Below are 72,089 nucleotides of genomic sequence, written 5' to 3'. Positions count from 1 at the left end.
TGATGTAGGTACAATAGCTATCAAGTGTGACAATACTAGTGCTATTTGTCTCACTAAAAATCCCATCCAACACTCTAGAACTAAGCACATTAAATTAGACATCATTTCATTAGAGATCATTTAGCTAAAGAAGATGTAGTTCTAGAATTTGTTGATACTTTGCACCAATTAGCGGATATTTTTACAAAACCTTTAGATAAAGAAAGATTTTGGACACTTAGGAGAGAATTAAGTTTATCTAACCTATCTTCACTTAGTGTTTATAATGATTTTAGCAATTTTCAATTAAAAATTGAAAAATGCTCATAAAAATAACACTTTTGACTGTATTCTTCGCTATTAGTTAGGCGGAGTTTATGATCTTTAGAGAAAATTAATAATATGTTCAAATAAAATTTAAGGATAGATTTGTTTGATTGAACATTATTAATTTTTGATATATGAGTTACCAATACCACTAGAGCCCATTAATTTAGCATTCTAAGTGTTTAAGTGATGATTTTTAACATTTTTGTGCACCAGGTATCGATACCTAATCTCTACTTTGCCCAAAATCAACGGTTTCCAGTCGGATTTCACTTATTTTCAGCTCCTAATCCTGTTAGCATCATCAAAATTGTGCAAAAATCATCACATTCCTCTCATTCTGAAAAATTTCAAGGTATTTTCCTAAAGCCACTAGTGTACTGATTTTTGAACTTAGGACTAGTTTTGATTAGTTCTAGGTTGAACTATATATCGAGCATTGATTATATAATGTTTCTAAACTAGATTATACAACCAATTTCATCAAAAACACAATATTTGATAAAAAAAATTAAAATTTCGAAATAAAAATATTTGTTTTGATTTTAAAATTGTTGTTGTTTTTATTTAATTATGTTGTTTTCATGAAAACTATACATATTATAACTTTTCAAACATTGTTTTTAAACATAGTTTTCAAATTTTCCCATTAAGATTTTTTTAGAGAACCTTGAAATATTGAGGACACATTTGAGTTTTGGGAATTGATTGTATTGCTTACATATGTTTTAAAATTACAGGTATCTATCCTATTCCTATTTCTTGAACCATGTCTCATAAATGCCCTAGGTTATCATCTAGTCGTTCGAACCGACCTCCAAGCCCATTTCCAAATCTACCTCCTATTCAATAAAATCTTAATCCCGATTATCCCGAAATGACTATTCAAAACTCCTACTTTAACGAACCTGGCTGTAGGGATAATCTTTACCATAGGTTTGTCTATCTCTTAAAGTCTTATAAAATTCAAGAAGAACGTATTCCTTATATTCGAGTTATGGTAGAGATGAACTTTAGATATCTTCCTACCATCCAAGCTTGGAATTTTGATAAACTTTTTCAAATCGAACCAATAGTTTATCAACAACTTGTTTGAATTTTCTATTCCAATGTCGTTTGTATCCAAAATCAAACTAGAACCAAAACAATAGGAATTCGACTCTATCTTCTAGGTCAATTCATTTATATTGACTCGGATTATATTGCTAACGCATTTGGTTTAGATAATATCAGTTTAGATAATGAAAAAGAAGTAGTAGGTACTCCTTACAAGGTCAAGTCGAGTGCGAGTGTGTTAGATCACCACGATTGTTTTCTCCATCTGATGAACTCTTGGTGGTTTAGACCATCCGGAGGCAAATACTCCACTTTTAGAGCTTTAGACCTTTGGTGGATACATTGTATCCAGAATAATAAGAAAATAAACCTACCACAAATTATCTTTTCCAAACTCGTTGAAACAATAAACCTTTTCCCTAATAAAAAGCTTTGTGAAACTCTAGTTTACGGTTGTCTTCTGAGTAACTTGTTTATCAAAGCCCAGCTATAATTCATTAATATTTGAAACAATAGATGCTAGTTAGTGCCAATTGTTACTCCCATTCAAGACGGTGACTTTCATTTCAAGAATTTGGCTTACTAGAACTATTATTTGGATAATGGAAAGTCATATTTAAAAGTGCATAGTGAAATGAGACAATTTAAAAATTAAAGAAAAATATGGTAAATACGAAAAATCTATATCAATTACTAGTTGGAGTTTATCCCACCATAAGTAGAAACAACACATGTGTAGGATAGCTCAGCATAAGTGTTTGACGATTTTGTTGTTTCGACATACGTATCCTAGTGTATGTAGTCCTAGCCACCTTAGTTTATGCATCCTCAAGAAGCCATATACTCTCTTATGTTTGAATCAAACCATATACTACTATTTGTTATTCTACGTTTACACTAGAGATGGGATATCAAATGCCCTCAATGAATGAAGAGGATGACTAGCACACAATCACAATGCAATTGTCGTCTGCCTCGACATTTTTATTCTATAACACCACGATACCGACAAGAATTATGGACAATTCATTTTAGAAAAATAAATATTAAATAAAATGTTTGTTATATTTACGTATTCTTCAAAATATGATGGTTTAATTTTGTTTAATTCCTCACACTCATTCAAAAAAAATGTGGAAATTAAATACACCCATTAAAAAAATAAATAGGAAAACATTCATTCAAATAAAACAAAAATACATATATTCCTTCATTCAAATACATATACATATATGATTACCGATGAGGCATATATCTTGGTAGATTTGGACACTTGTTTTAATACCGTTCACCCCTACATAATATGTATCTCTTCGGTTGACCTTTGTCTTCACTATGAATATCCATAGTGTTATTTATACGAGTGGACTCAGGTCAACCATTTGGACTTCTACAAAGCATTGGATTTGGCAGCAATTCTTTGTGAGCCTTCTTCAGCCAATATGATTCATTTGGGATTTGTACAAATGCATAGTCTGTAACACCTACAGTAAAATCCTGATTTTTTTTAAAAATTTCTATTAAAACGTGTAAAATCATAAAACAAAGTATAATTAAAATACAAGTTCAAAAAACCATTCATATACTAGAAACAAAATTAAAATCACACACCTTTAAAAATCAGATATAAATACATAATACCACCTATATGTCCCTTAAACACATGCACCGTACTCCGCAAGTAACGCCATCGGAACTCCAACACTGATGTCGATAGCTGAACTAGATCAATTTAAACTGAAATAGAGTAATAGAGTGAGCTTTGGGATGCTCAGTAATATAGAACACCAAGTGATCTTGAAGGACATGCAAATAATAAGCAAGCAAATTTTTTCCTTATTGATTTAGGCATCTACATATTTATGTGATGAGTTGAGGTCCCACTGATATTTTAGTTAGTAAAATACAGGAAACTTACAGTTTAGAGGAAACATTTAGAGGTCTAAGTTCAGGAGATCAAAATAGGGTGTTTAGTGTGTTCCCACAAAACCAGTGAAAAGGTACATATCTTTTTAAAATAATAACAATTTAAAACATATTTTAAAACCATAGTAAAACCCTCCAACCGAATGCCAATATGTAGTTCCCTATAACTGCATCCATAAGGACTTACCTTAGGCCCATTGGGCATAGGTGCCAATATGAGGGAACACCTTGGGTCCATAAGGTCTTACCCTAGCCGAAGCGTCGGTGCCCACCTGAGGGGAGTGCCCTCAGGTCCATAAGGACTTACCTAAAGCACATAGTAGAAGTGCCACCGTAAGAGAGTTCCTTAGGGTCCACAACGTCTTACCACTAGGCCTATTAGGCCTAGGAGACCAACCAAGGTCACCTTAGATCCATAAGGAATTACCAGCTTGATCAGTCTGAACATATATAAGGAATTACCACTTTGACAGAGCTGAACCTGCCGTAAGGAATTACCAGTTTTATAGTCTGAACCTATATAAAGAATTACCAGTTTGATCGAGTTAAACCTGCTGAGACTTCATACTATATCTCAGAGTACCCTAATGAAAAACATTTTTCAAACAGTAATCAATAGTAGCAGGAAATCAGAGTTCAGACATATAAATTCAATAGAAACGGTATCTAGAGATCATGAATAAGACATGCAAACTTAAAACTTCAGTAACTCAGAAATATCTGTAAAACAATAAAACACATTCCAGGACAAATAAAATAATCATATAACACATAGGGAACAAACTAGAGGATCCAGTTATTTTTCAAATGTACTGGTATTTATCAAATAGGGAGCCATGAAACTTATGTAAACTGATTAAGTTCATAAATGAGATCCCTATAAAAGGGTTTGATAGCTGGCAGATTCATCATTTATTCGGACATGATTTTGCAATATCATAGTGTATTCAGATATTTTTCGGAGGCTCTAAGTAATTAGAAAGGTATTTGCAATCTTTTGCATCATAGTTACTTGTGATTTCAAATATGACAGTAGTGTTTCCATAATATTCAGGAAAACAAGGCAATTTGGACATTAGGTTCTTGAAGGATTCTAAGTAATTTAATCCAATAAGGGAAAAACGACGATTCATGGTATTTACAATTCGTGTCGATTTATCAGCTGGTTAAATCTATGCACTTCAAGGGTATTCACACTTTAATACTAACAACTCTCATTGACTTGATCATCTTCAAAATCATCGCTGAATGGATCTTAGAGAGACGAGCATGCATTCAGTCATTTTCTTCGATTCAAACGTATGAATCATTCTTGTTATTATTTATCAGGTGGTTTTGTCCAAAGATCACCAAATCTAAATCTTTTACCATCTTAAGGTTAACAATTAACTATCTAGGATTTTCTAAGCAAAACTAACATTTTCCATGTACATCAGCCGTTTCTTCATATCAATGTCTTTTCGGAATTATTTTCCATTTCCATGGACGATTCTTATCCTTTATAGAACATGAGGGTATTTTTATAATTTTACCCCATAAGGGTATTTTCGTAATTTTACATAATAAAAGTATTGTCATAATATATCATCCAAGTACCTTTGGTATTTAACCTTTAAGAAGATAAAATAGAATTTACAAATAATGAGGATGATTACTTGCCATTTAATCACATAACTTGTAAATTTAATTCTCATCGATATCATAATTTCTTATACTAGTCATCTGAGTCATATTCAGATATCAACTTTTTACCATATATGGATTGAGTTTAGAAATAAATTTTTCTATACAGATGAGTCCAAATATATCTATCCATGCATTTACCAATTCTAACATGTTCCATAAAGCATGCATAAAGTGGTAATGCATTACCAAGATTTTCTTACTCCACCGATCGAACATTTAAACTCTATTCGATCACTCTCATACTTGAATCCAACTTCTAATAATTTCTCGGATACATAGTAGACGAATTTACGTAAGAAACTGAGCTTAATCAAGAAATCAAACTGAATCCAAAGATAAAACACTGAAAATGGTTTACCGAGTGAGAATTTCGCAAAACGAAATTCAGATTCGGGCTCAGGATATCGAAAAACATAAAATATAATTTTTTAGAAAATTTGACATTTTGGGTCAAAGTCAACGGTCAGACTGATCAACAGTCAATGGGTCAAATCAAAGTTAACAGATCGGGTTGGGTTGACTCGGTACAGGTCAAAGTCAATGGGTTGGGTCAAGTACACCCGGTTTAGACCTAGTTGGCCTGTTCAAGCCGGTCCAGACCGCTGAACCGGTTCTCAAAGATTTCCAGGCGGGCATAAAAAGGCCACGCGCATATGGAGGCGCGTGGCAAAAGCGATGGGCTCATGGTGATCAGTCGATTACTTCTACAACTTCAATTAACTAATTGCAATCAATATTCAACCAAATATCAGCCTAAAATCCATCGAAAATAAAAGAGAAGGCCGAAACACTTGCCCACATCGGTGATCGATGGAACTGGCGACGTTAACATGACCCGCAGGTCGAGTTTTGAGCAGAACATGCCACAGAACATGTTGGTAACAATGGTGAGGCAAGATAGCCGCTAGATCGGCTAGAATCAACCAAAAATAGAGTAACAGGGTGGGATTTTGTGGATTTTTCATCGCACAAAAATTCATCAATTCAAGGTAATATGAGACATTTCACGGCACAACAATATTCAGGTTTTGCGTACTAGTCGACGATGAGTTGAATGGTGGCGTCGGCGGGTTGAACGGTGGTTGGACAACGGTGAATTTGGGGTGGAAAGAGGGAGAGGCGCGACTGGCTAGGGATATTGGCTTTAATTAGGGATTTTGCTTGATCGGGGAGGGGGTTTATTTTCATTAACCAAATAAAATGGCAAAATTCAGGGTTAAGTCCATGAACTTCCCACAAGTTCCAAAACCAAGCTATAACTTTTAAAAATTTACAATTTGGTTATCAATTTCTCCATTGTTACAACTTTAATTATATACTTAAAATTATTAAAATCTAGCCCTTAAATTGGGGGTGTGACATAGTTTTTGACATTTAACATTCTTTGTACGTGAAAGTACTCATCAAGATAAGTGTACGTGCTTATACCAGCATACATACATGTAACGACTGCATGGGCACAAGGATATCTCCAAGCTTGCAAGTGACCACAGTCACACAAACTGTGTCATAAATCAACTCGAAATGCTTAACCTTCTCCTCCATCATTGCAGCGTATGCATGACACAACAAAATTATGACCAATTCACATATTACAACAAAGTCCAATAGTCAATGGTCTTATTCGATGGATTTCGTAAACATGTATGAGAACAATTGTACATTGTGATGACCCAAGCATCGTGCCTTTCAATTTTTGATACTCTGATAATCCACTTGCATTTTGAGCCATATTTAATACATTTTACTTATATGGTTTTCTGGTTGGACTTTACAACGTGGTCATCAACATGGTCTTCGATGGAATACTCTTTAAACACCAACATTGCTTTATCTTTCCCTCTAAAATGTATCCTAAATAAAATTCACCTAATTTTTTGAGCGATTCAACCTTGTGATATGAAGTTAAATGTCACATGTTTATGAATTCAGGTACTCTAATCACGTCATAATTTATCTTTTACATATGAGGGGTACCTTGATACGGTGTCGACACTTCATTAACGGCCAAATCATGTGCACCACTAGTGCAAACATTGTCATTGTCAGTCGAAATGGGTTCCTTAGTTTCTTTATCTTCACTAGAATCATCATGTACTTATCCCCATCGATTTTCAACATCAACATTAACTGCCCATTCCGATTGATGTATGCTTCTCTATATACTCTACTATTACAGATGACCCACCGACTTGATTTCCACTTTCCAATATTGCCACAAAATTCTTTATCAACCTGTATGTCGGGTCCTCAAGCTCACTTTTGAAAGTCATTTAAGATAAATTTCGAGCTACATTTCTTGATGACCTAAGAACACTGGATATGTTACGTAGCTTAACAAATAACCTAATAACTGCAACATTTGTTGACTCATTTAATCCAATCATGGTTCCAATATCATCTTCTTATTTAACTGGTACTGCAATATATCTAATTGGATTGGGACATACCATAAACCAGTACTTCAAACCATCAACAAATCTTAATTTGTTCGTTCTATCCTCTACTCCAATTATGTAATTGTAAAGTCCATTTGGAACATCATATTTATAGGTCTTTTAAACTAAAAAATAACTCCAACCTCATTTTCCATAATATATCAATTATAATGAACAATCGAGAAAAATTTGTTACTCATTTTCTCTACAAATTAAAAAAAATAGTATTTAGGATAAAAAATACAGGTACATAAACAATTATACTATGATCATAAATTATTAAATGAAATTATATAATATATAATAATTTCAAATGAAAAATAAAAAAAAAATTAAACAAATAATTACACACTTGCTCAAATCAGAATAACAGAGAAAACACATCAATTAAGCAGACTGAGAAAACACACCAAATGAGCACTAAAATCTTTTACATTTCACCAATTGTTGCTCTCTTCCTAATGTTCATTCATGGTGTCATTCCTAGGTGCATATATAGCTAGAATTTGTTTTAACAACTTGTAGTGCTATGTTATGAATTATACAGGGCATGGTTCGATATAGTTGTACCTAATTAGTAGGCTACATGCATGGACAATGCATGAAAAGGTGCTACAATTTCCAAAAGTGAATTTGCAATGGTTTGGAAAGGCTACATAATATGGGTGTCGCACGAAAAGCCATGCACTACGGTGGTGTGTCTCGCATTCCATTCCATACGACTAGGGTGTGCCACATTCTAGTCCATGCAATTTAGGTGGCACTATAGTAAATGCATTATTCGATCAAATAATTTTGGTTCACCATTATTAGAGGTATTTTTTCCATACCATTATCGCAAAAAATTTGTCGTACTAATTCATTATGTCATATATGATTTGCATTTTTGTATTAGTACTCGTCACTCTTTTAACTGATTTTTGTGGATTAGACTTGATTTTTTATTTATTTCATACCTTATCTTATTTAATTTTAGAGTGGTATACTTAAAGGTACATAATTCATATATTTTTTAAAAAGTTTGGCTCAAATTTTAATTCTCTTTATTAAGACAATTTACAATGTCTTGGTACCAAAAGAGCGATGTGGGGGCATTCATCCTTCCCCACATGTAATATATTCTTGAACCCTTCCAAGTGAACCTTTGTTAAGACGTAGATTCATTAAGAGCTAAAATTTACGTATTAGACCTTACCTATTCTACAAAGGTTGGTGGAAACTCCAAAGAGGTAAATTTCACTTAAAGTCAAAAAATAATCCCAGGCCATCCGAAAAATCGTTGTGACATGTGTAACAAAAAAGAGATATTGGCACGTACTAATCAATATCCTCATAACACTCAAATAAAGACAAATAAGATGGAGTCAAGACTCACTCAGGTGGAAGAGAACATGCAAAAGTTGCAATGAGATTGGGAATCGACGACGGCTACTTAGTCTCTATCGCACAAAACCAATCTACTATGGTAGACCAGATAGTGGCAAAGCTGATTGGACTAAACTTTGCTAATATCTCGGAGGAAGAGGTTTCTGAAGGTGTGGTGGTGCAACCCACTCTAAAGTTGGAAATTGCACCTAGGAACTTACAAGGATATCAAGGGGAAACATCCAAAATTTGAAACATTATTACTACTATTATTGAGATAAATTAATAAAAGATTCCATTGTAAGAGGCATATTGAATCAATATTTCCAATCTTGTGGCTAATGGGGCATATTAGGATAATCTAGATCCCGATAAAGATTAAGGAAATCCAAATCAAGTATGAGAAGTCAAAAAGTCTACTAAAATGATGAACAACCAAATGGCATATTGTTATGAAATTTGTCCTTTATCATCTCAGCAACTTTAGACATTCAATAGAAGGTATTGCACTATTAAAGGAAAAAGTTGAAAGCCTTATCACAAATGGATTGTTACACGTTGAAGGGAAAATGTTATAACTCAACATCTATTAGGAGAAGAAAAAAGATTAGACTCTCGTTAACCAGTGCTTCAATCTTTCACCACATGTTAATCAGAACATGAAACTTTGAAATCAATTCTCATAGTATCATTACTTGAAATAATAACTTTTTGGCTAGGTAGAAGTTAAAATCTAAAGGTCCACAAGGAGATCATTTTCCTTTAGCATACAATGAGTTGTAGTCCAAGTTTTTTAAAGCTTAATTGATGTCATTTAACTTTTTAAATTGCTAGTTTCTTCCTATCCAAAGTGATACATACATTTATTGTGAGAACTCAAGCAATATTCTATCAAGGAGCATATTGGCTTAAACTATGGGTTTAAAACCTTCTAAAGCATGGAGTCATGAAGTGATAGTCTATCAAGATTAATTACATGGTCAAGGGCAATATAAATAAACCAAAGACGATTACCAAAGAGAAGCGAACTAAGTGAGGCATAATGAGGTGAACCGAGAATAAACAATCACATATTCGCCATAAGGCCTTGATTCATTTTGATCTTATATAAGTTTTTCTCTTCTTATTTTCTTAAACAATTTCAAATTGTTTGATGTTTATTTGAAGAAATGTCATACTTTTAGAATATGAGTAGAGAAACATTTTGAAGTTCAATGAATATCAAATACAATGAAATACATTCTTCTGAGAACTAAGGTTATAGCCTTTTAACATATGATGGGATCAACCCCCTTGAAAGATAAAGTCCCTTTACCCTTTACCCTTAATCAGAAAGTAAACTAAAAACATCACATGCTTCTTCCACAATGATAAAATTAAATGTAAGATGATCAAGTAAGTTAGGAAGAAGAAAATTTATGGAATCTTAATATATAACATTGCAACACCAATTAATTCACATTTCTATTGAGGATGTTCAACGACGATTTATATTTTTCGTATTTTGAATGATGAAGTATACAGATTGAACTTATGTTAGTTGGTTGGGAAATTGATCTATAAAGACGGAACTTCCTAATTTTTAGCATACACATAGATTATAACAAGTTCTTGATAAGCTTAATAAGAATTGGTGTTGAATACTCAGAAGGTTAATTATACTTCATGCAATTTAATATAACTTTAATGAGGGAACTCCATTGAAAGTATTGAGCTGATAATCTTCGGAGGTAAGTCTGAAGTAGCTAGGTAAGTCCGAGCTTTATGAAGTGAGTTTCATTCAAGTTATCAAGTCGTAGGCTTTCTAACACTTGAATCCTCTAAGTAGAGGTATTTTACTAAAGTAATGGGTCTAAGAGGTAATGTCGACTGCCATAACTTTATGAGTAGGAAAATATTCAAATTGTGACATAAAATGGTCACTCGACAATTATTGAGTTAAAGGCCTTGTAACGAGAAGTATCTTTCACAAAAATCAAAGCAAATGTGAAAAGATCAAAGCCAAGGAATTGTAATTTAAGAAATGCAGTACAACTTAAAGTTTGGTCCAATAATGAGTTTCAGTAAAAGATGAACTAAATAAGCAAAGCTTGTTGTAGTCAATTACACACAAGCACTTGAGAATTTTGTTTTTAGTACAATATTTATTGCACTAACTATGCTAAAGGAGTCTGTAAAACTTTAACAGATGAAAGATTTCTAAGAACTGAAATAGAAATGTTTTCTATAAAGCCTAGCAATTGGATGTACTAGTTGTATCATTTTGTCCACATTTGGTTCAAAGACTAGATCAAAATATATCAAAATAGATGGGCATCTTGAAATGTTTGAAAAAACCAAGAATTAATCTGGATGATTATGAAACTAAGGTAAAGAAAGCTCGAATCACGTTACTTGTAACATTAAAAAATCGGGTCTGTAGTTAGGGTCGATTTCTAGATTTCCAATGAAAATGAAGAAAATTTTCTAAAATTCATATTTTGGTTTTAAAAATATTTTGAAAAAGGTTTTAAGTGATTTTATATGATTAATTTTAATTATGGAAGTTTAATTAAACGATTTTGTAAATTTTAACAATGTTCAAAGTCTATGAAGCAATTTCCCCAAGGCTTATGTTTAGAGTTTTTCCTTCTAAATTAAAATGTTTTAATTTTTTTGTTTTTACCATTTTTCCATTTATATTTATTTTAATATAAGTTACATTTGCTTGTTTATATTCATGTGCTTTTATTTCCTTCTCATTTTACATTTTAGTAACTTCTCTTAACTTCCTCTATTTTATCTCATTTTCTCCCAAACAAGCTAACCAATTATGTATCCTTTTCTTTTTAATTTCTAAATTCACTCATCTCAATCTTGATCTTAATTCTAAAGCTTATGTTCTATTCCCTTCTTGTTTTTAAAGCTTGATCATAATGGAGTTTCATTGATGATCTCAACTTCAATCTATTATCCAGCAAGTTAAGGATCTTTTCTTTGGGTTTCTTTCAAGCTTCGAGGGAAAGTGACTAAGTGTTAATGGTTCTATTGAATTGTTGATTTAATTGAAAGGATCTTTAGGATTTCAATTGATTTTTGGAGCTAATTAATGTGTTGATATCTTGAATTGGTTTTGAGGTTTTATTAATGAAATTGAGTTGTTTTGGGAGTGATCATAATCATATTAAATCAGTTTTTCAATTGCAAATGATTTGGATATTGATTTCTATAAAACGTGGCAATTTTTGGTATTTTTTAGAATCAAGGCATTTAGGTTTGTAGTTCTTAATTTGTACTATTCTATTTGAGTTATATGTTGATTATAGTTGTTGTTTATCAACTTTTAGTATGGAGATTCGTGTGTTTCAGTTTGGAGCTTCCAAAGTGATGTTTCAATAAGGTTTTCGATGTTTTCGATGTTTGTACTCTATTTTAGAAACACAAGATTCTGCTTTGTTTTAGATCAGATTTTGATGTGTTAATTTGCTTTGCAAGGTTCCTATTGTGTTGTTAGTTGAGGAAACTTGGTGCTTTGAGTTTGATGAACACTGAGGTAGTGTTTGAAAGATTTTTTGGTTTTCGAATAGCAAGGTGAGTGACTCCTATTCTTATGTTGGAAATGAGAATGAGAATTATGAATATGATGTGTTGCAAATGATGCATATGATTTTTGAAACGGTTTGTGAAAATCTATATATATGCTGAATGTGAATTGGATGAGCTAAACTTTCTCATTGTCCAAATACGTGGGTTGATCATGATAACCATCCATAAGTGTGTTTCAAAATGTATTGAATCAATATGTGAAAACTATGCATCATTGACAATCAGTATTGTGAATTGGATTAATTGGATATTGTTTTAAATATGACCTTTGGATATGAAAGACATGCCTAGGAAAGAGTACTATATGTGTTTTGTATTAGTGTCTGATTCATGAGTATACGGGGTTCAAATGGTACGTTGAGCATTGCTCTGAGAATATACAAGGTAAGGTTGGGTATTGAGTTTGCTTCGAAATTCATGGTTTTGGATTTATATCAGTCTGTAAGCAAAATAGGTGTTGTATGGAGTCCGTTTATCCAATGGATGAGTTGTGTTTCGGACAAAAGTCATTGATCTTAAAAGGAAAAAAATGTGTGTGAATGTCTAATTTGCAAAGAAAATGTAATTGTGCATGTGTGCTTGTGATTGTGTTTTAACTATATGACCTTGATGTTTGGTTAATCTGGAAATCAAGTGATTTGGAAAACATTAGCTGATCATTCAAGCATGATATGTTGAATTATATGTGTAGAGTAAATAATAAGGTACGTACGAACATATAGGATTGATCTTTATCTTGGTTATGCGCATTGCTTTGAATGTTAGTTGTTCAATAGGCTTTATAAGTTCACACTCATTGTTAACATTATTCAAAGGATTAGAGTCGAGTTGGAAGCGAGTAGCTTGGCATCGGTGTGATCAAGGAAGGCTAAGGCTTAAAGCTATATGTATTATGTTTTTGAAAACTTTGTGTGGCAATTTGGGGACGTTTGGGACTTAGATCTATTATTCACTTTGTTGGACTTATATTACTGGATTTTGGCTTGTAATAAGTGGATTTATGTTTGGGATTTGATTTTGGTTTTATTTGTTGAATTTGGATTTATAAGCATGAGATTACTCAAATATTGTTTAAGTCCTTAAAGAAGTGTTTGGAGTGTTTAGTTAAGTGTAACTTGGTAAACTAAACGTGTTAGACTCTTAGGCTGTATGAAACGACCGTAAATGTCAAAAATTAGTAGGTGACTTGTGGCTTGAACCCCTATTCGTTAATACTTATGGTTTCTATCTCCTTATAGATAGTGGGTCTAAGACCTTTGTTACCATCCCTTAAATAAATTTGTAAGACTAGGTCTTTGCTCATTATAGCACTGGTTGTTCCTTGGTCTTTCTAAGATACTATCCTCATCAACCATCTTTGTTTCATCACCTATACCATAGCCATATTAACATACTTCCGCTACCAATCTCATAACATAAATAGCCCTCTATTTCACCTTTACATCAACTACCAAACCATCTATTTGAGCCATCCACTTATACAGGTTATTTTGCTTCTTTCCTATATCCACAATAATTTAAGGTAGGAGTACCTTACATCATAAGTTTTATATTTTTACGTTTAGGTCCCTAATCTTGTATGATTAATTGAGTGATTGTCTGATGTCCTGTTGGTATGAAATTTTGTTCGATGTTTCCTTATGATAATGTTTAACATGTGATAACCTTAATTGGGTGATTTAACTTGTTGATTTATTAAATAATTTAAAATGATCGAAATACCCCTAAACATTTAAAAATAATGTTTGCATGTTTAATTGAGATTCAATTACACGTTAGTTACAATTAACTTTTTGTTTGATGAATATTAAGAAATTTTAATTTTTTTACTTCCGTGATATGTGTGTAATGTGGATCCTGATCCGTTCAATACGATTGGAACCTAATGTACGCTCAGGTATTTGGCTTGGACTCCTGGACTGGGTATGAGGCGTTACATTTGTTGTTATCAGAGCTTGGTTATGCAAATGTTGTGTTGATTAATGATGTGCATGCTATTGTATGTCGGGATAGTAAACAAAAACCAAATTGCCACGTAGTTTTGAAATGTTTTTGTAGGTCTTACCTTAATCACTAGTGCACTTCTCACTCTTATTTTGGTTTGCATGTGTCTAGTTAGAGCGATGGCACCGCAACGTTGTGTTATGTTAGGAGCTCTGGGGTTGAGTTATCTTGCTACCATGGTAAATACAATTGGGGTTGTGAGTGGTGCTAATGAACCCCCTCTAATAGTTCTATAATTATATCCTCCTATGGATGTGTTGACTGAGGCACTTCTGGGAGTTTACGTCAGGCTATTCCGGTTGAAGTGCCTGCTTCTATGCAGTACTAGTTGCTAGAAGGTTATTGCTAGAGCGCCTGAGGGCTTTAAGAGCCATAGAATTTGTTGGTGTTCGTCATACCGAGTCGACAGTTGTAGAAGAGTGGTTAGGGAGTGTTATCCAAGTTTTAGATCACACGGGTTGTATCGACGCTGAGAGGATAGGTTTTGTTACGTCCTTACTTCAGGGTGACGCTCATTGTTGGTGAGTCACGACTCGGAAGAGTTCTATTGAGGATATACTGATGTGGTCGTACTTCTTGGAGGTGTTTAGGCGTAAGTTTCTAGGTATATATTATACAGACGCGATAAAAAAAAGTTTTTTTACCTGGTTGACGGACGTTTGTTAGCATCTGAGTACTAAGTTGAGTTTGTTCGTCTAAATAAGTACGCCCGAAAGATTATCCCAACTGATCTTGCACGGTGCAAGGGGTTTAAAGATGGTCTGAGGAAAGAGATTCATGCCTACTTGGTTACCGAGTCCTAAAAGGTGTTCGACGTTCTGGTAGATCAGACGAGGGATGTCAAGAGTACTTTGGGTGGACGAGTGAGGGAGTTCTCTAGAAAGTGGACTGATGACGCTAGTTTTCAGAGTCGTTCGGCTAGGAGGGAGAGAGGATCAAATCAGCATGATTCTCGTCAGCGTCAATCTGATAGAGTTATTGGATCGTTTGAAGGTTGGCAGTAGCTTTCACTCTGTTCTTTCTGTGGTAAGAGTAGTCCAATTGAGTGTTGGCGTACTACTGGATGATGTTTTCGTTGTGGCGAACAAAGGTCATCGGTTACAAGATTTTCCAAGGAGAGTTGAGCCTAGAAATGGTGCACCTGTTCCTGCCAGAGGAGGTAGTCGAGTTGGTATAAATTGTCTGATGGGTCAGGCTAGTGGTAAAGACCATGGTCGTGTGGAGATAGATGAGACTATTGGACCTACTATAGTATATGTGATTCGTGAGCCTCAGGATCATGTTCTGTCGGCCGTTATCACATGTACATTTCTGTTAGATTCTTTTTCTTTTGCTTGCCTTAATATATTCTGGTTCTATGCACTCTTATATCATTCGTAGTTTGGCTAGTCAGTTGAGTGTTCCTATTTTTGTTTAAAGTGTGGGTTTGGTGTAATTGGTGCTTTGGGTGAGAGAGCAGTTGTTGATCGTGTATACCGTAGGTGCTTTTGGTTGTTCAAGCTGAGGTTTTTCCTACAAATTTTATGTAGTTATTATTTCATGGTTTTGACGTCATTCTGGGTACGGATTGGTTACACGAGCATCGTGTGCACTTGGATTTTGAGTTGTCTCAGGCAATTCTGAAGATGACGGGAGATGTTGAGTTAATGGTTATAGGTGAGCGATCGGATTTTTTTCTAATATTGTGTCAGCTTTGGATGCAAGTAGGATGTTGGGTTGTGGTTGTGAGGTGAACTTGGCTTACGTACTTAATCCGGGTCGTTGGGAGTTACGTGTGTAGGATATTCGTGCAATTTAGGACTTTCCAGATATGTTTCCAGAAGGGCTTCTAAGTTTGTCACTGCATCATGAGGTTGAGTTTCTTATAGAGACTTATACCGACTCCACCCTTGTGTCCATTATGCCCTATCGCATCTAAGGAGTAAAAAGTGCAGTTGCAAGAGTTGTTGGATCAATGTTTCATCCGTCCAAGTGTTTCTCTGTGGGGTGCTCCAGTTTTGTTTGTAAAGAATAAGGACGATACAGTGGTAATGTGCATTGATTATCGTCAGTTGAACAAGTTGACTATCAAGAATTGATGGCTTGTTTGACAAATTTAGTAGAGCCAAAGTGTTTTTGAAGATCGACTTGCAATTTGGGTACTATCAGTTAAAGGTTAGTGAACCAGATATGATGAATGGTCATTATGCATTCTGAGTGATGCCATTTGGATTAGCTAATGCTTCAACTAATTTTCTGGATTTGATGAACTGTGTGTTTCACCGATATCTCGATAATTTTTGTGGTGGTGTTCATTGATGATATCTTGGTGTACTTAGCTTCTAGGAAGGATCATGATTCATATCTCGGGTTGTTTTGCAAGTTTTGAGGGAAAAGAAGTTGTATGCAAAGTTTTCTAAGTGCGAGTTTTAGTTAGGCGAAGTGGCGTTTCCTGGTCATGTTGTTTTCGCCAAGGGTATTCGGGTTGAACCGAGTAAGGTTAAAGCAACAGTTGAGTGGAAGCCGCCTAGGAGTGTTGTTGTGGTTCGTAGTTTCTTGGGTTAGCAATGTACTATAGACGGTTTGTTAAAGGTTTTTCGCGGGTAGTTGCTCTGTTAACTAAGTTCTTGCAAACGGATATTAAGTTTGAGTGGATGAGTGAAAGGCAAAATAGTTTTTTTTTGTTAAAGGCAGCTTTGATAGAGGCTCTGATTTTGTTTCAACAGGTGTCAAGAAGGGATTTCATGGTTTACAGTGATACGTTGATTGTGGGTATTGGGTGTGTGCTAATGCAAGACATAAAGGTAGTTGTTTATGCGTCAAGGTAATTGTTTATGCGTCAAGGCAGTTGAAGTAGCATAAGCGTAACTATTCTACGCACGATTTTAGGTTGTTCGCAGTAGTGTTTGCGTTGAATTTTTTGACACTACTTGTTTGGTGAGAAGTGTATTCTTTACAGTGATCAGAAGAGTCTCAAATACCTCCTCACTCAGATGGAGTTGAATTTTAAGGCTGAGGGGTTGGGTTGAGTTGTTGAGGGACTACAGCTGTGTGATTGAGTATCATTCGGGTAGGGTTAACGTTGTTATAGATGCCTTGAGTCGTAAGTCGATGGGTGAGTTACGTTCTTTATTTTTTTCATTTAAGTTTGGATGAGGATAGAGCATTAGTAGAGGAGTTTCAAGTTAAGTCTACGTGGTCCCAACATATTTTTGATTTGTAACCAAGAGACGAGAAGTTGGAAGAAACGTTTCAGCTAGTGCGAGATGGTGTCGGAGGTGACTTCTTATTGAACTATGACGGTGTTTTGTGCTTTCGAGGCATGTTGTGTGTGCCAAGGGATGATGGTATGAGGCATGAGATTCTCATAGAGACACATAGTGGACCGTTTACGATGCATCCATGTAGTACAAAGATGTTTTAGACTTGCGTGAGTTGCTTTGGTGGCCTGGGTTGAAGCGTTCTGTTGTTGAGTTTACTGGGCAATGTTTGGTTTGTCAGCATGTTAAAGCCGAGCTTCAGTGTCCTTCGGGTTTTTTGTAACAAATTAGTATTCTTGAGTGGAAGTGGTAAGGAATTACAATGGATTTTGTGATGGCTCTGCCGTTGACACCATCGAAGAGGGATTCAATTTAGGTGATAGTTGATCGGTTTACTAAGTGTGCGCATTTTTCTGCCGGTTCGTACTATATGTTAGTTATAGAGGCTAGCCGGGTCGTTCATAGCTGAGATAGTGCGGTTGCATGGAGTTCCTTTGTCGATCATTTCGGGTTGTGATCCACGGTTTAAGTCGAGGTATTGGTGAAGTTTTCATAAGGCTTTGGGTTCGAATCTTAGTTGAGCACGACTTATCATCCGCAAACAGTTGCATAGTATGAGCTTGTGATACAGGTTTTGGAGGATATGCTTCGGGCGTGCGTGACTGATTTTTTTGGTTTTTTGGAGCGTTATTTGTCACTGGTAGAGTTTACTTATAATAACAATTTTTAGGCTAGTATTCAAATGGCTCTATTTGAGGCGTTGTACAGGCGTAAGTGTCGTACTCCTTTGTGTTAGACTGAGTTGAGTGGGAAACATGTTGTTGGTCTGGAATTGAATCAAGAGACTGAGAATAAAGTTAAGTTGATTAAGGATCGGTTGAAGGCTACATTTGATCGACAAAAGCAGTATACCGATTTGAACTGTCGTGAGGTTGAGTAAGTTGTAGGTGACTTGGTGTTTTTAAGGTTTTACCTTGTAAGAAGGTGTTACGTTTTGGGTGTAAGGGTAAGTTGAGTCGAGGTTTATAGGAGTGTTTGAGGTGTTAGAGCGTGTTTGGTCAGTTGAGTTTCTAAGAGGTTGCCGCTTGAGCTCGAGCTTTTTCATGATGTGTTTCATGTGTCGATGTTGTGTAAATATAGGTCGGATCCTTCTCATCTCGTTTTGATTGATGAGGTTGAGGTTCATGAGGATCTTTCGTAGTAGGAAGGACCTATTTAAATTTTGGCTAGGGATGTGAAAGTTCTTCAGAACAAGGTCGTTCTGTTGGTAAAAGTGTAGTGGCGTAGCCACAATATTGAGAAGCTGACTTGAGAGACGGAATAGTCGATGAGAGCTTAGTTTTCACAGTTGTTTAGCTAAGGTAATTTTGGGGATAATTTTTTTTTAGGGGAGAGAGTTGAAACGTCCTAAAGTCAGGTAGGGTAGTTAGGGTCGGTTTCCAGTCGACTTCATAATTATGGTAAAAAGGAATAAATTTTCTAAAATTCATATTTTGGTTTTAAAAGTATTTTAGAAAGCTTTTATATGATGATTTTGATTATGGAAGTTTAATTAAATAATTTGGTGATTGAATTGAAACATTGGGAATTATAATTTCGGTGATCATTTTGTAAATTTTCACAATGTCCAAAGTCTATGAAGCAATTACACCAAGGCTTATGTTCAGAGTTTTTCCTTCAAAATTAAAATGTTATAATTTTCCCGTTTTACCATTTTCCATCTAGATTCATTTTAATCTAAATTACTTTGCTTGTTTATATTCATGTGCTTTTCATTTCCTTAGCATTTTACATTTTAGTATCATATCCTAACTTCCTCCATTTTCTCTCATTTTCTCCCAAACAAGCTGATCAATTATTTCTCTTTTTCTTCTTTATTTCTAAATTCACTAATCTCAATCTTGATTTTAATTCTCAAGTTTATGTTCTCTTATCTTTTTGTTTTTAAAGCTTGATCATAACAGAGTTCCATTGATGATCTCATTTTTAATTTGTTTTCCTGCACGGTAAGGATCTTTTCCTTGGTTTACTTTCAAGCATCGAGGGCAAGTGACTAAGTGTTAATGATTATATTGAATTGTTGATTTAATTGGAAAGATTTCTAAGATTTCAATTAATTGTTGGAGCTAATTATTGTGTTTATTTCTTGAATTGGTTTTGAGGCTTTCTTAATGAAATTTAGTTGTTTTTGGAATGATTATAATCATATTAAATTAGTTTCTCGATTGCAAATGATTTGGATATTGATTTCTTGAAAACAATGTTGATTTTAAGTATTTTAGGAATACGAGAAATTAGGTTTGTAGATGTTAATTTGTGTGGTCCTAGCTGAGTTAGATGTTGATTATAGTTGTTGTTTATTATCTTTTAGTGTGGAGATTTGTGTCTTTTACTTTGGAGCTTTCAAAGTGACATTTCGGTAACGTTTTCGATGTTTTCGACGTTTGTGTTCTATTTTGGAAACAGATGATTTGGCTTTGTTTTAGATTAGATTTTGATGTGTTAATTTGCTTTGCAAGGTTCTTATTGTGTTGTTAGTTGAGGAAACTTTATCCTTGAATTTGATGAATGTTGAGGTAGTGTTTAGAAGCGTTTTTAGTTTTCGGACAACAAGGTGAGTGGCTCTCATTCCTAGGAAATGGACATGATTAAAGGTTGAGTTTCTTGTAGTGTTGTATTTGTAATTCAGATATATTGTGTTATTTGGTTAATTATGATGATGGAATATGAATTATGTTGATTTACATATGATGCCACTTATGTCGAAAATGAGAACGTGAATTATGAATATGATGTGTTGCAAATGATGCATAGGATTTTGGAAACAATTTATGAAAATTTATATATATTATGAATGTGAATTGGATGAGCTGAACTTTCTCACTGTCCAATTATGTGGGTTGATCATGACAACCATCTGTAAGTGTGTTTCAAAATATATTTGAATCAATATGTGAAAACTATGCATCATTGACAACCGCCCTTGCTGAATTTGATTAATTGGTTATTGTTCTTAATAGGACATTTGAATATGAAATGCATGCCTAGAAAAGAGTAGTCTATATAATTTGTATTAGTGTGTGATTCGAGATTATACGGGGTTCGGATGGTATACTCAGCTTTGCTCCGAGAAGATATGGGGTAAGGTTGGGCATTGAGTTTTCTCCATAATTCGTGATTTTGGATCTATGTTAATCCGTAAGCAAAATGGGAGTTGTATGGAGTTTGTTTATCCAATGGGTGAGTTGTGTTTGGAACAAAAGTTGTTGATCTTAAAACCGAAAAAAAAGTGTGTGATTTGCCAATGAAGGTAATTGTGCATTTGTTCTTGTGATTGTTTTTAACTATACGGTCCTTGACATTTGTTTAATCTGGAAATCAAGTGCTTTGGAAAACATTAGCTGATCATTCAAGCATGAGATGTTGAATTATATGTGTAGAGAAAAGAACAAGTTACGTATGAACATATAGGATTGATCGTTATCTTGGTTATGTGCATTGCTTTTAATGTTAGTCGTTCACTAGGCTTTATAACCTCACACTTGTTGTTGATATTTTTCAGAGGATTAGAGTCGAGTTGGAGGCGATGAGATTGGCATCAGTGTGATCAAGCAAGGCTAAGGCAAAAATCTATAAGTATGTGGTTTTCAAAAAAGTTTCTGTGGCAATTTGAGGACGTTTGGGACTTAGATCTATTATTCACTTTGTTGGACTTATAATGTTGGATTTTGTTTTTTAATAAGTGGATTTATGTTTAGATTTGATGTTGGTTTGATTTGTTGAATTTGGATTATAAGTATGAACTTGTTGCTTGAAGCATGAGATTACTCAATTACTGTTTTAGTCCTTAAAGAAGTGTTTGGAGTGTTTAGTTAAGTGTAACTTGGTAAACTAAACATGTTACACTATTAGGTTGCATGAAACGACCTTAAATGCCAAAAATCAGTAGATGACTTGTTCATAAATTGAACGTTTATGCAATTGTTGACTTTTGGTGTCAAATCCTTTATTAATGTGTTGACTTGTGTTATAAAGCATGTTATACCTTTGTTTTGACATGTATGAAGTGGTTGAAGGGTGTCCGATCATGTTCCTAGTCCATGATTACTCTTATGTGGGTGATTAGTTGACCAAATATGCATGTTCTTGATAATATACAGTTTCTGTTTGCAAAGGATCGATCCCTTTTCAAAAGGACCAATCCCTCATGAAAAATGATCGATCCCTTTCAAGAAATGATATATCCCTTCGCTATTTTACTCGATGGAAAGAGGTGAAATTGAATTCATTAAAGGTCTGAAGTATTCTTAAATTCTAATTTAACCCCTGAATGATTATGTTAGTTCAATTTAATCTAGAAATTGATTTATTTTATTACTTAAACTCTTAAATTGGAAATTTGATGTGATTTGAGTTATCACTTCTTAAACAAACTTAATTACATAATGGAACCTTCAATTGTATGTTATTGGTTGGTACATAAGTTTTGTATATTTACGTTTAGGTCCCTAATCTTGTATAATCAATTGAGTGATTGTCTGATATCTGATTGGTATACAATTTTATGTGCTACTTATTTATAACAATGTTTAATATATGGTAACCTTAATTGGGTTGTTTGACGTTTTGATTTATTATATGATGTGAAATAACTGAAATACCCCTAAACGTTTAAATGTAATGTTCACATGTTTAATTGAGATTCAATTGCATGTTAGTTACATTTTGTGTGCGATGATTATTAAGAAATTTTATTTTTTTTGCTTTTGTAAAATATGCGTAATGTAGATCCTGATCTATCCAACACGATTGGAACCTAATGTATGATCATGTATATGGCTCAGACTCCTGGACCGAGTATGGGGCGTTACATTGCTTCCTCCCAAATTAACCCATCGATCTTGACATTTGTTAAAATGTTGTAATTATGTGTACATCATAAAATGATGTATTTATTAGATATTCATTGAATTGACGTTATTCTTTAACTTGAGTCTAAAGAGGGTATCATGTCACTTTGAAAATCTCTACATTAAATTTTTATTAAAAGATACTTTTTCTAAAGACAAGTTCTCTCGAAAATAAAAGGATCATGCTAACTCGAAGAACTTGAAATAAAGACATTAGGAAGCTTTGGAATCTCTTTCCCCATCAAATTTTCCTTCTGACGTGCTTCCAACTAAGGTAGAACTTGATGTTGCGAAGAAGAAGATAGCACTACATATCAAATTGTCCGTAATAGTCTGGGGATAGATCAGCACAAACCAAGAGATCGGTAGCCGCACCAAGTAGAAGCATAGAAAGAGGAAGATCAGGGGGTCAATATGGTTCTAGCCAGAGACGAGAGAATCGGAGAGTAGCCGAAGTTTATAATATAAAGACCAATGAAGATAGGGATGATCCAAAAGTCATAACAGTTACATTTCACCTTTTTGATGTGCCTATTTTTATTCTAGTTGACCCGTGTTTTACACACTCTTATATTAGTACAAAGTTGGTTAGAACTACAGGGATTCCTTTAGAATCGATTTTTAGTGAAATGGTAGCGGTAAACCCTATAGGTCATAATTCAAGGGTAATAAGGGTGTGTAGAAAGTGTCCAATTAAGATTCACGGGGTTGTCTTCTTGGAAAATTTAATGGAGTTACCCTTTGATGAGTTTGAAATCATTTTGGGCATGGATTGGTTGTCTCCACATCATGGATGGGTAGATTATCACCAAAAACAACTATTCTTAAAGGATGCAGAAGGCTCCAAGATTATAGTGATTGGTGATAAAGCGAAGTCCCCCTATAATGTGATTTCAGCCATGACCGCAAAGAGAATGATGTGAAAAGGATGCGTAGCTTTTCTAGCTAATGTAATATACACTAGAGTTCCGAAAGTGAGATGGCAGGATATCGCCACAGTTAGGGAGTTTTCAGAGTTTTTTCCAGAAGAGTTATCGGGTTTGCCTCTAGATTGAGAAGTAGAATTTAGAATTGAGGTTAACCCGAGCACCGAACCTATTTCTATGGCTCCGAATAGAATGGCACCAACAGAGTTAAGGGAACTAAAAGCACAGTTATAGGAGCTACTGCATAAAGGATTCATCCGACCCAGTGTTTCTCCTTGGGGAGCACCTGTGTTATTAGTGAAAAAGAAGGATAGTTCTATGCGGTTATGCATTGACTATAGTCAATTAAACAAGGTAACGACAAAGAACAAGTATCCTCTTCCAACGATTGATGAATTGTTTAATCAATTGAAAGGCGCAACAGTGTTCTCTAAGATTGATCTGAGGTTGGGGTACCATTAGTTAAGGATAAAAAAGAGGATATTTTCAAGATGGCTTTTCAGACTCGGTACGGACACTATGAATTTGTGTTAATGCCGTTTGGATTAACAAATGCTCCTGCAGCATCTATGGACTTAATGAATATAATATTCCAACCGTACATGGATCAGTTCGTGGTAGTATTTATAGATGATATCTTGGTATATTCCAAATCAAGGGAGGAATATGATGCTCATTTTTGAGTGGTTCTTTAGATCCACAATGTTTTTCATGTATCAATGCTTAGGAGGTACATATCAAATCCCTCGCATGTTATCACTCCTGAATAAATAGAGATCCGATCAGATTTGACTTATGAGGAAGAACCAGAATGGATATTGGCAAGGGAAACCAAGAAATTCCGTAATAAAAGAATTATGTTGGTCAAAGTGCTCTGGCAGAATCATAAGATGGAAGAGTCTACGTGGGAGAGAGAGGAATATATGAAAAAGTAATTTCCACATCTCTTCGATTCAGGTACTTATTTAAATTCGAGGATGAATTTTCTTAAGGGGGGAGAATTGTAATGCCCCAAATGTTGAATTAGGGACTTTATTGAAAGGATTTAAGATTTGAAAATCTATTTGTTTAATGGATAAAAGATGAGAATGAATTGGGAAGAATAGTTTAATCTAAATTGTAGTAATGGAGAATTAAAAAGGACATTTTGGTCAATTGGAGTTAGATGACTTTAAAATTTATTTATTTTAAAGGTATTAAAGTATAGAGTAAGGGAAAAAGGGAAAAATTTTAGTGAACTCCTTTCATTCTTCTTCTTTCCAGTGCATACTCTCCTCCATAGCTCAAAGGATAATTTTCAATTTACTAGTTTATTCCTTCGTTTTTGGTTGGGTTTTGAAGCATTGAGTATACTAGAAGTTTAAGGAATGATTAAAGGGGATCAAAGCTAAGTTATGGATGAGATAATAGATATTTAAGAAAATGGAATTTTGAGTGATATGTTAAAATATGAGTGTTTATGGATGTTTATTGGTAGATTTGACTTGTAAAAGAGGTAAATGAGAGATTAAAAGCATTGGATAGGTTAAGAACATATTAGGAAAAGTGGTTTGATTCTTAGAATTGATTGTTCTTGGAAGATTTTAGATGTTTTAAGAGGGTAAATGAAGGAATGTTATTATGGATAGTTAAAGAAGAGTTTAATAGCATTGCATGGTGTTTATATAACTAAATTTAACCATATTTGGGTGATAATCAGGTTAAAACTGGAAATTTTGGCTACGAGTATCGGTACGATAGAATAGTACTGATACTACAGGCTAAAAATAGGATGAAATTGCTAAGTAGTATCGATACTGATTCAATCAGTATCAATAATGAAGGGGAGTATCGATACCGAAGAGAAGGTATCGATACCATTTCGAAACAGAATGCAAAAATGGTATCAATACCATAGCAGAGTATCAGTACCATAGTATTTTAGTATCGATACCATGGTAGGGGTATCGATACTATGGAGCCAGAAATGTTAAAAATAGGCTGATATTGTTATAGAAAGTAAATGATATGTCCTTTTGAGTATTGTTCAAGTAAAATGGTTAGAAATTATACTAACATTGGGTATGGTACATGTTTTAATGAACGATTGAGTAGATCAAAACCAAGCTCCCGATAGAAGCAAAACTAAGGGGAAAGGCAAAGTACCAGAGTAATCAGCCTTACGTTTTAGATATATAGCGGGGAAGCCAGGTGAGTGCATTTATCATGTTCATTAGGAATTATATATAAATTTTGTTAAAACATATGTGGCAATTGTATATTAGTACCAAGTGTAATACAAAAACTATATGTGCAATTCCACGGAATTCATCGTGAGTTGATGAATAGCCGTACATGCACTATGTGTGCAATTCCACATAATTCATCATGAGTTGATGAATAGCCATACATGCACTATGTGTGAAATTCTACGTAATTCATCAGGAGTTGATGAATAGTCGTACAGGCACTATGTGTGCAAATCCATGAAATTCATCATGAGTTGATGAATAGCATTACAGGCACTATGTGTGCAAATCCACGGAATTCATCATGTGTTGATGAATAGCCATACAGGCACTATGTGTGCAATTACACGAAATTCATCACGAGTTGATGAATAGCCGTGCAAGAACTATGTGTGCATAACTACGAAATTCATCATGAGTTGATGAATTACCATATAGGCACTACTTGTGCATGCTAATAAATGAACATGAATAGAAAGTGGGTAAATGACCATATTAACACTAATGGTGCAAAGTTATAAGGTTTATAATGAAGTGTAAAGAGTTGCTCAATAATAGAACTGTTACCTTATGCTTATGTTATATGTTGCTTATGATTAAGTATGCCTCACTAAGTAATACTTAACATGTGTTTATTTCATGCGTAGCTTGAATACAACCTGAGTAAGGAGATCATCGGACATCAAGTCAAAGTCACCTCATCAATAACAGTATGACATACCTGTTTACTTTTGATATATTTAGTCGGCATGTAATAGGTTTAGTAGAACCGCTCTAAAAAGCTTTTGAATTAAACTACTGTAAAATGGTGAAGTGTGAAACATCTCTTTTAATTGTTTATTTAAGTTTAATGCATGTTTTAATTATAAGTAAATTATAATGGTTTGTAAAATTTAAACACAATTGTACGAATTTTCGATTGGTAAATTGTTTTAAAAGTGATATGACATTTGTAGCCTGTATACATAAAGGTATACGAGAGATGGGTGTTACATCTTTATAGAGTTCATTATGTGTGATAAGGATGTAATGTAATGTAATGTAGTATGTGTTTACAATAGTTCCATGTTATTTGTTTCATAAGACCACATATTTGCAACATAGTCATGCTGCACTTTTTTCCTCTACTTAGGTATAGGGTGGTTTTTTACCAATGTCATTGATTGTATTTCATTTCCATACAAATAGTTACCACAATAAAATCGTACAATTTTCCTTTAAAAAAAATACTTCTTTTGATTTCATGTTTTTAGTTGAAAGGGGACCAGTAAACTTATTAGCCTAAATGAAGAAATGAAAATTAGAGATCATTTATCATAAATTGTCTTCTTATGTCACTCCATTAATGAAACAAAATATCAATTTTCAACAAGGTATATTACACAACGTAATAGGATTGGGATTTTTTTTTTAAATTTAATCGAGTCTTAGTTGGACATAAAATGTAATTTTATGGTTTAATTGAAAGAAATTGAGACTTAAGGACAAATTGTGAAAGTAATAAAGTTTAGGTCAAAGGTGTGAGGTTTGAGAATTTATACACTAATCTTGAAATCCTAAGACAATCTAGTGGGTTATTTGTGAGTTGTCATTTTTTGTCTATTGTTCTAAGTAGGGATGACCATGGATCCTATCAAAAATTAAATTCTTCCGCCAACACTTGACCCGAAACGAGTTTAGAAGCGTCCCATCTAATCCTAAACCTAACCCGATTTTGATCTAAACTCACATCTGATCCGACCATAGCTAAATTTATATATACATATTTATAATTCATTTTTATTAATTAAATAAGGATCTATTTGAAATAAAATATAATAAAAGAGGTATCGATGTGATATTGTATAGCACCAAACTTATTAATACTTTGCTTTCACCCTTAAAAATGTTAATGATCAATTTGGAGGAAGTTCCCCTTAACTATATTTTATGTTATTATATCATATATGCATTATATTTATTCATGAACATGAATTGACATCTTAATCTAAGTTTAGATAAGCATAACATTTGCCTCATTTACATTTTATTTCATTATTTTGCATATTACATGATTGAGATGTTCATTCGTGCATATTATAATCACATCATTTATATATATATATATATATATATATATATATATATATACGATTCACATATTCATTTCATATTATATGTTGCATAATACATGATCTTATTGCATATTCGGTGTCCACATATTATATCATACGATCTATATCCATTTATATATGTTTCATTCCTTATGTTAGGAGTGATTTCATGCACATATATTTATATATATATAATCTTATATTCGTATTTATTTGTTACAAGGTATTTTTAATTAGTTAGCCTATAAATTAGAGAGCACCTTGTACCATTTCATCTTCCGATTTCCTACCTTCAATCATATTCTTCACCACTTTCTATATGTTATGATAGCGTAAGTCCCTCACCGAGGAGTGTTGTAGTAGCTTGAAAGCTTACCAACTAGCATCGATGATCAAGAATTCTCTATTTGTGCTCTTCATTAGAGATAAGGAAGTAGCAAGTAGACTTGGTTGTATTTAATTGTTGTTGATGATACATTGGGTTGACCTTAGTCGTTCGTGAATGCTTGATTATGTTTTATTTTTTGAGTTTATGTTATGTGTTGATATGCTTTCAAAGTAGTTATAGAGATAATATACTATCATGTATACTTGTTGATGTTGTTTAGTGGTAAAGTCATTAATAGATATACTTTTTTATTCAACATTGGTTTGCTGAAAAGCATGTTAGCATGTGAGATATATGTTGTCCAATATTTAGCATTGTTAATATTTGAATTGATTAAGTCAATGAGAGTTTCCTTATATCCATTAAGTACTATTAATCATTGCAAGATGCATAGTCATGTGGTTTATAGCATGTTCATAATTGAAGGTACCCATTATCTTCTCGATCCATTAAATAATCTTTTACTCTCATGATACAACACTGCCAGGTATTTCTGGATTTAAATTTTACATTAACCAATAGCTGGTCATCCTCTGACTTACATATTTGGTCATAACTCTTTTAGCATAAAACTCTTTAGCATAATGCTCTTTCGACACTCGAAGCTGTCTAGCTTTCACTTTATTACTTGATTTACGATACATGGACTTTCATATATTGCTATATCAATTTTGTAACATCAATAAGTGTGGAGATTTGTTAAGATTTTATTATTTGAGAATTTTAGGGTTTATCTTTTATTCATGTCATAGATAACATTTTTTAAGTAAAACATGTGTTTTTATGGTACTTTATGACCCTAAGTAGAATTCCTAAGCTTTAGCATGTGATTAGGAACCAAACTAACGTATTTGGGATGAATTTTGGTTATTTCCTGAGCTTAAACAAGGAAGTTTTGGCATTGAGTATCGATACTAGATGAGCAATATTGATACTAAATAAACTTAATGTTTTTTTGGCATTTTATATAGGGAGTATCGATAGTCTAATGAGTAGTATTGATACTCTAACCCTGGTATCAAGACTGTGGGTAACATTATTGATATTGTGAGGAATTTTAGAAAAATAGAGATATTTTTTTGGTACCGATACTCAAAAGGGTATCAATACTTGACCTAATAGTATCGATACTACATGTAAGGTATAAAGACAACTCATTTTGGATGGTTGGATTTGACTTTGTTAAAGGTCGTAAGAGTTAAGGACGATCCCTAATGGCCGAACTTAGTCCGTGAGGGACATTAATGACCAATAGTGCCTAAAAACAATCGTAAGGGTGGTTACAATCAAACTAAACATACTAAGCATAATATATCCAAGTATCTTTAGTCGGTCATGTATTGAATAATTAAGAATGAGGATCGTTGTAGAGGATGTGCCAAAAAATGGTATGATAAGTACTTCAGATTACATAATAGTAGAATCGTATATACAAGAATTTCAGTGAACCAAGAGCGTATATGTTATCCCTCGAATTCAAGGGGAATTGATGAGAACAATGATCAGAGTGTCGCTACTAAGTAGTGAACCCGAGTCAAGTATTGGACTATGAAGTTATACATCTACTTAATAGAAGAATCAATAACTAACATAGAATCATGAAACACATAGAGGCCACCTTGGAGGTGAAAATGACTAAAGCACCCTTAAGTGATAATAACCAGAATAAAGAAGCTTAATAAACTAATAGAAGTATCATACTAATAAACCTTTGCATATCGTTCTAGGCGAGTGGAAGGGTGACATAGAAGTTAATAAGAGGATGAATTCACTTCAGTCTGTCGAGTTACACTAGTATGTTGTTAGGCTACCTTAGCTGCCTTAGAGGGGCATTATTAGTGTTGTGAGGCCTTTGGGCCCTTAGATATGCATCTGTAGTTACATCAGTCCAGTACATCATTTGTACTTAAAGCTTGGCTTGATAGTATGTTATACCAAGCCACGCTTCAGTTGAGCAGGAATTACTGATGTTATATGATATCGATATTTTCCCCTCCATAGTCTACTTGATGTTGTGTGATACCATGAGAACATTCATCATTTTAAAAGGTATTTTACTGATGCTATATGATACTGGTACCCCCTCCTAGTAGTATAATATCTGATGCTATGTGAGACCAGATATTAGTAGAGTGTTACATTCAGATAATGCACAATAATGTCGGTGTCGCATTCAGATAATGCACAACACTGTCAATGTCACAATCAGATAAAGAACAAAAGTGTTAGTGTCATATTCAGATAATACACAACAATGTACCATGTGTCATATTTGGAGAATACACAACAGTTATAGTCATTGTGGTTAGAGACCCATTAGAGGTGTACTCATAGCGAGGCCCAACTTCAACTTTAATGTTAGAACAGTTGAACCTTAAGTAGGTAGAACTTGATTAAGATCATGCATGTACCTACTTCTTAGTACCATGTCTTTAGCATGCTTATGTTTATGAGATTCATAATGTTACTCTATATTAATGATTATACTCCTAGGCTTTAAGCTTAGCGTTTGGATGTTTTTTGTTCGACAGTTATTAGCTTTAGTTGTTTGAGGAGCACCATCGCAACAAGACTCCCAGCATATCTTCCAGAGTACTATAGCGTATATTTACTGGGCATGTGTATTCATAGGACCTTTATTATTGTATTCAGATTTATAACTTTGAATTAATATTCTTTTGGTTTTAAACTATGGGTAACGGAGCATTGATTTATAAAAGTATTTTTATAATTGTTATATATGACTATTTTTGTTCCATTCAGTATGTTTTGAAATGCAATGAAATTATTTTTTTTAAATCAAGGGTTGTCTCGGGAGTCTAATGTGGCACTTTAGGCCCAATCGAGATTAGGGTGTTAGTGGTATCAAAGCATCATGTTGATTCGGTCCTAGGATCCAGTAGTCAATTATAATAAGGTGTCAGTAAATACTTTCCCTTAGTTACTAAAAGTAGTCGTATAAGTTTGGAATCCTGAAGGTTCTTCTGTTTTTGTCTATGTTGTAGAAATTTATGATGACCGATAGCAAAAGCGATGAGTTCTTACCTAGGACAGAGAATCATGGGGTTCTATTAGGTGTAGGACTCGCAGAGGTGACCTTCTTTATAAGTTTAACTTCAACTCTCAAGTACATAGTAGAGGTTATTCCTAGAGTACAAACTATTTAGCCAGTCACCTAGAGTGTGTCAGTGCCGATAGAGTCCCCAATAGAGAGACTACGAAGGTATAAAATAGTTGATTCTTCAATTCAGGTGATGATGATCCGATTTTCACCAATAATTGGTTGAGAGAGACCATAAGGATTTTTGAGGAAGATTCACCTTACTCTAGAGGGTAAGTTAGAGTGTGTCACTACTTTTCTCAAGGGTGATGCTATCGATTGGCGGGAGACTGTAGAGAAGGATTTGTAGCCAGAGGTGCCTACATGGGATAAGTTTATGAGTGAGTTTAGAGGCAAATATATCAGTAGGGAACATATTGATGGATTGAGAATGCAATTCTCTTAGTGTTTGAATATGAGAGGGATTTCCTTATATTGAGTCATTATGCTCCAAAGCTAGTTACGACCAAGTCCTTGAAGTGAAAGAGGTTCCTTGAGGGGCTTCATATTGATATGTTGTTAGCGATAGACCTACTTAGAGTGTTTTCATAATTGACATGATAGGCTAAGGCCGTGGAGATAGTGTAGAGTATGAGAAAGAGTTTATTGGGTGAGTCAGGCACCCTGAGTATAAGAGCTAGTTTATCAGTAGATCTTATTTAGTTGGTGGCCAAGAGGACCAGAGATTCACGTTAGTAGAGGAGAGTGATGCTCGCATTATTACTCCAGTCGAGTTAGGGGTCGGATATAGGGTCTTATAGGAGTTCGTCAGGTCCAATATTTGTAAGGAGCTTTAGAAGCTCTGATAGAGTATGGGGATATTCAAAGTTTGAGCATTGTGAAAAGAAGCATTTAGAGAGGTTCTTTAGATTCTCTAGAAAGTGCTACAGATCGGATCCTTGAAGTATGTGGTGAAGGATTGTCCTAGTTTAAATAGTGTTGCTTTATCTCAACCTGGCGAAGCGATCCCAATAACTGAGCATGTCAGCGTTATGCAAGTAGGATAGTAGAGGAGTGGGTCGACTTATTTCTAGTTTGACTACAAACGATCAACTGTTAGATCTCCGTGAGGCTAAAGAGGATGTGGATGATGCAAATGAGATGTCAGTTTGTTTTAGCAATTTCTGTTACTTATGTTGTGCTAGTAGTCATTACTCTATGTATTTCTTTGTAGCGTCAAGCTAGCTATATTGGGAAAAGTATTCGTGCAGAGGATACTGGTGTAAGGATCCAAGTGCCTAGTTAGTGGGTCATAATTGGATAGTCAAGATTACCTTAGATACTCTTCGAGGGCTTAGGTTAGGGTCAATAGTCGACTTAAGATAAGTTTTTTTTCCACCAGAGTGGTGTTAACTGATGGTTGCGAGTCCAGAGGTATATAAATAGGTGATTGTTCCACTTTGAATTGAAGGCTAACTCTTATAAATGTTTAGCCGCATAATTTTCCTCTCTTGTGTATTCTCTAGGGGAGCATACTTGGATTGTCAAGTTAGATGGGAGACTATAAATATATTTTGCATCATTAGTTGATGGTTCATGTGATCGATCCCATAGAGATTAATAATCCCATGTTCACCCTTAGAGGTAGAGATCTCCATAAGAGACTGTTAAGAATACCCAATTTACTCTAGTCAGTGGGACGATCATCTTCTTTGCTAGAAATATCAACATATATCTCAGTTGGTGCCAAGGCACTTCAATTGATAAATGGGCATAGATACCCCATATATTCACGAGGAGTAAGTTAGATGAGTGTAAGTTTTAGATGCAGTAGTCTCAGATCTCACCCTAAGTACGTACTAAGGGTACTATAGATAAGATAAAGAGGTATGAGTCTGAGGTGCAACAAACCCTCCGACTACAACATAATGTCTCCTTGTGTGAACAATAAGTGACTTAGTTACAACAAATTTGCTTATTTTTTACATTGAAAATATTGTCACTAAAACATACATTTATGTCACCATTTATTTTTTATGACATAAAATTGAACGTCAAGAAAAAGTCTCGCTAGGTGTGTCACTAAATGTCAACATGATGATGTATCTTTATTCGTCACGTATTATCAAGGATAAGGTGACGTAATATAAAATATCACTTTATAATTTTTATTTAATAATAATTACTTACATCACCAAATCATAAAACAGATTTATCATTAATTACTTTATCGTCAACAATAATAAAATAATTTTATTTTATAAGTGCCAAACAAATATTGTCATTGTCACAATAAAATAATTTTATTTTATAAGTGACAAACAAAATATTGTCATTGTCACAATATTAATCTTATATTATATTATCAAATAATAATAGTATAAATGATGATAATAGTGTCTCAATTTTTATAAATTATAATAAAACAAATTTTTTATTAATCACAATAAACACCTAAATTTTTTATAAATCAGAATAAATATGTAATCTATCAATAATTTGCAGTAAAGGCCAAACTTTTTATAATCTACAATAACAACCCGAACTTTTTATAGATTACAATAACAATCCAATTTTTTTATAAATTACAATTACATAGTTTTATCAAATTACAATAACTCAATTTTTTTACAATTTACAATACAAACCTTTCTATAAAAAATATACAATAAAGTCTAAAATTTGTACAACCATTACAATTTAATTCATTATCTCTAAAATGAAAAATACAAAAAAAAAAAAACCGCAACTAGGCATCTTGGTATAAGCCCAGACACAACAAATGGTATAATTTTGAAACCTTAGCAGCCATAACTGAAGTATCATCAAACCAACCACTTGACGATGCCGGCACCGCCATCTTATCCCAACACCTACACCGACCAACGATTGAAATCGCCACAACTAGCCACATCCCCACTTGCATCAATCACTTTCCTTCCCGAAAGCAATTGTAATATTCGAACTTTTGAACCTGCAAAAGAACAATAACAACAAATCATAATTAAGAGAAGGCCAAAAAAACAGAAAAAAGTCTTATGTAATCAAAGCCTTTTCAATGATGAAAACCTATATGAAAACAAAAAAATTTAATTGATGAGTTCGGCCAAAATCTTGATACAAGTGAGCTTAAATCCAAAAAAATAGTAGTGTGAAAAAAACGTGTAAAATTTAAAAACACAAAAAAAATCATAAAATTAAATTACTATGAGTTCAAAGTGGCATGATAATGAAGAAAAAAAAGAAATAAGAAATTTGGAAAAAGAAATTAAACAAACGATGAAGAAAAAAGGGAAAAAATTAGAAGAAAAAGGAAAAAAATAGAAGAAAAGAGAGAAAAGAGTGCGGCTACACAAATGAAAAACATTAGAAAATAAACCTAAATAATATATATATATATATATTATTGAATGGTATTTTTCGCAAATAAGTTCAAGTTTCGTTAAATTTAGGGTTAATTACCCCATTCATACATGAAGTAACCCAATTCTCAGTTTCATACATAATGTTTAAAATTCTCGATTTCATACATGATGTTTTATACCATTAGTAGTTCACCCTTTCCGTCACGGAAAGTGATGTTGGAATCCTTAACAAAATACCATGTGGAACTTCATAAATGGTGACGGAATGCCATGCCACGTGCACCCATTTAAAGTGCCATATCACCTTCTATGAGGGAAATGGGTGAACCCGTTAACGGTTGAAACATTATGTATGAAATCGAGAATTTTTAAACATTATGTATGAAACAAAGAATTGGGTATAGTTCATGTATGGATGAGGTAATTAACCCTTAAATTTAACCTTTGAATCTAATCTAAATTATTTTTTTAAAAAATAAAATTATGAGTACTATTATAATCGTGCTTATTGATAATTTACTTATATATATATATATATATGATTAAATAACCATTTGAATTATATTTTAAATAAAGAATTATTTTTAATATATTTTTAATTTTGGAGATTATTTTCAATCTTTCATTAGAATTTCTAATAGTAATTTATTACAGAAATAGTTTATAAATTTTATGACAATTTATTACTCAAGAATTAACATAATATTTTCATTGAAAATAATTTAACAACATTCACTTTAATAAAAAATTTGTTATTTCAATAAAGAAAAATTCATGTGTGGATTGATATTTAGCATATGTGTAGCTAAATAATAAGTTTAAATAATTGGGAGGTAAAATAAAAGAGATTTTTATGAATGAGACTAAAATATAAATTAATTTTTAAAATTTTATAATAGATGGTGAGTGACTCTAGACCATATAGGTTCATATTTGGACCTGGTTGAAGTAATCCAAGTCACCAATATTTTTTTTTTCAACAATTAAATTATATTATCTTTAAAAACCGTAAATTAATAAACATAAAAAAGTAAAAATTTTATTTTGATTTTTTTATAAGCTTTATTTATATTATTGTTCATAAACAACAATAAAAATATATCTTTCTGAAAATTAAAATTAAAAAAAGGCAATTGAAAAAAGTATTTAATGTAATTATATTGATCTTTCATTTAAGAATATTTTAAAATACAATATTTTTATATTAGTTTAAAAATATTTAATTAAAATGACTGATTTTTCATACCATATCTTTATAAAAACATAATTTTAAATTATTGTCCACAATAATTAGTGAAAATTTATTTTAGATATCTTGATTTTATTATTTCAAGAAAATATAAAATATTTAATAAAATAACTAGTCATTGAAAATTTACTTTTATATTTTATTTAAGACAAAATTGATTATTGTGCGTGAATCTTTTATAACATAATAATATAAGTAAAATTAAAAACACTAACAAATGTCCTATTTGTTATTTGCACTCGAATTTAACATTGAATATGTAAAATATTTTTAAATGAGAAAAACGGATCTTAAACGTACGTATAAATTTAAACATATAATAATAAAAAAGGGTTATATATTACAAAACTTTGAGAAATTAGTAGGAGCGATTGAAATTATAATATAAAATAAAAAAATTATTTGAAGAATGTCATTAATAAGATCTTAAATTAGTGACAAATTCAAGATGTCACCGATATAATTTTTTATATTAATTCTCTATGATAAACATTTAGTAACACAATCTCATGATGTCTACTAAATCGTTATATAAAAGACATATATTTTATAATGAGTGACAATAATTTTTTCTTCATGTTAATCTATTTTTGGCATAAATAAACTTCACCTTTGATATCATATAAAATTTGAAGAATCAAATTTCCACGAAATAACTTATTATGATATATTCACAACATCACTAATTCAAGTCAGGTCATATAATAAATCGACACTGATTCTTTCATTTTATTAAAGATGATTTGCGATGTCACCATTCTATCTAAACGCATTGAAAAGTGTTCCACCATTTTTTGGCAAATTTTGGGCTCCACGCATATAGTGGAAAATAAAAACCTTATATGCAATTGTCATAAAGATATATCTTCAATCACTAATTGTGACAAAATAAAAAACATCATGTTTATAGTATATTTTGTGACTTATACGCAACACCATTTAGAAAATTTGTCATAAATTGATAATTTATTCTAATGAGCTGGGTGAGCCAAGCTCCATCCTGATGTCTTCGTGTTGGTATATAAGCGCTAGCTAATACAACACTTAATAGTATGCGGTGTTGTGTAATATTGCAAATTTTAGTGCTTGAGACTAAGGGAGAGATCAAGTACTTTAAGGGTCGATTGACTAGTGTTAACCGTCATCGAATAGCTCGGTGGTGCAAGTGAGTGAGTGCAAGACGTAGAATCTCAGGATCCGTAAGTCATAATGCAGATTAAGATAGGTCTCTACCATGTGTTGTGTTCTCTCTAGGAGGGCTATATGTAGCTACTTCCCTAAGTAAATGAATGATTCTTAATTATGGTTAACTTAGATGCATGAGTTGGTGATATAACTACCGATAGCAAGGACCCGAAGGAGTTTCCTATTGGCTCCATTACATGTGCAAATGCCATGAAATTTCAAACAACCATGGAAAACATGTTTTCATCAGCTTGGGAATGAGGATAAAGACTATAATGAGGGAGGGTCATTTTAGTTTACTTGTACATGAATTTGCCTCAGTAATTAATAATGCATAACCTTATAACATTTAATAAGCATGTTATTCATTAAAGCATGCATTGCATTTAAGCTTTTACTTCATTTAAGGAAGTAGTTTATTCATGCATTTATTTCATTCAATGAAGTATTTCATTCATGCACTTAGTTCATTCAATAAGCTACTTCGTTCAAGTCAACAAGTTCATTGAATAGAGTTATTTCATCAATCAAACTAATGCATTAATCGACTAACTCTTAATAGTTCATGCATGTTTTATTTATTTATTTAGAGTTTGAATAAGCCCGTATTTGTGTCTAGGTGCATGGTGTGTGCATGAAGCTTGAACCAAGGAGGAGTCTTTTCATCTTCAACCAAGAGACAATACAATGAAGGTCATATTTCACTGATTCAAAGTCATTATCATCCAATTAAAGGGTTGTTTGTAACCTTCAAGGAGCATACAACGAAGGCTCAATTTTCACTTATTATGACAATTAAGTATGATAATTAAGCATGGAATGGCAATGAGGTTTATGAGTATTCAAGGACTACATTTGTTCTACTTTATTTCAAATTCAAGTAAAACAAGACAGCTCATAACCTCCGCCCCTTATACGAATTTAAGGACAAATTGAGTCCCAAAATTGTTTACATTCATCTAAGAACTCTATCATTTTCGTCCACCAAGAAACAAGAGAAGAAACAAGCCATTCAAAAGCATTTAACACCATTATTATGAGCATTCATTCCCTTTTGTAACCTATTTACATTTAAGACTAGAAATACTATAAATAAGCACCCTAGGATCATTGTAAAAACACATCTTTGATTTATAGAATACATTTTGAGAGTTTTCTTTCATTTTAGTTGTTTTGAAGAACTTTATCATCTTCAAGATAGTCTTGTAGTCTTCATCCATCGCATTTGCTTATTGTGTTGGCTCTTAGCTCATCTATAGTTAGTGTGTCACGTTCTACCCTCGTCCATTTCATTCCATTGTTTATATTGTAGGTTCTAAGCTCATAAATATTGTTGGATCCTAGCTCGTCTATAGCTAATAGGTCACATTCCACCTTCTTCCACTTCAATCTATCATTCCTTACAAATCTACAAAGTTCACGCCACCACCACTATATTATCCCCACCTTCCCTTTATTTCTTTTAACCGCAATATCCATCACTCTTTCATAACCTTCAAACAACAATTACCATCCTTTCAACCATCTATTATCATTAGTATCACATAATTTTCATACATGTGTTAGTTGTTAATGAAATTATAGAGTTCAAACCTTACAAATCAGTTTCTTACTAGAATCACAATCAGGTAACAACATATAGGACTCAACCACACAGTCGGTTTATAACATTTTGTGAATATTGCCTGAGTCAATTGTAAGGAAAGTAAGAAAAAATTGGGTAGCATAAAGGAATATTGAATTAAAGTTGTGTAGCTAAAGTGTTAGAACGATGTAAAAAGTTAGGAATAATCATCGTATCTTCAGTAGTTAACATCAAAACCTTATATGAAAAGTGTCCATGGGATCTCGGCGAGTAGTATGTTGAGTTACCTAAGTTTAGTAAGTGAAAAAGGTTATAGAGTTGTACAATATGTTAATTTGATTGAATAGAGTTTGCCAGTTAAGGGTTTATCAGATGCATAAGTCATGGAGTAGGATTATCCTTGTGAAACTTTCAGAACATTCAATGTTAGATAGAAAATGAGATTCTTGGGCTTGTGCCGCTGAAGGCTTTTGCTTAGGATTTGAAATGGGTAACGCCCTTTGGAGAATCATAGATCGATTTGAAAGATTCTAAATTGCATGTCATGTTGTGGGACTCTTCCCTATGATCAGACTTTATAAGTTTATGTGCTTCAAGGCTTCCAAGTGTTTTAACTCAAGAGTTAAAGATGACCCATAATTGGAACTTATCCGTGAGGGACATAAATCTAATCTAATTATTTTTTAAAAATAAATATTATTAGTATTATTATAATCATATATTTATTGTATACTTTACTTTAATATTAAATAAACCATTTGATTTATATTTAAGTAAAGAATTATTTTTTAATATATTTTTAATTTTGGAGATTATTTCAATCATTCATTAGAATTTCTAATAGTAATTTATTAGAAATAGTTTATAAATTTTATGACAAATTTATTACTCAAGAATTAACATAATATTTTCATTGAAAATTTTGTGTTAACAAAAATTCACTTTAATAAAAAAATTGTTATTTCAATGAAGAAAAATTTAATGTGTGGATTGATATTTAGCATATGTGTAGCTAAATGATAAGTTTTAATAATTGAGGAGGTAAAATAAAAGAGAGATTTTTATGAATGAGATTAAAAATGAATTAATTTTTTAAAATTTTATAATAAGATGGTGAGTGACACTAGTCTCAAATATGGTTCATATTTGGACATGCGGATGAAGTAATCCAAGCCACCAGTATTTGTTTTTTTTTTTCAACAATTAAATAATACATAAAGATGGGGGTAGATGATGACGTTACACACCATATAAAGGCAGGATGGCTAAGTGGAGGGCAGCTACTGGAGTTTTTGTTTGACAAGAAGGTGCCTCTAAAAGTTAAGGGGAAAATTTATAGAATGACAATAAGACCAACGCTGCTGTATGGATCAGAAAGTTGGGCAATAAAGAAGGATCACGTAAGGATGATGGAGGCCGCTGAAATGAGAATGCTTCAATGGGCATGTGGTAGGACTCTGTGGGACATGATACCAACCCTGCAATTAGGAGGTCCTTAGGGGTGATGCTGTATCCGAAAAATTGAGGGAGGGAAGACTCCGGTGGTTTGGGCATGTCCTTAGGCGATAACCGTCAGATGCGATCAGGGGTAGAGTCGATTACAGTCAACGTTGCCATATGGAGAGGATGACCAAGGAGGAAGTAGATAGACTGCTTGAGCTCTGATTTGAAGGATTTAGCCCTTACCGAGGACATGACCTCCGATAGGAAAGTATGGAGACTTAAGATCAGAGTAGTTGAGTAGTGTGGTCATTTTAATACCTTTTTAGTAATTTCCATGCTTCAATGGGCATGTGGTAGACTCGTGGGACATGATACCAACCCTGCAATTAGGAGGTCCTTAGGGGTGATGCATGTATCCGAAAAATTGAGGGAGGGAAGACTCCGGTGGTTTGGGCATGTCCTTAGGATAACCGTCAGATGCGATCAGAGGGTAGAGTCGATTACAGTCAACGTTGCCATATGGAGAGATGACCAAGGAGGAAGTAGATAGACTGCTTGAGCTCTGATTTGAAGGATTTAGCCCTTACCGAGGACATGACCTCCGATAGGAAAGTATGGAGACTTAAGATCAGAGTAGTTGAGTAGTGTGGTCTTTTAATACCTTTTTAGTAATTCCATGACTTCTACTTTTTATACGTTTCTGTTATTGGAATTTATGAAGGATTGGAACTAGGGTAGCGGAGTAGTGTTGCCTTAGTTTAGGTTTTAATCTTTTGGCTTTATTTATTTCCCGTAGCTTGCTACCGCTGACTTATGTGTATCCTTCTCCTCATGTTACCTCTTTTAATTTTAACTGGGACTTACGTTTCTGTCTATATGCAGAGATTTTTTATGCAGGGATTTATTCGTATGGATTACTTCTCCTTACAGACGCGCATATGGGGACAACATATGATTATTGATCAACTATGTATTTATTTATTTAATTATACATACATTGTATTTTTTATTTTTTATTTTTTATTATTTTTATTTTTATTTTTAATTTTCTGACTGCCTGAGGTCTTCCACGGAAGCTGCTCTCAACCTGGCGTTGGGGTCAGCCTACTGCCCTACCTCCCCCTAACCCCATTGCATATGGGAATAGGGTTTTTTGTTGTTGTTGTTATTATTGTTGTTACAAAAAGAATGATTGGTTAAATTGTACCCCATGCATTACAAAGATTAATATTGACACTATCTAATCTGTTAATGTTTTTTCTCTAAGTTGAATTCCAACAATCTCTTTTATAACTTTGAGATATCTTCAGCAGTTCTGGAGCAACCTTGAAAAATTCTTCTATTTTTTTCCTCCCACAAGGTATAAATACATTCGCACCAAGCAATCTTTTAAGGAGTAGTGAGAAGAGACTTGCCTTTCCACTCTTTGTAAGCCCGAGCAAGCATATCCTCTCATGACAAAGTGGTTTTCTTCAATCCTGTTGGAAGCATTATGTTATCCCATAAGTAAGTAGCCAAGGGACAATCGAAGAACAAGTGATCCATTGTTTCTATATCTTCATTACAGAGAACATAGTTTATATCCATATCAATCCCCATTCGTTGAAGCCGAGCACGAGTGAGAAGTCTGTCCAATAAAGCCATCCATACAATCATACTTTGTTTAGGGATATGTAGTGGAAATGATACCAATTTGTGCCAAGGGGCCTTGTCACCCTTCACCCTAATTTCCTCCCATTATCCCTTATTTTAGTGCCTCCATTTGAAGAACTGGAAATACTTCGGTTCATAATTTGAGTATTCTGTTTAAACACAAATTATTAAAAATGAAAAAGTAAAAAATATTTTATTTTGATTTTTGATTATAAGTTTTATTATAATTATTGTTCATAAACAACAAATAAAAAGTATATCTTTCTGAAAAATTAAAATTAGAAAAAGGCAATTGAAAAAAGTATTTTAATGTAATTATATTGATTTTTCATTTTAGAATATTTAAAAAAAACAATAGTTTTTATATTATTTTAAAAATATTTAATTAAAATGATTGATTTTTCATATCATATCATTTATAAAAATATAATTTTAAAATTATTGTCCACAATAATTAAGTGAAAATGTATTTTAGATGATATCTTGATTTTATTTATTTTTCAAGAAAAATATAAAATATATTAATAAAAAATAACATGGTCATTGAAAATTTACTTTTATACTTTATTTAAGACAAAATTGATTATTGTGCGTGATTGAAAACACTAACAAATGTCCTTAAATAATATTGTTCATTAAGGTTATATAATTTCTTATTCGTACTCGAATTTAACATTGAATATGTAAAATATTTTTTCAATGAGAAAAAATCTTAAATTAGTGACAAATTCAAGATGTCACCAATATAATTTTTTATATTAATTCTATGTGATAAACATTTAGTAACAAAATCTCATGATGTCTATTAAAATCATTATATAAAAGACAATATATTTTATAATGAGTGACAAATAATTTTTTCTTCATGTTAAATATATTTTTTGGCATAAATAAAACTTCACCTTTGATATCATATAAAATTTGAAGAATCAAATTGCCACAAATAGAACTTATTAATGATATATTCACAACATCACTAATTCAAGTCAGGTCATCATAGTAATAAATCGTCACTGATACTTTCATTTTATTAAAGACGATTTTACGATGTCACCATCCTATCTAAACGTCATTGAAAAGTGTTCCACCAATTTGTTGGCAAATTTTGGCTCCAAAAATATAGTGACGAAAATCAATGACCTACTATGCAATTGTCATAAAAGATATATCTTCAATCATGACGAAAATAAAAAAGATCATAAGTATATTTTGAGACTTATACGCAACATCATTTAGAAAATTTGTCATAAATTGATAAATTTATTGTAATGTGCAAGGTAAGCCAAGCCCCATCCTTGATGTCTTCTTGTGGGTATATAAGCACTATATACAACACTTAATAGTTTGCGGTGTTGTGTAATACTGCAAATTTTAGTGCTTGAGACTAAGGGAGAACAAGTACTTTAAGGGTGCGTTTGGTTCACGGAATGTAAGATTACCAGTGGGAATAAAAGATTACCAGGGTATAGGATTACTGGGAATGTTGTATTTTGTGTTTGGTTGGTTTAGCAGGAATGTAAGATTACTGTGTTTGGTTAAAGGAATAAAAGATTATTGGAATGTATATTTGACCAAATTGTCCTTATTATATATTTGTATAATATTACAAGTTGTAAAATATTTATATATTTTCTTCAAAAAATTAAATTCATAATATTTATATAATTTTTTTACAAAATTAAAAATATAAAAAAAAGGTTTAATGAAAGGGTAAAATTTTATTTTAACCCCTGAACTTCATAAAAAATTTTAATTATAGACTTTTTTTTTTTAAATCTAAAATAATTTAAGGATAAATTTGTAATTTAACCTTCGTAGAATTTTTATTATTCAATGACAGAATAATGATATTTTGAAAAAAAAATAAAAATTTAAGGGCATTTTAGTCCAAAACGCCGGTAATGTTACAATACCTAAGGGAAGGGAGGTAATGACATTCCCGATAATATACCCCAAAAAATCCACTATTGGTAATAAAACATTACCGGGAATAACATTACCGGCCAAACCAAACGGGGGAATGTGGATTCCATTTCCGGGGGAATCCCACATTCCCCAATCCAAACGCCCCCTAAGGGTTGATTGGCTAGTGTTAACCATCATCAAATAGCTCGGTGATGATAAGTGATAGTGGGAGCAAGACGTAGAGCCTCAGAATTCGAAAGTCATAATTCAGATTAAGATAGGTCTCTTCCATGTGTTGTGTTCTCTCTAGGAGGGCTAGATGTAGCTACTTCGCTAAGTAAATGACCGATTCTCAATTATGGTTAACTTAGATGCATGAGCTGGTGATATAACCAACGATAGCAAGGACCCGAAGGAGTTTCCTATTGGCCCCATTACACGTGCAAGTGCCATGAAATTTCAAACAACCATGGAAAACATGTTTTCGTCAAGCTTGGGGCATGAGGATGAAAGACTAATAATGAGGGAGGATCATTTTATTTTACTTGTGTATGAATTTGCCTCAGTAATTAATAATGCATAACCTTCATAGCATTTAATAAGCATGTTATTCATTAAAGCATGCATTGTATTTAAGCTTTTACTTCATTTAAGGAACTATTTTATTCATTCATTTATTCCATTCAATGAAGTATTTCATTCATGCATTTAGTTCATTCAATAAGCTACTTCATTCAAGTCAGTAAGTTCATTGAATAGAGTTAGTTCATTAATCAAACTACTATATTAATCAAAGTAACTCTTAATTGTTTCATGCATTTTTTATTTAGAGTTTTAATAAGCTCGTATTTGTGTTTAGGTGCATAGCGTGTGGATGAAGTTTGAACAAATGAGGAGTCTTTTCATATTCAACGAAGAGATAAGGAAATGAATGTCATATTTACTAACCTATTTAAGGGATTCAAAGTCATTATCATCCAATTGAAGGGGTTTTTCATAACCTTCAAGGGGTTTGCAATGAAGGCTCAATTATTTTACTTATTATGACAATTAAGTGTTATAATTAAGCATGGAATGGGAAGGAGGTTTATGAGCGTTCAAGGACTACATTCGTTACACTTTATTTCATATTCAAATAAAACAAGGCAGCCCATAACCTCCATCCCTTAGACGAATTTAAAGACAAATTCATCCTCAAAATTGTTTACACTCATCCAAGAACTCTATCATTTTCGTTCACCAGGAAACAAGAGAAGAAACAAGCCATTTAAGAGCATTTAACACCATTATTACGGGCATTCATTCCCTTTTGTAACCTACTTACATTTAAGCCTAGAAATACTATAAATAGGCACCTTAGGATCATTGAAAAAACACAACTTTGATTTATAGAATACCTTCTGAGAATTTTCTTTTATTCTAGTTGTTTTGAAGAACTTTATCATCTTCAAGATAGTGTTGTAGTCTTCATCCATCCCATTAGCTTATTCTGTTGGTTTCTAGCTCATCTATAGCTAGTGTGTCACGTTCCACCCTCTTCAACTTTATTCCATTGTTTATATTGTTGGTTTTAAACTCATATATATTGTTGGCAACTAGATCATCTATAGCTAATGGGTCATGTTCCACCTTATTCCACTTCAATATATCATTCCTTGCAAATCTACAAAGTTCACGCCACCACCACTATACTATCACCGCCTTCCCTTTATTTCATTTAACCACAATATCCACCACTTTACATAACCTTCAAACAACAATACCATCCTTTCAACCCTCTATTATCATTATTATCATATAATTTTCATACTTACGTTCTTTGTTTATGCAATTATAGTGTTCAAACCTTGCAAAATTAGTTTCTTACTAGAATCACGATCATGCAACAACATATAGGACTTGAGCCACACAACCGGGTACATATCAGTTGGTGAGTATTGCATGTGTCAATTGTAAGAAAAGTAAGAAAAAATTGGGTAGCATAAAGGAATAATGAATTGAAGTTGTGTAGCTAAAGTGTTAGAACAATATGTAAAAAGTTAGGAATCATCATAATATCTTCAGTAGTCAACATTAAAACCTTGTATGAAAAGTGTCCATGGGATCTCGACGTGTAGTATGTTGAGTTACCTAAGTTTAATAAGTGAAAGAGGTTATAGAGTTGTATAGTATGTTAATTCGATTGAATAGAGTTAGCCATTGAAGGGTTTATCGGGTACTGATAAGTCATGGAGTGGCATTATCCTTGTGAAACTTTCAGAACATTCAATGCTAGAAAGCAAGAATGAGATTCTTTGGCTTGTGCCGCTCAAAGGGTTTTGATTAGGGTTTCATGTGGGTAACGTCCTTTGGAGAATCATAGATCGATTTGAAAAGATTCTATGTTGCATGTCATGTTGTGGGAATTTCTTCGCTAAGGATTAGACTTTATAAAAGTTTATGTGCTTCGAGGCTTCCAACTTTTTGACTCAAGGGTAATTTATTATTTGATCCAAATAAAATTTGAGGATGGATTTCATTCAAGGAATAAAGAGATGTAACATATCGAATTCTAGGCTAGTAATTTTGTGTTTACCCGGGAGGTTTACAAACCTCTTGGGGTTTGTAATTAAATTCATTGGGCCAAGTTCGATTTTATTGGATTGTAATTGGGCCCAATAATCCATGAAAAGATGATTTTTACATAGTAGAAAGATGAGGAGGGACCAATTGTGTAATTCTCACATTTAAAAAGATGATAGCTTTTATATCTTATTTCATCTCCTACCCTTCATTTATCTTCCTTTTCTCTTTTCTTCTTTATTCTGTTCCACTCCAAGTGTTACAGACAAGGGTTAATTCGTTGAGCTCTTTTATGGTCAATTTAAACTTCAAATTCATCCTTAATTCATCTATCAACCTTTTTTTTAAAGATTCAAGCTTTAGGTTCCTTATTTTGCTACAAAAAGTGGGAGTTTATCATCCAAGTCTTGAAGGAGTGGTAGCTAGCTAAAGGAGCTTCATTTCGAGAGTCTAGTAGAAAGGTAGTATATTTCTAATCCTTTGTGGTGTTAAGGCTTTCCTATTCATGAGGATTTGTTAAGATTTGAGTATTTTAGGGTTTATGATTTATTCATGCCATTGAAAACATTTTTGATGTAAAACATGCATTTTTATAGTACTTTATGACCCTAAGTAGCTTCCCTAATCTTTAGTATATGATTAGGAACTGAGGTAAGGTTTTTGGGATGAATTTTGGGTGTTTCTGAGCTTAAACAAGGTAGTTTTGGCTCGAGTATCAATATTAGATGAACAATATCGATACTGGATAAATTAGGATGATTTTTGGGAATTTTATAAGCGTGTATTGATACTCTAAGGAGTAGTATCCATACTGCAATTCCGGTATCGATATTGTGGGCAACAATATCGATAAGTTAGGAATTTTTGCAAAACAGAGGTTGTTTTTTGTACTGATACTCAAAAGGGTTATTGATACATGACCAAAGAGTATCGGTGCTCATGCAGGGTGTTGATACTACTCATTTCGCACAGTTGGATTCGAGGATGACCCATAATGGTGAAACTGAGTCCGTGAGAGACATAAATCTAATCTAAAATAAATATGATTAGTATTATTATAATCATATATTTATTGTATAGTTTACTTTAATATATATATATATGATTAAATGAACCATTTGAATTATATTTAAATAATGAATTATTTTAATATATTTTTATTTTGGAGATTATTTTTATCTTTCATTAGAATTTATAATAGTAATTTATTACAGATAATAGTTTATAATTTTATGATAAATTTATTAATAAAGAATTAGCATAATATTTTCATTAAAATTTCATGTTAACAAATATTCACTTTAATAAAAAAATTGTTATTTCAATAAAGAAAAATTTAATGTGTAGGTGATATTTAGCATATGTGTAGTAAATAATAAGTTTTAAAATTGAGGAGGTGAAATAAAAGAGAGATTTTTATGAATGAGATTAAAATGTTAATTAATTTTTAAAGTTTTTATAACAAGATGGTGAGTGACACTACACCCAGATATGGTTCATATTTGGACCTGCGGATGAAGTAACCCAAGTCACCAATATTTGTTTTTTTTCAACAATTAAAACATAAATTATTAAACATAAAAAAGGAAAAATATTTATTTTGATTATTGATTATAAGCTTTATTATAATTATTGTTCATAAACAACAAATAAAAAGTAAATCTTTCTGAAAAATTAAAATAAAAATGGCAATTTAAAAAAGTATTTTAATGTAATTATATTGATTTTTCATTTAAGAATATTTTAAAAATACAATAGTTTTATATTATTCTAAAAATATTTAATTAAAATGAATGTCAAATCATTTATAAGAACATAATTTTAAAATTATTGTCCACAGTAATTAGGTGAAAATTTATCTTAGATGATATCTTGGTTTTATTTATTTTTTCAGAAAAATAAAAATATTAATAAAAATAATACGGTCATTGAAATTTTACTTTATATTTTATTTAAGACAAAATGATTATTGTGTGAATCTTTTATAAGCATAATAATATAGTAAAATTGAAGACACTAACAAATGTCCTTAAATTATATTGTTCATTAAGGTTTTATAATTTCTTATTAGCACTCGAATTTAGCATTGAATATGTAAATATTTTTTAAATGAGAAAAGGATCTTAAAAGTGCGTATAAATTTAAACATATAATAATAAAAAAGGGTTATATATATAACAAAACTTTGATAAATTAGTAGGAGCAATTGAAATTGTAACATTAAAATAAAAAATTATTTGAAGAATGTCATTAATAAGATCTTAAATTAGTGACCAATTAAACATGTCACCAATATTTTTTGTATAATTCTCTGTGATAAACATTAGTAACACAATATCATGATGTCTATTAAAATCGTTATATAAAGACAATATATTTTATAATGAGTGACAATAATTTTTTCTTCATGTTAAATCTATTTTTTGGCATAAATAAAACTTCACCTTTGATATCATATAAAATTTGAAGAATCAAATTGCCACGAATAGAACTTATTAATGATATGTTTACAACATCACTAATTCAAGTCAGGTCATCATAGTAATAAATTGTCACTGATACTCTCATTTACCCCTAACAATGCTTTGTATCACTTCTCTACTTAACCCTACTAACTTTACTTCATTTTGATACTTATAACATTTAGAATCTCTCAAATGCATTTGATTCTTAGAATCATACCAAAATTTCTAACTTGTTTTTAAAATCATTTTAGGCTTATAATATTTCCTTTACTTCTTTGACAAGTCAATTTTACCAATAACCATTTATAAGCCCTCCTATTTCAACATATTACTCAAAAATCTATTTTCTTAAATCTGTAATATCTCATTCATTACTTAGTTTTAATCTTATCTAAACCTTCCTTAAGCTTCCATCATATATAAAGCTTCAATAACCGACAAAATTTGAAGGAATAAAACACTAAATTGAAAACTTGCCTTTGGGCTTGGTAGAAACTTGGTTACGGGAAAAAGAGGAAGAAAAGAGAAAGAGACTTTTATCCAACCTAATGGCCTTTTCCCTTATATTTAATACCTATTTAAAATATACTTCAAATTCTCTTTCTTATACAGGACCAAATGCCCTCTTACTAATCCATAGTCAAAATTTAACCATAACCATCATCTTAATCATTCTCATCTTTCATTACTTAATAGAATAATCCTCATATTTTAATCATTTCAATATAGTCTCTAAATTAGTATTTAGGGTATTACAATCACCTCAATCCGATATTGGGAGCTTGAGATATGATTGAATTTCCAAAGAAAGTGCATGCTGGAATTTTTATTACGAAAATTTCATGCATGGATGATTTGGATGGAGCCAATGAAGAGTCTTTTCAACTTCAGCCAAGTGACAAGCCAGTGAAGTACTCTTAATTCACCCATTCAAGGAATTCGAAGTTGATTGTTATCATCTAAATTAATGGGAGCATCCAATTAAGGGTGATTTAATTCACTTGTTAGGATAATTTTTAGCATGGAATAGCAAGAGTTCTCCACCCCTTGGATAAAATTAAGGCCAAATTCAACTTCAAATTGTCTAGATTCATTCCCAAAATGATCTAGAATATTCAGCCAACCTTGAAGATAAGAAGACAAAGCATTCAAGTGCATTTTATTGTTAAATTGATGATAATGTTTTCATCTTTTGAGTCTTTTCATATGATGCTTAGAATTACTATAAATAGACACCTTTGGGATCATTTGTAGACACACATTTGAATATATTAAATATCTTTGAGAGGTTTCTTTCATTCTTGTTCTCTTGTAGAACTTTATCAGCTTCAAGATAGTCTTGTTGTCTTCATCCATTTCCTTTTGTTATAGCGTTGGTTCCTAGCTCATCTATAGCTAGTGGGTCACGTTCCATCTACTTCCACTTCGATTCCATCTACTTATATTGTTAGTTCCTACCTCCATATCGTTAAAGGGTCACAATCCATTTTCATTTCAATCCATCTTTCATATTCCACGCCATTACCAACCCATACGTTCTCCATACTTTCATTACATTCAAACTACAACTTTAATCATCTTCCGTTCAAAGAAAGCAATTCAATTTCTTACTAGAATCACAATCGGGCAATCATATATATGATTCAAAATTCATAGTTGAAATCGTATAAAGTGTCCATAGGATCTCGATGTGTAGTATTTTGAGTTAGCTAAGTTTAGTAAGTGAAAAAGATTATACAGTTGTACAGTATGTTAATTCGATTGAATAGAGTTAGCCAGTGAAGGGTTTATCGGGTGCAAATAAGTCGTGGAGTAGCATTATCCTTGTGAAACTTTCAGAACATTCAATGTTAGATAGCAAGAATGAGATTCTTGGGCTTGTGCCGCTTAAAGGCTTTTGCTTAGGGTTCGACGTGGGTAATGTCCTTTGGAGAATCATAGATCGATTTGAAAATATTCTAAGTTGCATGTCATGTTGCGGTAACTTTTTCCCTAAGGATCAGACTTTATAGGAGTTTATGTGCTTCGAGGCTTCCAAGTGTTTGACTCAAGAGTAAGTTATTATTCGATCCAAGTAAAATTTGAGGATGAATTTCATTCAAGGAGTGGAGAGCTGTAGCATATCAAATTCTAGGCTAGTAGTTTTGCGTTTACACATGAGGTTTATAGACCTCGTGGGGTTTGTAATTAAAGTCATTGGGCTAAGTTCAATTTTATTGGGTTGTAATTGGGCCCAATTAGCCATGAAAAGAGTGTTTTTGCATAGTAGAACGATGAGGAGGGACCGATAGTGTAATTCTCACATTTAAAAAAATGAGAGCTTTTGTATCTTATTTTATCTTCTACCCATCATTTTCTTCCTTTTCTCTTTTATTCGTTTTTTTCCTCTCCATGTGCTATAGCCAAGGGTTAATTCGTTGAACTCTTTTATGGTCAATTTAAACTTCAAATTCATTCTTAACTCATCCATCAACCTTGTTTTAAAGATTCAAGCTTTAGGTTCATTATTTTGCTACAAAAATTAGGGGCTTATCATTTTGAGTGTCTAGTATAAAGGTATTATATTTTAATCCTTTGTGGTGTTGAGGCTTTCCTATTCATGAATATTTGTTAAGATTTGAGTATTTGAGTATTTTAGGGTTTATGCTTGATTCATGTCATAGATAACATTTTTGATGTACAACATTCATTTTTATAGTACTTTATGACCCTAAGTAGCTTCCCTAATCTTTAGCATATGATTAAAAATCGAAGTAAGGCTTTTGGGATGAATTTTGGGTGTTTTTCGAGCTTAAACAAGGTAGTTCTGGCTCGAGTATCAATATTAGATGAACAATATCGATACTGGATAAACTAGGATGATTTTTTGGAATTTTATAAGGGGGTATTGATACTCTAAGGAGAAGTATCCATACTGTAGTTCTGGTATCGATACTGAGGTTAACAATATCGATACAGTTAGGCATTTTGGCAAAACAGAGGTTGTTTTTGCTGCTGATACTCAAAATGGTATTGATACATGACCTAAGAGTATCGGTACTACATGTAGGGTATTGATACTACTCATTTCACACAGTTGGATTCGACCTTATTAGGGCTCATAAGAGTTATGGATAACCCGTAATGGTGGAACTTAGTTCGTGACGAACATAAATCTAATCTAAATTATTTTTTAAAAATAAATATTATTAGCATTATTATTATCATATATTTATTGTATTGTTTACTTTAATATATATGATTAAATAAACCATTTGAATTATATTTTAAATAAAGAATTATTTTAATATTTTTAATTTTGGAGATTATTTTCAATCTTTCATTAGAATTTCTAATAGTAATTTATTACAGAGAATAATTTATAAATTTTATGATACATTTATTACTCAACAATTAACATAATATTTTCATTGAAAATTTCATGTTAACAAATATCCACTTTAATAAAAAAATTGTTATTTCAATAAAGAAAAAATTAATGTGTGGATTTATATTTAGCATATGTGTAGCTAAATAATAAGTTTTAATAATTGAGGAGGTAAGATAAAAGAGAGATTTTTATGAATGAGATTAAATTGTGAATTAATTTTTAAAATTTTTATAATAAGATGGTGAGTGGCACTAGACCCAGATATGGTTCATATTTGGACCTGCGGATGAAGTAATCCAAGTCACCAATATTTTTTTTTTCAACAATTAAATTATATTATCTTTAAATAAACATAGATTATTAAACATAAAAAAGTTAAAAAAAATTATTTTGATTTTTTGATTATAAGCTTTATTATAATTATTTTTCATAAACAACAAATAAAAATATATCTTTCTGAAAATTAAAATTAAAAAATGCAATTGAAAAAAGTATTTTAATGTAATTATATTGATTTTTCATTTAAGAATATTTTAAAAATACAATAGTTTTTATATTATTTTAAAAATATTTAATTAAAATGATTGATTTTCATATCATATCATTATAAAAACATAATTATAAAATTCTTGTCCACAATAATTAAGTGAAAATTTATTTTATATGATATCTTGATTTTATTTATTTTTCAAGAAAAATATAAAATATATAAAAAGTAGCATTGTCATTGAAAGTTTACTTTTATATTTTGTTTAAGACAAATTGATTATTGTGCGTGAATCTTTTATAAACATAATAATATAAGTAAAATTGAAAAAACTAACAAATGTCCTTAAATTATATTGTTCATTAAGGTTATATAATTTCTTATTAGCACTCGATTTTAACATTGAATATGTAAAATATTTTTTAAATGAGAAAAAGGGATCTTAAACGTACGCATAAATTTAAAGAGATAACAATAAAAAAGGGGTTATATATATAACAAAACTTTGAGAAATTAGTTGGAGCGGTTGAAATTATAATATTAAAATATATAAAAATTTATTTGAAGAATGTCATTAATAAGATCTTAAATTAGCGACAAATTCAAGATGTCACCAATATAATTTTTTATATTAATTCTCTATGATAAACATTTAGTAACACAATCTCACTATGTCTATTAAAATCATTATATAAAAGACAATATATTTTATAATGAGTGACAAATAATTTTTTTTCATGTTAAATCAATTTTTTTTTTGCATAAATAAAACTTCACCTTTGATATCATATAAAATTTGAAGAATCAAATTGCCACAAATAGAACTCATTAATTATATATTTACAGCATCACTAATTCAAGTCAGCTCATCAAATAATAAATCGTCACTGATACTTTCATTTTATTAAAGACGATTTTACGATGTCACCATTCTAACTAAATGTCATTGAAAAGTGCTCCACAATTTTTTTGGCAAATTTTGGCTCCAAACATATAGTGATGAAAATCAATGACCTTCTATGGAATTGTCATAAAAGATATATCTTCAATCACTAAATGTGATGAAAAAAAATCATGTTTATAGTATATTTTGTGACGTTATACGTAACATCATTTAGAAAAATTTTCATAAATTGATAAATTTATTGTAATGAGCTAGGTGAGCCAAGCCCCATCCTTGATGTCTTCGTGTGGGTATATAAGCTCTAGCTATATACAACACTTAATAGTATGCGGTGTTGTGTAATACTGCAAATTTTAGTGCTTGAGAGTAAGGGAGATCAAATACTTTAAGGGTCGATTGGCTAGTGTTAACCGTCATCGAATAGCTCGGTGGTGGTCAGTGATAGTTAGTGCAAGACGTAGAGTCTCAGAACCTGTAAGTCATAATGCATATTAAGATAGGTCTCTTCCATGTGTTGTGTTCTCTATAGGAGGGCTAGATGTAGCTAGTTCGCTAAGTAAATGATTGATTATCAATTATGGATAACTTAGATGCATGAGTTGGTGATATAACCACCAATAGCAAGGACCCGAATGAGTTTCCTATTGGCCCCATTACACGTGCAAGTGCCATGAAATTTCAAACAACCATGGAAACATGTTTTCATCAAGCTTGGGGCATGTGGATGAAAGGCTAATAATGAGGGAGGATCATTTTATTTTACTTTTGCATGAATTTGCCTGAGTAATTAATAATGCATAACCTTCATAGCATTTAATAAGCATGTTATTCATTAAATCTTGCATTGCATTTAAGCTTTTACTTCATTTAAGAAAGTAGTTCATTCATGCATTTTATTCATTCAATGAAGTATTTCATTCATGCATTTCGTTCATTCAATAAGCTACTTCATTCAAGTCAGTAAGTTCATTGAATAGAGCCAGTTTATTAATCAAACTACTACATTAATCAAACTAACTCTTAATTGTTTCGTTCATGTTTTTTTTATTTAGAGTTTAAATAAACCCGTATTTGTGTCTAGGTGCATGGCGTGTGGACGAAGCTTGAACCAAAGAGGAGTCTTTTCGTCTTCAACCAAGAGATAACGCAATGATGGTAATATTTACTCACCTATTTAAGGGATTCAAAGTCATTATCATCCAATTAAAGGGGTTGTTTGTAACCTTCAAGGAACATGTATTGAAGGCTCAATTATTTCACTTATTATGAAAATTATGTGTGATAATCAAGCATGGAACGGCAAGGAGGTTTATGAGCATTCAAGGACTACATTCATTCCACTTTATTTCATATTCAAGTAAAACAATGAATCCTATAACCTCCACTCCTTGGATAAATTTAAGGAAAAATTCAACCCCAAAATTGTTTACATTAATCCAAGAACTATATCTTTTTCATTCACCAAGAAACAAAAAGAAACAAGCCATTCAAGAGCATTTAACACCATTATTATGAGCATTCATTCCCTTTTATAACCTATTTACATTTAAGCCTAGAAATACTATAAATAGGCACCCTATGATCATTGTAAAAGCACATCTTTGGTTTATAGAATACCTTTTGAGAATTTTCTTTTATTCTACTTGGTTTGTAGAACTTTATTGTCTTCAAGATAGTCTTATAGTCTTCGTCCACCCCATTTGCTTATTGTGTTGTTTCCTAACTCATCTATAGCTAGTGTGTCATGTTCCACCCTCTTCTACTTCATTCCATTATTTATATTAGTTGGTTCTATGCTCATATATATTGTTTGCTCCTAGCTCATATATAGCTAATGGGTCAAGTTCCACCTTCTTCCACTTCAGTCTATCATTCCTTACAAATCTACAAAGTTCACGCCACTACCACTATAATATCCCTACCTTCCCTTTATTTCAATTAACCACAATATCCATTACTCTTTCATAACCTTCAAACAATAACTACCATCATTTCAACCCTCTATCATCACTATTATCATATAATTTGCATAGTTACGCTATTTGTTTATGCAATTATAGAGTTTAAACCTTGAAAATCAGTTTCTTACTTGTTTAATATCATAGATAACATTTTTTATGTAAAACATGAATTTTTATATTACTTTATGAACCTAAGTAACTTCCCTAATCTTTATCATACAATTAGGAACCGAAGTAAGGCCTTTGGGATAAATTTTGGGTGTTTTTCGAGTTTAAACAAGGTAGTTCTTGCTCGAATATCAATATTAGATGAACAATATCAAAACCGGATAAACTAGGATGATTTTTGGGAATTTTATAAGGGCGTATTGATATTCTAAGGAGCAATATCCATATTACAGTTCTGGTATCGATATTGAGGGTAACAATATCGATACAGTTAGGAAGTTTTGCAAAACAGAGGTTGTTTTTGGTACTGATACTCAAAAGGGTATCAACACATGACCTAAGAGTATCGGTAATACATGTTCGGTATTGATACTAATCATTTTGCACAGTTGGATTTGACCTTATTAGGGCTCGTAAGAGTTAAAAATGACCCGTAATGGTGGAACTTAGTTCGTGAGAGACATAATTGACTAAGGGTGCCTAAAAACACTTGTAAGAGTGAGTTACAATCGAAGTAACCATACTAAGCATAATATATATACAAGTATCTTCAATCGAGCATGTACTGAATAATTAAGAAGGAGGATCGTTGAAGAGGATGCGCCAAGAAGCAGTATGATAAGTAAGTCAAATTATGTTATATCTTCAACCGAGCACATATAGAATAATTCAAGGGAATTGAAGAGGAGTACGGTTAGAGCGATCATAGTGTCACTACTCAATAGTGAACCCTTGACAGGTATCGAGCTAGCAAGTAATACATCCAATGATCAATAAATTCAATAACTATTGAAAAATCATGAAACACATAGAGAACACCAGAAAGGAAAAAATGACTAAATCAAACTTAAGTGATAATAAGCTGAATAAATAAACTTAATAAACTAATAAAAATATCATACTAATAAACCCTCGCATAACATTCTAGTTGAAAGAAGGAAGATATAACAACTAATGAGAGGATAACCTCACTTTAGTGTGTCAAGCTACTCTAGTGTGTAGTTAGGCTACCTTAGTTTCCCTAGAGGGGCATTGTAAGTGTTGTGAGGCCTTTAGGCCCTCAGATGTGCATGTGAAGTTGCATCAGTCCAGTACAAAAATTATCCTTAAAGCTTGGCTTGATGTTTTGTGATACCAAGTAGATACTTCAATTGAGCAGGAATTAACGATCCTATGTGGTACCAGAATTTCCCCTCCATGGTGTACCTGATGCTATGTGATACAAAGACATCATTCAACAACATAAAGAGGATTTTACCGATGCTATGTGACACCGCTACCCCTCACAACATTCTAGTATTTGATTCTATGTGAGATCAGATACTAGCATAGTGTCACATTAAGATAATGCACAACAATGTTTGTGTCACATTCATATAATGCATAGTAATGTCATTGTCGAATTCAGATAATGCAAAAATGTGTCAGTTTCGCATTCAAAAAGTACATAGCAATGTCAGTGTCACTATCTTATAATGCATAGCAGGGCGACATGTGTCGCATTTAGAGAATGCACACTAATTACAATCATCCATTAGAGGTATACTCATGGTGAGGCCTTTATCAAATGATTAAGGGAAGCATGAGACTGAAACTTCAACGATAGAATAGTTGAACTTTATGTAGGTAGCACTTGATTAAGATAACACATGTACCTACTTCGTAGTACCATGTCTTTAGTATGCTTATGTTTATGAGACTTATAGTACTGCTCTAAATTAGCAATTATAATGTCGGGCATTGTAAGCTCAGTGTTTAGATTTTTTCATTCATTGGTTATTAGCTTGAGCCATTTGAGGAGCACCATCGTAGTAGGACTCCCAGTATCTCTTCTAGAGTACTGTACTGTACCTTTTATGGGCATATGTATTCATAGGACCCTTATTATTGTATTCATATTTATAACTTTGAATTCTTATTATTTTGGTTTCAAACTATGTGTCACGGAGCTCTTATTTATAAAAGTTTTTTTTGTAATTGTCATGTATTTCTATGTTGGTACCATTCAATATGTTTTAAAATGGAAATAAATAGTTTTTTTTTAAATTGTTGATTGCATTGGTATCCCAATGTGCCTCTTTAGGCCCAATTTTCTTTAGGGTGTTATATCCTTGGCAACTCATCCAAGTGAAGTGTATCATATGGTAATAAGAGATTGTTGTCAAAAAAGTTTAAAAACAAAAATAGTGGAAGTAGAATAACAAAGAGAAAACATTTTTCATACTCTATGTCACGTCAGTGAAAAAATGTGTTTCATTATTATTGATGGTGGTAGTTGTAATAATGTTTCCAACACTTTAAGGATGGAAAAAAATATATTGAAAATGACAAAGCATAGTCATCCTTACAAGCTACAATAACTTAATAATGTAGGAGAATATTGATGAGAAAGCTAATGAGAAACAAGAAAGAAAATCATGTGAGAAGTGTGTGGAAATTTAAGAGATCAAGAGATGAGAGGCAAAATGAATTGAGTGATTTTGCCAAACAAAGAGATATCAAAACATTATTTTGCACTAATAATTTTAATAACAATTTATCTTTTCTTATTTTGTATACATTGCATGATTTTGAAGGAGTTTCTTTGAAAGACATATCAAGAGGTAAACCTAGAGACATCAATCAACCACCACCTATTAGGATCATCAATAATACTTCATGGTTTTTTATTTCCATTGACTTTGTTATAGGATTCTCTAGTTCTATGATTGATTTTTTTTTTAGCGAAGTGGATCAACTACATAGAGTTACAAGGGAAACCATATCCGATTTTGATGCTAAATTCCTTAGAATTTTTGGGATAAATTTGCGTATAAAGATCAAAACCAAACTACTATCTTCAATCCTACAAGCGAATGGTGAAATCAAAGGTATGAAACGAGAAATATCCACCCGATTAAAGGCAATTATTAGAAAGAGTAAGAAAACATGAAAAAGGTGGCATGCCACATAAGGTTGAGTTTGTGAAAAGTTTATATCAAAAGGAGAGGGAAATAAAGAGAATGGGATTAAACCATGTGAGCAAAACACCCACAAGTGTAGCAAGAAAATCATTTTTGAATCAACCGAGCAATATGAAAGCAGAGCTCAAAAGCAAATAAATTTTGACCTAGTAAATTAGTTCTGGATGGGTATTCAAAATGAGAAATTCTCTACCCACATGAGGTCTAAATTATTCCCTTTTGCATCAAACATCAATCTGGGGGGAAATACCTTCAAAGAAAAAAGGATGATGTGATTTGTCTAGCACCAGCCTTATCAATGCTTTGCTTTCACCATTGAATATGTTAATGATCAATTTGGAGTGAGTTGTCCTTGACTATATTTTATATTCTTATATCATATATGGATTATATTCATTCATAAACATGAATTGGCATATTAATCTAAGTTTAGATAAGCATATTATTTTTCTCATTTATATTACATATGATTATGATTGCCTTTAATATTGAATATTACATATTAACATATCATGATACATTTCATTTTATTATTTTACATATTATATGATTGAGATGTTAATCCATGCATATTTTATAAATACATCATTATTTTATGCGTATTACATGATTCACGTATTATTTTATATTACATGTTTCATATTAGATGATCATATTTCATATAAGGTGTCCACATATATTATATATATATATATATATATATATATATATATATATATATGTTTCATTCCTTATGATAGGCAAGATTTCATGCATATATATTTTTATATATTATATATTCTTATATTTGTATTTATTTGCTGTAAGTTACCTATTCATTTAGGAGTAATCCAAGGGCTACAAGATGGTGAAGAGATATAATTCAAACACAAATGAGGTGTTCTTTCAAGGCTCTAACGACTGGTAGGATGAAAGGACTTGATATTTCCTTCCAACTTCATCAATAGTCAGTTAAGATGATTCAAGGAGGCAAGAATACATCATTTCCTCTTTCTACGACTACATTGATGAAAAGATGTATCCAAGACTCAAGAACTTTCATTCATTCCTTTTCACAAAGGATTGTAATGAAGATACACAATTCTTAAACCAAAGGGTGCCTACAAAAGATATGATGTGCCATCTAAAGGTTGTCTCTAAAGGAAACAATGCTTCATCCAAAGGGTGTCTCCAATAGACACAATGTTTCATCCGAAAGGTGCCTCCAAAAGACATGTTTCATCCAAAATGTGCCTCTAAAAGACATATTTTGTCACATCCCAAAGTTGTGGTAATTTATTTTTTTAAAATTATAGGGAATAAATTAACTATTTGTAAAAATATTTAACCCATTCGTAATAATAGAAACTTCAGGGTTTAAATTTTAGTATTCCCTTTCTTGGTAAGCCAACAAAATATCAAGTAAAGAAAATATAAATTTTTTGGGGTTCTAAAGGTTTGAATTGTGTTTCATGGGAAGTGAGGCAAGTCATGCCTCTACCACTAGGCTAGGCTACTATCCAAGAATAAAATAATAATAATTTTATTTTTTAATATAGGTCATATCCATAATGCACCCAAACCATTTTCCCCTATTTTAAAACTTAAACCCAATACCCATAAATTTATGAGATTTCCCGTCATCCTCACTATCGAGCTCTGATTGTCACCCTCCGGTCACTAGAGGCTTACACCATCATCATCGTTAGCATTACCAAAGCATCGCGAACTAAACCCCACTCAACATTCATCCTGTTCAGATTTCGATCATCATAAAATTGACAAAGATCTTTCAGTTGCTTCACCTCTTAGCTCCATAATTTTTCTATAGTGAACGTCACCGAGCCATCTAGTTGAAGCGCCATCCTAGGCATCGAACCTCACCATTGCTCACCATAGAGTTCCTTTGAAAGCTTTGTCGAAAAATATAATAATCTCAACGTTTTTTTCGTGATTTCAAGTAAATTACGTCATTGTTTCACCGCACCTCCTTCTCTGTCGTCATCCTCATAATATTCCAAACAAAACCTAGTCAGGTCTAATGCCTCATCGTCACTCCTCCTTTGTCCGTCGTGGGTAAGTTATCTGAACTCTTTTTCGATTGCTTAATGCTGTTTTGGTTGGAATTTTTGAGTTGTTTTGGGCTGAAATTGTTGAATCAATGCATCAGGAGTAATCGATCATTAGAACTATCATTGTCATCGTTGCATGCTCTGTCATCTCACGTGGGCTTCGTCTTCTCGGTTGAACCTTCTTGATTCGATTTGAGTCAAGTCGATCTAGACTAAGTTAACTCGAGCTGAACCAAGTCAAACCAAATCGGTCCAGACTGTTGACTGTTGACCTGACCATTGACCATTGACCCCAGACCACTTACTTTAACTTTAACCATTGTTGAATTTGACCAAAAAGTCAAAATATTCAAAAAGTGAAAATATTCAAAATGTAATTTTTTTGTTTTTTGATGTTCTGATTCTGAATTCGAAGTCTATTTTTCCAAATGACATGATATTGAAGAATATACACTTAATGTGTTTTGACAGTTCATTTGAATATGTGCTCCTTAAGCTTCTCGGATGTTAATAGCAAATGAATTAAAAAGTACCTTGCTCCTCAATCTAGATATTTTTGTGTATAGTAATGTATGAATCATAAACATCGAGGAGAGCGACTAAGCAACAAGAGGTTCTAGAGGGGACCGCTAGCAATGAAGTGAATACTGAACCTACTGCTCAGTCGGAATAGCATGGAGTACGTGCACCTCAGGGAGCGCATGTGTCAGATCAAGGGATGTTTGTCCAAGCGTTGGAAGCTATTTTACAGTGATATCAGCGTGCTCCTCCTCAGATGTGGTGGACAAACACCATGATGCATATTCCTCTAGATCAGGTGACTTGGAAATTTTTCGTGGAGGAATTTAATAACAAGTACATCGACAAACAATTTATCAAAGAATTGAAATAATAATTCCTAAATTTGAAGCAAGGCAATCACATTGTTTATGAGTTTGAGTGTGAATTCAACAAGTTAAGTTGGTTTGCTTCCGAGTTGATCCCTATAGAAAAAGATAGATATGAGTGGTTCATCTAAGGTTTACATCCGAGGTTGAAGGAATTTATGTTAGCATTAGAGTTGCCTACATTTCAGAAGATGGTGAATCGAGCCAAAGCACTAGAGATAGCAAAAAATGAGAAGTTTACAGAGTAGAGGTTTTATTCATTAAAGATACTGGGGTCATCTTTAGTTTCAACCCACTCTAAAAGACGTCGAGCTTCCAGTTATAGACCTCAAAGTAGATCTGAGAGAATTACTTCCAAGTGCTACAGACAAGGGTTAATTCGTTGAGCTCTTTTGTGGTCAATTTAAACTTCAAATTCATCATTAATTCATCCATCAACCTTGTTTTAAAGATTCAAACTTTAGGTTCCTTATTTTGCTACAAAAAGTGGGAGTTTATAATCCAAGTCTTGAAGGAGTGGTAGCTAGCTAAAGGAGCTTCATTTCGAGAGTCTAGTAGAAAGGTAGTATATTTCTAATCCTTTGTGGTGTTAAGTCTTTCCTAATCATGAAGATTTGTTAAGATTTGAGTATTTGAGTATTTTAGGGTTTATGTTTGATTCATGTCATTGAAAACATTTTTGATGTAAAACATGCATTTTTATAGTACTTTATGACCCTAAGTAGCTTCCCTAATCTTTAGTATATGATTAGGAACCGAGGTAAGGTTTTGGGATGAATTTTGGGTGTTTCCGAGCTTAAACAATGTAGTTCTGGCTCAAGTATCAATATTAGATGAATAATATCGATACTGGATAAACTAGGATGATTTTTGGGAATTTTATAGGCGTGTATTGATACTCTAAGGAGTAGTATCCATACTGCAGTTCTGGTATCGATATTGTGGGCAACAATATCGATAAGTTAGGAATTTTGGCAAAACAAAGGTTGTTTTTTGTACTGATACTCAAAAGGGTATTGATACATGACCAAAGAGTATTGGTGCTACATGTAGGGTATTGATACTACTCATTTTGCATAGTTGGATTCGAGGATGACCCATAATGGTGAAACTTAGTCCGTGAGAAAAATAAATCTAATCTAAAATAAATATGATTAGTATTATAATCATATATTTATTGTATAGTTTACTTTAATATATATATATATATATGATTAAATGAACCATTTGAATTATATTTTAAATAATGAATTATTTTTAATATATTTTTAATTTTGGAGATTATTTTCAATCTTTCATTAGAATTTCTAATAGTAATTTATTGCAGAGAATAGTTTATAAATTTTATGATAAATTTTTTAATCAAGAATTAACATAATATTTCATTAAAAAATTCATGTTAACAAATATTCACTTGAATAAAAAAATTGTTATTTCAATAAAGAAAATTTTAATGTGTAGATTGATATTTAGCATATGTGTAGTTAAATAATAAGTTTTAAAATTGAGGAGGTAAAATAAAAGAGATATTTTTATGAATGAGATTAAAATGTGAATTAATTTTTAAAATTTTTATAACAAGATGGTGAGTGACACTAGACCCATATATGGTTCATATTTGGACCTGCGGATGAAGTAACCCAAATCACCAATATTTGTTGTTTTTCAACAATTAAATTATATTATCATTAAATAAAACATAAATTATTAAACATAAAAAAGGAAAAAATATTTTATTTTGATTCTTGATTATAAGCTTTATTATAATTATTGTTCATAAACAACAAATAAAAAGTATATATTTCTGAAAAATTAAAATAAAAAAGGCAATTTAAAAAAGTATTTTAATGTAATTATATTGATTTTTCATTTAAGAATATTTTAAAATACAATAGTTTTTATATTATTCTTAAAATATTTAACTAAAATGAATGTCATATCATTTATAAGAACATAAATTTAAAATTATTGTCCACAATAATTAAGTGAAAATTTATTTTAGATGATATCTTGGTTTTATTTATTTTTTAAGAAAAATATAAATTATATTAATAAAAAATTACATGGTCATTGAAAATTTACTTTATATTTTATTTAAGACAAAATTGATTATTGTGCGTGAATCTTTTATAAGCATAATAATATAAGTAAAATTGTAGACACTAACAAATGTTCTTAAATTATATTGTTCATTAAGGTTATATAATTTCTTATTAGCACTCTAATTTAGCATTGAATATGTAAAATATTTTTTAAATGAGAAAAAGGATCTTAAAAGTACGTATAAATTTAAACATATAGTAATAAAAAAGGGTTATATATAACAAAACTTTGATAAATTAGTAGGAGCGATTGAAATTGTAACATTAAAATAAAAAAATTATTTGAAGAATGTCATTAATAAGATCTTAAATTAGTGACAAATTAAACATGTCACCAATATAATTTTTTGTATAATTCTCTGTGATAAACATTTAGTAACACAATCTCATGATGTCTATTAAAATCGTTATATAAAAGACAATATATTTTATAATGAGTGAAAAATAATTTTTTCTTCATGTTAAATCTATTTTTTTTGGCATAGATAAAACTTCACCTTTGATATCATATAAAATTTGAAGAATCAAATTGCCACGAATATAACTTATTAATGATATATTTACAACATCACTAATTCAAGTCAGGTCATCATAGTAATAAATTGTCACTGATACTTTCATTTTATCAAAGTCGTTTTATCGATGTCACCATTCTATCTAAACGTCATTGAAAAGTGTTCCACCAATTGTTTTGGCAAATTTTGGCTCCAAAATATAGTGACGAAAACCAATGACCTTCTATGCAATTGTTATAAAAGATATATCTTCAATCACTAAATGTGACGAAAATAAAAAAACATCATGTTTATAGTATATTTTATGACATTATACGCAACACCATTTAGAAAATTTGTCATAAATTGATAAATTTATTGTAATGAGCTAGGTGAGTGAAGCCCCATCCTTGATGTCTTCGTGTGGGTATATAAGCACTAGCTATATACAACACTTAATAGTATGTGGTATTGTGTAATACTGAAAATTTTAGTGCTTGAGACTAAGAGAGATCAAGTACTTTAAGGGTCGATTGGCTAGTGCTAACTGTCATCGAATAGCTCGGTGGTGGTAAGTGATAGTGAGTGCAAGACGTAGAGTCTCAGAATCCTTAAGTCATAATGCAGATTAAGATATGTCTCTTCTATGTGTTTTGTTCTCTCTAGGAGGGCTAGTTGTAGCTAGTTCGCTAAGTAAATGACCGATTCTCAATGGTGGTTAACTTAGATGTATAAACTGGTGATATAACCACCGATAGCAAGGACCCTAAGGAGTTTCCTATTGGCCCCATTACACGTGCAAGTGGCATGAAATTTCAAACAACCATGGAAAACATGTTTTCATCAAGCTTGGGACATGAGGATGAAAGACTAATAATGAGGGAGGATCATTTTATTTTACTTGTGCATGAATTTGCCTCAGTAATTAATAATGCATAACCTTCATAGCATTTAATAAGCATGTTATTGATTAAAGCATGCATTGCATTTAACCTTTTACTTCATTTAAGGAAGTAGTTCATTCATGCATTTATTTTATTCAATGAAGTATTTCATTCATGCATTTAGTTCATTCAATAAGCTACTTCATTCAAGTCAGTAAGTTCATTGAATAGAGTTAGTTTATTAATCAAATTATTGCATCAATCAAGCTAAGTCTAATTGTTTTATGCGTGTTTTTTATTTAGAGTTTGAATAAGCCCGTATTTGTTTCTAGGTGCATGGTGTGTGGATAAAGCTTGAACCAAGGAGGAGTATTTTCATCTTCAGCCAAGAGACAAGGCAATGAAGGTCATATTTACTCACCTATTTAAGGGATTCAAAGCCATTTTCATATAATTAAAGGAGTTATTTGTAACCTTCAAGGAGCATGCAATGAAGGCTCAATTATTTCACTTATTATGACAATTAAGTGTTATAATTAAGCATGGAATGTCGAGGAGGTTTATGAGAATTCAAGGACTACATTCGTTACACTTTATTTCATATTCAAGCAAAATAATGCAGCCCATAACCTCCACCCCTTAGACGAATTTAAGGACAAATTCAACCCCAAAATTGTTTACATTCATCCAAGAACTCTATCATTTTTGTTCACCAAGACACAAGAGAAGAAACAAGCCATTCAAGAGCATTTAACACCATTATTATGAGCATTCATTCCATACTGTAACCTATTTACATTTAAGCCTAGAAATACTATAAATAGACACCCTAGGATCATTGTAAAAACACATCTTTGATTTATAGAATGCCTTTTGAGAGTTTTCTTTCATTCTAGTTGTTTTGAAGAACTTTATCATCTTAAAGATAGTCTTGTAGTCTTCATCTATCTTATTTACTTATTGTGTTTGTTCCTACCTCATCTATAGCTAGTGTGTCACGTTCCACCCTCTTCCACTTCATTCAGTTGTTTATATTGTTTGGTCTAAGCTATATATTTGCTTCAATATATTATTCCTTACATATCTACAAAGTTCACACCGCCACCACTATACTATCCCCACCTTCCCTTTATTTCATTTAACCACAATATCCGTCACTCTTTCATAAACTTCAAACAACAACTACCATCCTTTCAACCCTCTATTATCATTATTATCATTAATTTTTATACTTACGTTCTTTGATTATACAATTATAGAGTTCAAACCTTGCAAAATCAGTTTCTTACTAGAATCAAGATCATACAACAACATATAGGACTCGAGCCACACAACTGGGTTCATATCAGTTGGTGAGTATTACATGTGTCAATTATAAGGAAAGTAAGAAAAACTGGGTAGCATAAAGGAATATTGAATTAAAGTTGTGTAGGTAAAGTGTTAGAACAATATGTAAAAAGTCAGGAATCATCATCATATCTTCAGTAGTCAACATCAATACCTTGTATGAAAAGTATTGATGTGATCCCGACTATGCGCCTTACATCATTTTCTGTAATCTCCTTGAGATCGTTTGATCGAGGCAAGTTGTTTACATTCAAGAAGCTTATAGAAGCTTATTCGAGCTTAATATGGTAATTTTAAACCAAGTTTAGATTTTTTGAAGCCTTTTTCAATCCAAAAAAAGAACCTCCACCATCATACTAAAGGTTGGAACGTGAAGAAGGAACAACCAAGCCTAAGGGAGGATTTCATCCTTTTACTTGTGCATGAATTTACATGAGAATTTAAAAGTTTGCATAACATTCAGTGCATTTAATATGTGTGTTGTTCATTTAAGCATGCATTGCATTTAAATGATCTAGTTCATTTGGGGAAGTAGTTCAGTTGTGCATAATTAGATCATTTAGTAAGCTACTTCAATCATGCATTTAGTTCATTGAATAAAGTTAGTTCATTGAATAATGTTAGTTCATTAATCAAACTAACTCTTAGTTATCCCTTGAATTTTACATGTTATGATTGAATAAAGTTTATCTTTGTGTTTAGGTGCAAGATGGAAGTTGAATAGTCTCAACAGATGTAAGAATATCAGTCTGAATGTATTCTAATTCTGGATGCGATACATACATTTTTGGGTCCAAAAACCAATTGGACATTATTCCACTATCTCTTAGCTTTCTAACGCCTTTTGAATCTGTAACACCCATCTCCCATATACCCATACGTATACGAGGTATAGATTTCACATCACTAATGTTATTGTTCCTAATTCAAAATCCCTTAAAATTTTGGTTTCATAAAAATATTTAATTCATTAAAAAGAAAACATACATTAACTTAAATCGACGAACAAAAAGAGATGTTCAAATATATCATCATTTTACAACCGTTTAATCTAATTACTGTTTAGAGTGTTTACTAAACCCTATTACATGCCAACTAAAATATAACAAAAGTATACAAGTATGTTATACGATTACAGATGAGGTGACTCTATCTGGATGTCCAATGATCTCCTTACTCAGCTGTATTCAACCTACGCGTGAAATAAACACACGTTAACTATTACTTAGTTAGGCAAAAACAAATCGTATAACGAAATACATAAATATATCATTATCCTTTATTGATCGATTATCAATTTATTATTTACATTCATTACAATTTCTTTATATTGCACCCGTAGTGCCCATACGTGATTTATAAACAAATTATGAATTCCGTACATTGTACACTTAGTGCCGAAACGGTTATTCATCCATATAGGATGAATTACATGAAATGCGCACATAGTGCTGAAAAGGTTATTCATCCACATAGAATGAATTCCGTGAAATGCACCCTTCGTGCGGACACAGTTATTCATCCACATAGGATGAATTCCGTGAAATGTACACTTAGTGCCTATTGGGTATTCACCACATACATCTTAAACAATCATACATATATAACTGGCACAACATATTGTAACAAGATTTAAATACACTCATTGGTCTTGCCTTGCTTAGATATCCAAAATGGGAGATAATTAATCCGAAACTTGACCCTTGCCTTTCTCTTCACTCGACCTGGGAGCTTGTTTTCGATCTATCCCATGTTCATTAAATACACGCATAATATCAATTGTTAGTGTATTTTCTAACAATTATATCTTAAACATCAATCAAAATTCTTATTATTAACCTTTTTACAATTATATCAGCCCAACTTAAGATTTCTGGCCCTTCATTATCAATACCTATACCATGGTATCGATACTATCCTACTATGGTATCGATACCCACTTCCACTATCGATACCAAAACTTGTTTTGATGTGCCTTAGTATCGATACCCTCACCATGGTATCGATACTACTATCCATGGGTACCGATATCCCCTTTCGATATCGATACCAAATTTAGGTTCGATGTTACCTGTATTGATACCTCACCATGGTATCGATACTACCTCATCAGTACCAATATTTATTGAATCAATATCAATACTCCTTGTGTAATTCAGCCCAATATTTTCATATAGTATCGCTACTGTTCTTAGCAATATCGATACCCCTGCCCAGTTTTTCCAGTTTTCAACCCGAAATTTACTCAACTTTGGCCAATTTTCCATCATTTACCCCTAACAATGCTATGTATCACTTCTCTACTTAACCCTACTAACTTTCCTTCATTTTGATACTTATAATATCTAGAATCTCTCAACTGCATTTGATTATTAGAATCATACCAAAATTTCCAACTTGTTTTTAAACTCATTTTAGGCTTCTAATATTTCCTTTACTTCTTTGACAAATCAATTTTACCAATAACCATCCATAAACTCTCATATTTCAACATATCACTCAAAAACCCATTTTCTTAAATCTCTAATATCTTATTCATAACTTAGTTTTAATCTCACGTAAACCTTCCTTAAGCTTCCATCATATATAAAGCTTCAATAACCAACACAATTTGAAAGAATAAACCACTAAATTGAAAACTTACATTTGGGCTTGGGAGAAACTTGGTTACGGGAAAAAGAGAAAGAAAAGAGAAAGAAACTTTTATCCAACCTAATCCCTTTTCTCTTATCTTTAATACCCATTTAAATATACTGTAATTTTTTTTCTTATAAAGGACCAAAATGCCCTCTTACTAATCCATAATCATAATTTAACCATAACCATTAATCTTAATCATTCTCATATTTCATTATTTAATAGAATAAATCCTCATATTTTTTAATCATTTAAATATAGTCCCTAAATCAGTATTTGGGGCATTTGAATTCTCCCTCCAAATAATAAAGAAGTATCTGAAGCAAAGAGATGTGGAAACTAGTTTTTCATATCCTCATCTCTTTCCCAGGTAGCCTCTTCGACCTTATGATTCTGCCAAAGAACTTTAACCAACAGAATCTGTTTATTATACAATTCCTTGATTTCCTTAGCCAATATCCGTACTGGCTCTTCCTCATAAGTTAAATCTGGTCGGATCTCTATTTCTTTAGGAGTGATAACATGTGAGGGATCTGATTTGTACCTCCATAGCATCGATACATGAAATACATTATGGATCTTATCCATTTCTGGAGGCAAAGGTAACTCATAAGCTATGGGTCCAACCCTTTCTAATATCTCATACGGTCTAATGAACCTCGGACTCAACTTTCTTTTTTGCCCAAAACGTAACACTTTTTTCCAAGGTGATACTCTAAAAAATACCTTGTCTCCCTCCTGGTACTCTATTTCTTTTCTTTTCAAATCCGCATAAGACTTCTGTCGGTATGAGCCTAACTTTACATTATTCTAGATAATCTTCACTTTATCCTCCATATCTTTCATTAAATCTAGGCCAACCAAATATGGATCTTTCAATTCAAACCAATTTAATGGTTTCATACTGGGTCATCTTAATACTTGATTGATAACTATTGTTATATGCAAATTCTGCTAATGGCAAATACATTTCCCACGATCCCATAAATTCAATCACACATGCCCAAAGTATATCCTCCATTAGAATAACTCACTTTGACTGCCCATCTGTCTGGGGATAAAAAGTTATACTAAAGTTCAATCGTGTACCTAATGCCTCATGCAAGGACTTCCAAAATATTGAAATAAATCTTGGGTCTCGAACGGACACTATTTGACAACTGTCGTTTCGATGTCAAAATAATTTCCTTCTTCTCGGATAATAAATAAAGGAAAATTCGTAGCGTAGAGAAGTAGGGTCAAATCCACAAGGACTTGGAAAATTCTTAATTTATGTTTGATTGGTCTATGTCAGGTGTGAAAGATAGCAAAATGGGGGGTTTTGGTAGAATGAGATTTAAGTAGTAATAAAAATGATTAAATAAATAAAAGCAATTAAAGTAAAAAAATAAGAGAATAAAGGTTGTGAATAAATACGGTAAAAATAGCCTCAAGCCTTGCTTTGACTCAATTTCCTTTAGATCATCGAATAAGATTTTCTCTTCGGGATTCATGTCGGTTACTTTGTCTACGAGGGCTATCCCCGTGACTCTATCTTGTATACCGAATACCCAAGGCAATCTTTGATTCTGGCTTCAAGAATTGATTATATCAACATCTATTGTCGTAGACCAATTACCGTTTAAGTTCGTGGCAACCGACTCGGATTGTTGCTTCTATAACCGTCAATTCCGATCCCAAATCCCTCTTGGCGAAGCTATCTCGCCAAGTGGGTTCCCAGGAAGTTGAATTGCTTTCTATAATCTGAATCTTCCTCCCATACGTTTAATCGCAACAACCTCTTGACCAAAGTCAATCTTTGATTTTGAAAAGTAAGCGCAGAGATTGAGAGAGATATTTCGAATATATTAGGGACTTGTTTCAGTTCTCCCGTTAGAATTGAGTCATCGCGACAGCTCTCAGCTTATGAAAAGTTTAGATAAGCATGACAGAAGTCATAATTAGCATATTAAAACAAGTTTGAAAATAAAGAAAAATAAAAAGAACTTGAAAAGGAAAAAGAGAAAACTTTTATAAAAACTAGAGAGAAAAGAACAATGTATTCCGAATGATGAGTTTAGGCTTACCCCAAGTGGGTATTTATAGTCTCTCAAAGCCTAAAGGATAAGCAAAGAAAATAATTAAATAATAAAAAGATAATTGTTTTTAAATTTAAATTCAAACTTAAACTAGTCTCCTAATGTAATCTTACTCGTCAATCTTCCAGAAGGCGTGTGGATGAAGTCTTCTAGAAACCCGCTGACTGGACCTTTTAGAAACTGCAACATCAGACTGCGTCATGCCCAGAGTTGTGCCCATGTCTCCAGCCGTGACCAAATAATAAAAAATTGCAGAATTCACCCATTTTATCACTAATTCGGGAAAGTATGGACCTGCACGAAAATAGGCATAACACAACCAAATCAGCAGCAATAACTCCACAAAATTGAAGAAATAACGAATAAAGATTAACGGTTCTGAACACTCATCAAATTCCCCCTCACTTATCTCATGCTTGTCCTCAAGTATGATTAACCAAATCAGTCAAACACTTCATTAAACATTCTTTGTCAAGTTTCACATTCAAGGAAGCAAGGTGGATACCACAATAACTATTCAAGTCAAGAGATCAATCAATTGAACATCACCAATTGGAACAAGTCAAGTGCAATTGTAATATCCATTCATTCATTAATCTAAATGCTCGTAACTCAACACCTTACCGGGATTCACTCAAATCACTCAATGTGTTTGGGGTAAAGAAACGGTCAATGTCAGAATTTACACGGTATTACCATAAGCCTGCAAGTAAATCAAATCTCTACTACTAATAAGAACAAGCTGCATATATCAAAGGGTTTTTTATTGGTTGTAACGGGGCTTAGGTAAAGGTAGGGAAAAGGCTAAATATAAGGCAAAAAATTCAAGGCAAGGAACTAACAAATAATAATTTCAACTCCATCAAAACAAATATTAAGAACAACAAGATAAAAAGACTACATATATCAAACAACAAAATGCATTTTGTTTCTCTTTGTTTTTGTTTCATTTTCCATTTCACATCTTTTCTTTTTTTTTTCTTTCGAACAACCTTTTTTTTCGTTCAAACTGTTGTTTTTTTGCATTCAACCTTTTTTTTCGATGGAGCATACAATGGTAAAATTATTCACTTGCCCTGAAGAAGGTAGAATAGAGGGATAAAATAAAAATGCTTGGGTTTATAAATATGGTGAAAACAAACAAACGAGAAAAG

The sequence above is a fragment of the Hibiscus syriacus genome, unplaced genomic scaffold, assembly GCF_006381635.1.
Source record: "Hibiscus syriacus cultivar Baekdansim isolate YM2019G1 unplaced genomic scaffold, ASM638163v2 tig00111973_pilon, whole genome shotgun sequence".
NCBI lineage: Eukaryota > Viridiplantae > Streptophyta > Magnoliopsida > Malvales > Malvaceae > Hibiscus > Hibiscus syriacus.
This window is presented reverse-complemented; position numbering follows the sequence as displayed.